General features: G+C 44.6%; 1 protein-coding gene across 1 annotated transcript; it reads right to left on the bottom strand.

The window, feature by feature from the left end:
- Nucleotides 1-18,791: 18,791 nt before the first annotated feature.
- On the bottom strand, nucleotides 18,792-52,259 carry LOC124620236 (facilitated trehalose transporter Tret1-like). The gene is made up of 4 exons (XM_047146904.1): nucleotides 52,018-52,259; nucleotides 46,744-47,023; nucleotides 36,208-36,516; nucleotides 18,792-19,295 (listed from the first exon to the last, which is right to left on the bottom strand). The coding sequence occupies exons 1-4, from the start codon at nucleotides 52,257-52,259 to the stop codon at nucleotides 18,792-18,794; spliced, it is 1,335 nt and encodes a 444-aa protein (XP_047002860.1).
- Between the last annotated feature and the right edge of the window lie 19,830 nt (nucleotides 52,260-72,089).

Below are 72,089 nucleotides of genomic sequence, written 5' to 3'. Positions count from 1 at the left end.
CATAGGAGACAATGTGTGTAGCCGTCTTAGATTGTTTGCAGATGATGCTGTCTTTTACCGTCTTGTAAATTCATAAGATGATCAAAACGACTAGCAAAATGATTTAGATAAGTTATCTGTATGGTGCGAAAAGTGGCAATTGATCCTGAATACAGAAAAGTGTGAAGTTATTCACATGAGTACTAAACGAAATCAGCTAAATTTCGATTACGCGATAAATCACACAAATCTGAGGGCTGTAAATTCAACTAAATACTTAGGGATTACGATTACAAATAACCTAAATTGGAACGATCACATAGATAATATTGTGGGTAGAGCAAACCAAAGACTGCGATTCATTGGCAGAACATTTAGAAGGTGCAACAGGTCTGTCAAAAACTGCTTACACTACGCTTGTCCGCCCTGTTCTGGAATATTGATGTGCGGTTTGGGGTACGCATCAGGTGGGACTGACGGATGACATCGAAAAAGTACAAAAAAGGGCAGCTCGTTTTGTATTATCGGTAAATATGGGAGACAGTGTCACAGACATGATACGTGAATTGGAGTGGCAATCATTAAAACAAAGACGTTTTTCGTTGCGACGGGATCTTCTCATGAAATTTCAATCACCAGTTTTCTCCTCCGATTGTGTAAACATTCTGTTGGCACCCACCTACATAGGGAGAAATGATCATCACGATAAAATAAGAGAAATCAGAGCTCGCACAGAAAAATTTAAGAGCTTGTTTTTCTCGCGCGCCGTTCGGGAGTGGAAGGGTAGAGAGACAGCATGAAGATGGTTCATTGAAACCTCTGCCAGGCACTTTATTGTGAATAGCAGAGTAATCACGTAGATGTAGCAGAAGATCTCAGGTGCTGACTGAGAATTTGGTTAAAGTATTGTTCCTTGTACTGACCTTTGGATTGCTGTTATGGCAATGTTTCTTGAAGAACAGTGTACGGCCAGACGTAATATTTAGATACTGAATATCATAAACTTCCTTGTGGCTGAAAAGCTTACGTCCACGGATCATCACGATTTTGAAAAGCATCGCTGGTGTGAAACTCAGCTTGCCCTTTTCTCACATGATATACTGCGAATTATGGCTGAAGAGTAACAGGCAGATTCGATAATTTTAAATTTCCCAAAAGTATTTGACGCGGTGCCCCATTGCAGACAACTAACGAACGTACGAGCATCCGGAATAGGTTCCCAGATAAGTTATTGACTCGAAGACTTCATAAGTAATAGAATCTAGTAAGCTGATCTCGACAGCAAGCGTTCATCAGAGCCTCACGTAAGCGTGACAGCTCAGTTAATGTTTCCTGTACACATAAATGATCTGGCGGGCAGGATGGACAGCAGTCTGCGGATGTTTGCTGATGACCCTATGGTGTACGGGAAAGTGTTGAAGTTGAATGACTGTACGAGGATAGAAGATGACTTAGACAAAATTTCTAGTTGGTGTGATGAGTGACAACTAGCTCTAAATGTAGAAAAATGTAAGTTAATGTGGATGAGAAGGGAAAACAAATCCGTGGTGTTTGGGTATAGCATTAGTAGTGTCATGTCTGACATAGCCACGTAGTTTAAATATAAAGTTGTAAAACGGAACGAGTACGTGAAGTTTGTGGTAGGGAAGGCGAATAGTCGCTTTCTTGGGAGAATTTAGGGAAAAGTGTGGTTCATCTGCAAAGGAGACCGCATATACGACGCTACTCGCATTCTTGAATGTTTCTCGAGTGTCTGGGGTCCGCACCAGGTCGGATTATAGAAAGACATCGAAGCGTTTCTGAGACGGATTGCAACGACGAGAGCAACGGCATTTGCAAAGAGTTATCAGTGCTAACAGACAAACCAACACTGCGTTAAATAACCATAGAAATCACTATAAGACGTACGAAGAGCGTATCTTTGAACAACGTGCAAGTTTTACGGAGGTGCTTCGGGAACGCAAATGGGCATCCCTGGAACAAAGGCGACGTTCTTTTCGAAGAGCGCTATTGAAAAAAAATTTAGAGAGCAGCTGTTAGAAGCTGACTGCAGAGTGAGTCTACTGACCCCAACATACATTTCGTATGTACGAAGATAATATACGGGACAATAGGTCTCATACGGAGGCATATAGTCGTTTTTCACTTTCTCTATTTTTCAATGGAATCCGCAAAGGAAATATCTAATAATGATACAGGGTACCCCCCGCCATGCACCGTACTGTGTATTGCGGAGGATCTATGTGGATATAGATGTAGATGTACAGGTGCTGGACAGTATTTTACTAACGTTTGTTTTTCGAATCGGTTTTCGGCTTACTGAGACGTTATTCTGATAATGTCCTTTAGAGACAGTACAGTAGCGTGTAGGAAACCAAACATTAGGAACAAAGATGCTGTCACCACACACACAGAATCTTAGGTCATTACATTTGATGAGAAATATCAAATAGAGCGCTGGTCACTCGTGGTATAAACAAAACATTACATTACAGTGTTGAATTTCAATTTAGAAAATGAATAATATAATGCAGTACATAACGAAAAGGCACAAAATTAAAATATATTACCTGTGTAAATGTAATGCGAAAGGCAATAAGAAAGAAGAAGTAAAGTACCTATAATGACAATTCTGTAGTGGAGATGAATATGATCGTTGAGGATGTCGTCTGGACGTATGTAGCTGATAGACTGGATCATGTAAAGCTTAAGAGCGGATATGGGTTCAGCTGTAACTCGTCATTTACAAACAGGTCGGTATTTTGAGCTATATGCTTATTTACCTCAAGTGCTTCTTATAGGTTAATTTTTTGCCTTTTAAAGTAGGTGGAAATGATTTTATAAATAGCAATATTATTTAACAATTATGTTTCCTCCTTGATGCTGAATAAAATGTGAGCTGTGGTGGTCCATACATAAAATGGAAGTATACGGTTGCAAGATTTGAGAGTTACGGCTAATGTGTTGGATGATTATTTGTATGATGTTTTACCTATCGAAGTAATCGGTAGCCATTTGCGTAAAAGAAATTTTATTTCCTTAACTGGTTTGAGGCACTAAATGCCCTTCTTCAGAAGGTAATAACTATGGCATTATTTGCAAGTGTCAGCCCATAAGATCCTTGCAAATGGCGCTGAGCGCTATGGGACTTATAAGATCCTTGCAGTTTATTGCTGTGGTCATATGGTTCATAGCGCCCGTACGAAAATAGTATAAGGAAGTGAAGCAACAAGTGCAGAAATCACGCCAATATGACATATTTGATCGCTAAGTTAATGGTCACTCCGTGACTACAAGACTATTAGCTCCAAAGTGCAAGGCTGCTTTTAATGTTGATTTCGTCCCTGTTCCATTGTAATGAAGTGTTGATATACTCACAGTAACGCTAAATCGGGCGTTGTTTATAGTTCCTTCGCAAGCTGGTGTCGAGCCGGTCCGCACACCACGTCGGGCAAGTGTACAGTGTGAGAAATGCTTTCGCAGCGCTGCTAACCTTACACTATCTGCAAACCAGTAGACTATCTGTGCACGCAAACACGCCCCAAGTTAACCTTCGTCGTAACTGCTGATACTTCTTTTTATTTCCACCTACACGATGCCGACCGACTGCCGGGTCATCCTCTTCCAATAGCGTCATTCGGATGCCGTATGGAGGGGCTTGTTGTTAGCACGCCGCACTCCCGGGTATCGCCAGATTTCCACAGTACTTGTAATTTTATTCACGCGTGTATCAGTTTTACGAAAATACTCGACACGTCGTGGTATTATAGTTTACATCTACATCTGCAAAGATACTCAGAAAGCAACCATACAGTGTGTGGTGGAGAGTATCTTCTACCACTACTAGTCTTTCCCTTTCCTGTTGGATTCGAAAATGGAGCGAGGGGCCTTGTGCTTCGGCAGGAGCCCTAATTTCTCTTATGATTTAGTAAGTTTAAGCCCTTGATTTTGGATTATATAGTCCCCAAAAGGTGTTGTCGACGTGTACCACGAATTTTCGGCACCTACTGAATAACATACTGACTACTAATTTCTTTTACCTTATCTTCACGTTCTTTATGCGAAATGTACTTTGGTGGCAGTAGAATCGTTCTGCAGTTAGTCACAAATTCCAGTTCTCCAAATTTTCTCTACTGTCTTTCGCGGAAGGAATGTCGTCTTCTCTTCAGTTATTGCCGTTTGAGTCACAGAGCATTTCCGTAATACTTCCGAGGTTATCGAACCTACCGGTAACAAATCCGGCAGCACGTCTCTGATTTGTGCAATGTCTTCCTTTAATCCGACCTGGCACGGATTCCAAACACTCGAGCGTACTCAAGAATCGGTTACACTGGTGTTCTGTAAAAAATGGTTCAAATGGCTCTGACCACTATGGGACTGGTCATCAGTCCCCTGGAACTTACAACTGCTTAAACCTAACTAACCTAAGGACATCACACACATCCATGCCCGAAGCAGGATTCGAACCTGCAACCGTAGCGGTCGCGCGGTTGTAGACTGTAGCGCCTAGAACCGCTCGGTCACTCAGGCCGGCGGTGTTCTGTACGCGGCCTTCTTTATAAATGAGGCACATTCTCCTAAAATTCTCCCAGTGAACCGAAGTTGATTATTCGCCTTTCCTGCAACAGACGTTATGTGTTCGTTCCATTTCGTATTGCTTTGAAACATGACGCCTAGATATTTAATTAGCATGTGTCAAGTACACTCATGCTCATAAATTAAGGATAATTGCAGAATGTGCGGCCACACAACATGGCACTACACAAAACTGGCACTAATAGCATAGGCACATAGTGAACACACACGACACAGATCTGTAAGTCCACGGTATTGGTGATAAGTTGAGAAAACCGTCCCGAAAAATAAGTGTTACAAAACGCCACTGTTTCCTGCGAATGTACCTCGTCATCAATACGGGATACGATCACCACGCACACGAACACAGGCCGCACAACGGGTGGGCATACTCTGGATCAGGTGGTCAAGCAGCCGCTGGGGTATAGCCTCTCATTCTTGCACCAGTGCCTGTCAGAGCTCCTGAAGTATCGTAGGGGTTTGTAGACGTGCAGTGATACGTCGACCGAGAGCATCCCAGACGTGCTCGATGGGGTTTAGGTCTGGAGAACAGGCAGGCCACTCCATTCGCCTGATACCTTCTGTTTCAAAGTACTCCTCCACGATGGCATCTCGGTGGGGCCGTGCGTTATCATCCATCAGGAGGAAGGTGGGACCCACTGCACCCAAGAAAAGGCGGACATACTGGTGCAAAATGACGTGCCGATACACCTGACCTGTTACAGTTCCTCTGTCAAAAACATGCAGGGGTGTACGTGCACCAATCATAATCCCACCCCACACCATCAAACCACGAACTCAATGCGGGTCCCTTTCAAGGACATTAAGGGGTTGGTATCTGGTTCCTGGTTCACGCCAGATGAAAACCTGGCGAGAATCACTGTTCAGACTATACCTGGACTCGTCCGTGAACATAACCTGGGACCACTATTCCAATGATCATGTATTGTGTTCTTGACACCAGGCTTTCCGCACTCTCTCCTGTAACCAGGGTTCAGTGGAATGCACCTTGCAGGTCTCCGGGCGAATAAACCATGTCTGTTCAGTCGTCTGTAGGCTGTGTGTCTGGAGACAACTGTTCCAGTGCCTTCGGTAAGGTTCCGAGCAAGGCTACCTGCAGTACTCCGTGGCTGTCTGCGGGCAATGATGGTGAGATATCGGTCTTCTTGTGGTGTTGTACACTGTGGAAGTCCTGTACTGTAGCGCCTGGACACGTTTATTGTCAGGTGGAATCGTCGCCATAATCGTGAGATCACACTTTGTGGCACACGGAGGGCCCGTGCTACGACCTGCTGTGTTTGACCAGCCTCCAGGCGCCCTAGTATTCTACCCCTCATAACGTCATCAATATGTGTTTTTTAGCCATTTTCAACACACAGTAACAATTAGCACGTCTGAAAACGTCTGCACACTTACTCGCTGCACCGTACTCTGACATGTACCAACACGCCTCTGCGTATGTGGACTGCTGCCAGCACCACCGTGCAACGACCGCAGGTCAAATGCACCGCGTGGTCATACCCCGAAGTGATTTAAACCCGCAAACCGCCCACCAGAGTGATGTTTCAACATGTATCAGCATTATCCTTAATTAGAGAGCTTGAGTGTAGTATATCACTAATACTATATTAGAAGATAATAGAATTGTTTTTCCACATTAGAACAAGTTGTTTTACTTCACACCAAATAGAAATTCTACCTCATCCTGCGTCCCTTTAGAGTCACACAACAACTACGATAATCCGGGACACGACAGAATCATTAGCAAACGCGTAGACTGCTGGGCACCATATTCGTCAGTTCGTTTATGCAAAGAGAGATCAAGAGCGACGCTATCACACTTCTCTGGGGCACTCCTAATGACATCTTTGGCTCTGATAACCATTCGCCGTCTAGGACAACGTACTGGACTCTATTACTTACAGTCTTCGAGCCACTCTCATATTTGAGAAACTATTTGCCACGCTCTGATCTTCAAAAGTTTCCAGTGTGGCACTGTGTCAACGCCTTCCGGAAAATTTAGTAACCTATAAACTGCTGTCGTCCTTCATCCATGGTTCGCAGGGTATTATGCGATAAAAGGGCGAGATGAGTTACGCACGAGCGTTTCTTGCTGAATGTTCGCTGATTTCTCGCCAGAAACTTCTATGCAAAGAGTTACAATTATTGACCTACATGAAATAAAATAGCCGTAACTTCTGAACGTTTTGCGTTAGGACGTTCAAACGGCGTGGTTGGCTATTTGTCATTATGGGAATTAGTATGCGCATGCATGATTTGGTTTAGCGAGGAAGCCCACTTTAATTTGGATGGGTTTGTCAAAAGGCAAAACTGGCGCATTTGGGGGACTGAAAATCCGTATTTCGCGATTGAGAAGTCTCTTCACCGTCAACGAATGACAGTGTGATGTGCAGTGTCCAGTCATGGAATAATCGGTGCGATGTTCATTGATGGCACGGTGATTACCGAACGGTACGTTATAGTTTTGGAACATAACTGATTCAAAAGAATGGCTCTGACTAAAAAGAAATCCTAGCAATAACCTATACATTTCATTAAGCACTTATCTCATAAAAATCGTCATTACGTGAACTACTGCAATACAGCGAGCGTCAATACTACTAAAGCCACTAACTACTAATAGGCATGTGATTAGCAAAGGAAACATTTTGTTGCAAATCAAATAATGTATTTTTTTTACCTTAATAATGTGACATCCAGTTCAGACACGAATATAAATTGTCATTTACATCTAGTACAAAGGTATATAATCATGTATGATATTCAATCTCCAACTCGAACATGAACAGATCATTAGCCTACACTAACACTTCAGACCTCTACCCTCCATCAATGATAACTTCTCACATCTAACATCCATCACTACTGATGACTAACTTCCAACTGCCCAACACTACTGGTGATTAACTTCCAACAACGAGTCCAACCAGCCACAGAGTCTCTTTCAAAGAAAGCGCGATCAGAGATCCAATACAAATCGCTACACAGCGCTGCCAACACAGAAGCAGCCCACTTACAAATTCTCTGTTCATTAACGCCATCTGTTCCTCGCTCCTTTATCCACTAGAGACCCACACAGCGTGCAAAGTAAGTCATAACAAGTACCATGTCACTTCCACATTCACATCTTCTTCAAAGCTCACTCAGATAGTTGATTTTACAGGACTGCGTGGTTAACATTCTGGATAGTTGTGGGGCATATGATATCTGCGATGTCATTACAAAGTTACATTTCTAACCCGTAACATCAATGTGTGTTATCGAATTTTCAGTGTCGTAAGCAACCTTCCATCGGTGGTATTGTAAAGCTACTTAATGTGAGTCACCGATAAATGGAGGCCGCAGGCGAGTTCCCTCTTTTGATTTTGATTATTTATTTATTCTGGTGTATCACTCTTCTGACTGGTTTGATGGGACCGGCCATTAATTTCTCTCCTGTGCCAACCAATTTATTTTAGAGTAGCACTTGCACAGTACGTTTTCCCTGCTGGTATCACCCACTAAAATCTTTCTAATACCATGGAGTTCATGCCATGATGCATTAACGCCTGATCAATCATCCTGTTCCTTGTTCTTATATTGTTTTCCATATGTTCCTTTTTTCGCCGATTGTATCGAGAACCTCCTCCTTACTTAAAAGTCCATCTGATTTTCAGCATTCTTCTGTAGCACCTCGTCTTCGTTTCTCACATGTTCCTATTTTTACAGCGTCCATAATTCACTGCCATGCAACACAGTGCTACAAAGGTACATTCTCGAAATTTCTTCCTCAAATTGAGGCCTATGTCTGACTTCTCTTGGCCAGGAATGCCCTTTTTGTTAGTGATAGTCTGGTTTTTACGTCTTATGTATTTTGTCCGTCACGGGTTATTTTGCTCCCAAGATAGCAGAATTCCTAAACTTCATCTACTTCATGATCACCAATTTTGATATTTAGTTTCTCGCTATTTTCGTTTCCGTTACTTCTCATTACTCTAGTCTCTTTCAAACCACATTCTGTAGTTATTTGACTGTTCATTTCATTCAGTAGATCGAGTATTTCTTCTTCTCTTTCACTGAGGATAGCAATGTCATCAGCGAATCTTATTATTTATATCCTCTCATCCTGAATTTTAATCGCAGTCTTGAAACTTTCTATTCTGTCATTGATTCTACGGTGCGTAGGTTGAAGAGGAGAGGCGAAAGACTATTTCGCGAAAGACTATTTCCCTGTCTTACATTCTTTTTGATCCGAGCATTCCGTTCTTGGTCTTATTGATGCCTATCGGTTCTTGTACATAGTGTATGTCACCCGTTTTTCCCTGTAGCTTACTCCGATTGTTCTAGAATTTCGAAAATCTTGCACCAATTCACATTGCCGAACGCTTTACCTGAAACAACATATGCTATGAGCGCATCCTGATTTTTCTTCAGTCTTACTTCCATTATCAAGTGCAGAGTCAGAACTGCCTCCCTGGTGCCTTTGACTTTTCTAAAGCCAAAAATGATTCTCATCTAACAGATCCTCAATTTTCTTTCCCAAGCTTTCCAATCTCCTGTACATTATTATTCTCAGCAGCTTGGATGCATGAGATATTAAGCTGATTGTGATATTGTTTTCCCATCTATCTGCTCCAGCTGTCTTCGGAACTGTCGGCACGATATTTTTCGAACGTTTGACTGTACGTCGCCAATGTTATAGATTCTACGCACAGCCTGAATAGTCATTTGGTTGCCATTCTCCCCAATGAGCTTAGAAATATCGATGGAATGTTATCAATCCCTTCTGGTTAATTGGAGCCCAAAAATACCACATCTCTTTTAAATTTTGATTCTAATACTGGATCCCCTATGTCTCCTACCTCATTCCTACTGCCTAGCTGGTATTCTCCCGTAACACTTTCCTCGATACCTTCCCGTACAACCACATTCCAATTCCCCATGATTATTAGATTATCACCTGTCTTCACATTTTAATATTTTATCTATCCTCGGCAACTTTAGGCGATATATCGAAAGAATAAGCAACCAGTTGCATAAAAGAAATTTCTTTACCGGTTTCGGGCACTGAGTGCCCTCCTTCAGAAGGCTGTACAGGAAAATACAGCACAAAAAAGAATAACTCAGATAAGAATATTAAAATTAGGGACGAAAAGTTTAAAAATTTTAAAAATTTAATTATAAAAAATGGTACATACTTATTTATACCTGTCGCATTATTTGTGTCAACAATAAGCTGCAAATAGCAAAACGAAATGGTGCTAAATTCATACAGCAGCAATAAGTAATACAATACTGAATCCATTAATACAATAAAAGATCTTAGATGCTTACGTGTGGTTCATAGTGTACGTACAAATTTAGTATAAAGAAGCGAAAAGAAATGCAGTTATAGTGCCAGAACAGGAGCTGATCAGCTAATGATGTGCAAATCTTGAATTTGGTCTCAGTGTGGGGGTGAAAGTAAAATAATAAAAAGTAACTATAGTTGTCATAAGGCATAAAGAAAGTAACATAAAAACCTAATGATAAATCAAATAAGTTACTATCGATGACAAGAGGGGCAATGGACGGGAAATTTGGGAACTAATCTCCATACAGCTGTAGAGATGTCAGTAGCACGCTTGTAGGGAAGCTGTCAACAAAAACAAACAGCGAAGTGCATCATGGGGCTGGAACTTGAGTCTGGAGTAAGTGGAGAGACTATGCAATCATTAGCTAATGTTAAATATGGAAAAGTAACTGTACGGGGAAAGAAGCGTGGGCACAATTATATAATAATGAAACAGCAAGTACTGGAATATTTGCAGGTTGCAAGTACCTTCTCGTGAAAGAATTGTACCTAGCGGCTTTAACACTAATTGTTTGGTACTGTAACTGTTACAACACGTCGGTGAATTGGTGTAGACAAGTCAATACCGTGGCAGCAAGAAGCGCGACCACTCAAACAGCGCACGAGATGCATCAAGGGGGCGAGAATCATTAAATGGAGAAACAATTCCTAGCCATTAGCTAAAACGACTCAAAATTAACTATAGGAGAAAGGAAACGTGGACATCGTTGTATACTTTTGTTACAGTGGAATAAATAGTTCAGAAATGTACATAAAGGCTTAAATACGCTTTTTGAACTTAAGACAACAAACGGCATTCACATAAGATTTATGAAATAAGCACAAAAGGTTTCACTACCTGACCGTGATTGAATAAAAGTGCTTGTTAGCTGTAAACATTACTTGTAACTGCACAGTAGAGCATCTGTAATTTTAAGAATACATTGTCTACAGGTCATTGTTTACATACAGTTATCCGTCTGTAGAAAAATACACTGAAGAGCCAAAGAAATTGGTGCATCTGCCTAATATCGTGGAGGGCGCCGCGGACACGCCGAAGTGCCGCAACACAACGTGGCATGGACTCGACTAATGTCAGAAGCAGTGCTGAAGGGAGTTGACACCATGAATCCTGAAAGGGGGTGTGGAGGGGGGGGGGGGCGATGGTGGGTGGAGATCTCTTCTGAACAGCACGTTGCAAGGCATCCCAGATATGCTCAATAAAGTTCATGTCTGGGGAATTTGGTGGCCAGCGGAAATGTTTAAATTCAGAAGAGTGTTCCTGGAGCCTCTATGTATCAATCCTGGACGCTTGGGGTGTCGTATTGTCCTGCTGGAATTGCCCAAGTTTGTCGGAAGACACAGTGGACATGAATGGATGCAGGTGATCAGACAGGATGCTCACGTACGTGTTACCTGTCGCAGTTGTATCTAGACGTATCAGGTGTCCCATATCACTCCAACTGCACACGCCCCACACCATTACAGAGCCTCCATCAGCTTGAACAGTTCCCTGTTGACATGAAGGGTCCATGGTATCATGCGGTTGTCTCCATACACTTACAGGTCCATCAGCTCGATACAATTTGAAACGATACTTGTCCGACTAGGCAATGCGCTTCCAGTCATCAACAGTCCAATAACAGTGTTGACAAGCCCAGGCGAATCGTAAAGATTCGTTTAATGGAGTAATCAAGGATACCGAGTGGGCCTTCAGCTCCGAAAGCCCATATCGATGATGTTTCATTGAATGGTTTGCACTCTGACAGTTGTTGATAGCTAAGAACTGAATTTGTGGAAGGGTTGGACTTCCGTCACGTTGAACGATTCTCTTCAGTCGCCGTTGGTCTCGTTCTTGCAGGATCTTTTTCCGGTCGCAGCGATGTCGGAGATTTGATGTTTTACCAGATTCACGATATTCACGGTACACTCGTGAAATGGTCGTACTGGAAAATCCCCACTTCAGCACTACCTTGGGGATGCTGTGTCCCATCGCTCATGCGCCGACTGTAATACCACGTTCAAACTCACTTAAATCTTGATATCCTGCCGTTGTAGCAGCAGTAACCGATCTAAGAACTGCGGCAGACACTTGTCTTATATAGTTGTTGCCGACCGCAGCATTCTGCCTGTTTACACATCTCTGTATTTGAATACGCATGCCTGTACTAGTCTCTCTGGCTCAGTGTAAATCACCATCTTGAGGTTGTAGATGGTTTAGTAGCTGCAGTTATAAATTATTAACTTCCTGGCAATGTAAGTGGCTAACCAATGAAACCTGAAATGCTTCTCTACTTAGAACTATAGATGCCTAGTAGACTGTAGCTACACATGACCAACTGACTAAAAATCTGTGTAAAAAAGTTGAAAAATTAACTACTCGTATCAAATGTACCAATAATAAAAGCTAGACTAATTGTAGCTGTGAACAGCTGTTTACATGTAACTGTACATAGGTGACTAACAACAACTAAATGCAACAGAAGATAGTCAAGCTACAGTGTGTAAAATACTACTAAAAATTTGCTAGTTATAAATAGAAAATTATTGATTATCTGCATATAGCCACTTCTGAGAATTATCAGACTAGCATACTGATCGCAACCTACTTACTGCGACTTAGGGGGTATAACCACAGACAAACAGCTGTAGTAGCGACTGTACCTTACCTAATGACGAAATTCTGCCTATTAAAATTAATAGGCTCATATAATTAACTATCTACACCTAAGTAATCAGTTATACACTCCTGGAAATTGAAATAAGAACACCGTGAATTCATTGTCCCAGGAAGGGGAAACTTTATTGACACATTCCTGGGGTCAGATACATCACATGATCACACTGACAGAACCACAGGCACATAGACACAGGCAACAGAGCATGCACAATGTCGGCACTAGTACAGTGTATATCCACCTTTCGCAGCAATGCAGGCTGCTATTCTCCCATGGAGACGATCGTAGAGATGCTGGATGTAGTCCTGTGGAACGGCTTGCCATGCCATTTCCACCTGGCGCCTCAGTTGGACCAGCGTTCGTGCTGGACGTGCAGACCGCGTGAGACGACGCTTCATCCAGTCCCAAACATGCTCAATGGGGGACAGATCCGGAGATCTTGCTGGCCAGGGTAGTTGACTTACACCTTCTAGAGCACGTTGGGTGGCACGGGATACATGCGGACGTGCATTGTCCTGTTGGAACAGCAAGTTCCCTTGCCGGTCTAGGAATGGTAGAACGATGGGTTCGATGACGGTTTGGATGTACCGTGCACTATTCAGTGTCCCCTCGACGATCACCAGTGGTGTACGGCCAGTGTAGGAGATCGCTCCCCACACCATGATGCCGCGTGTTGGCCCTGTGTGCCTCGGTCGTATGCATTCCTGATTGTGGCGCTCACCTGCACGGCGCCAAACAGGCATACGACCATCATTGGCACCAAGGCAGAAGCGACTCTCATCGCTGAAGACGACACGTCTCCATTCGTCCCTCCATTCACGCCTGTCGCGACACCACTGGAGGCGGGCTGCACGATGTTGGGGCGTGAGCGGAAGACGGCCTAACGGTGTGCGGGACCGTAGCCCAGCTTCATGGAGACGGTTGCGAATGGTCCTCGCCGATACCCCAGGAGCAACAGTGTCCCTAATTTGCTGGGAAGTGGCGGTGCGGTCCCCTACGGCACTGCGTAGGATCCTACGGTCTTGGCGTGCATCCGTGCATCGCTGCGGTCCGGTCCCAGGTCGACGGGCACGTGCACCTTCCGCCGACCACTGGCGACAACATCGATGTACTGTGGAGACCTCACGCCCCACGTGTTGAGCAATTCGGCGGTACGTCCACCCGGCCTCCCGCATGCCCACTATACGCCCTCGCTCAAAGTCCGTCAACTGCACATACGGTTCACGTCCACGCTGTCGCGGCATGCTACCAGTGTTAAAGACTGCGATGGAGCTCCGTATGCCACGGCAAACTGGCTGACACTGACGGCGGCGGTGCACAAATGCTGCGCAGCTAGCGCCATTCGACGGCCAACACCGCGGTTCCTGGTGTGTCCGCTGTGCCGTGCGTGTGATCATTGCTTGTACAGCCCTCTCGCAGTGTCCGGAGCAAGTATGGTGGGTCTGACACACCGGTGTCAATGTGTTCTTTTTTCCATTTCCAGGAGTGTATAATGATAATAGTCACATTCTGACCGAAACCGGTTACCATTGCCATTAAATGTTTAATGCGGTCAAGTCTGTTTTTAATTCAATTTTAAAAACGGTTGTTTCGGAATGGTAGCACCCAGTGTCTATCTGGTTATATATGTACATATACTAGAAGTGGGTCTTATTCTGTGGTTAGCACATTTGTATGGATCACATCTCTACTATAATGAGTGGCCATGCCGCAGTCCAGTGCCTGAAATATTAGTTGAAGTTGATGATGCTACTGAGCTGTTTGACATGGACAATAGACGTGTAGAAGTATCCATACCAAAATGAAAGTTTTAATGAGCGTGGTCGTGATTATCTAACATCTTACTGTTGAAGTGAATAAACAGTTTATAATTGTAAATATTCTTTTTAAGATGACATCTCATTTGATGCTAGTCATTACAAGACGGCTCTTGGAATCATTAGGTGCACCATTATACATTTGTGATATTTCTTAAGCTTGGCTGTCGCCACAGTTCAGAACAAGGCAATCGCCTTTCAGCTAGGGATACTAGCTGCTATAAAACTGGCAATACTCTTACAGTGTGCCAACCGTGTGCTGTAGTGAACCTTAAACTTACAGCATACAGCCAGCGAAACATCGTGACCAACAGAAGGAAACTGATTGACATCAAAACGTGCTCTTGACAGTTAGTGCTCAAAAATAAAAACGAAAAAACGCACACACACACGTTGACGGAAGAGTGCAACTTCCGTGCCGCAATATGGCTGGGGCCCATTTGACGAGGGAGAAGTTAACGTACTTACTTGGAGGGTTGGGCGAGGGGCTACTGTATTTGACCTTGCCGGCCGCAGTGGCCGTGCGGTTAAAGGCGCTGCAGTCTGGAACCGCAAGACCGCTACGGTCGCAGGTTCGAATCGTGTCTCGGGCATGGATGTTTGTGATGTCCTTAGGTTAGTTAGGTTTAACTAGTTCTAAGTTCTAGGGGACTAATGACCTCAGCAGCCCGCATCTCGTGGTCGTGCGGTAGCGTTCTCGCTTCCCACGCCCGGGTTCCCGGGTTCGATTCCCGGCGGAGTCAGGGATTTTCTCTGCCTCGTGATGGCTGGGTGTTGTGTGCTGTCCTTAGGTTAGTTAGGTTTAATTAGTTCTAAGTTCTAGGCGACTGATGACCTCAGCAGTTGAGTCGCATAGTGCTCAGAGCCATTTGAACCATTTTTTAATGACCTCAGCAGTTGAGTCCCATAGTGCTCAGAGCCATCACTGTATTTGACCACTGCCATATCCTGGCCCTTCGTTTTAGGATACATGACGCAGTTACCTAATAGTAGTTCTATCACATGCTAGGAGCCATTGGTAGCAGCGAAGGCACACATCCCGATAGTGGAGCTAGAATGCTAAGAAATTTTCACATGCCACCTGTGCTTTTATCTCAATATTCGTGAACACTTTTCCATGCATTGCAAAGCTTGAGTTCGGATGCTATACAGCTCTTACTTGTAGCATACAGATTTTTGTGGGGCCATGAAGAAGTCAGTAGCTTAAAGTAGTTCATTTTCATTTTACTCCTGACTTGCAGCTGAAAGGTTTGTCGAAAAACACCTTACATGCTGCGTATTAGCGGGTGCTGTAATACTCGCTCATCAACCTCGAAGAGCTGTCGTCAGCTATCTGTTTACTACACAGTGCTTCTCAGATTGAAACTGCAAGCTATGTCTTGACAGGTCGTGCGGACCTTGACTCGAGCCAGGCAACAGGAACGCTAGGCAGCGGGATTTGTTTCTGGACGCCTCGCGGAAAACACACACACACACACACACACAAACACACACACACACACACACACACACACACACACACAGAGTCTTTCTTCCTGCTGTTGTGACTACTGCGCGCGCTGATTTTCCTCCTGGTACAGACACTTCATCTCGTGATAGTGAAACGGTCACATTCACCTGACTTTGTTCTGGATTATGGTTAGATAGTTACTGCCTTTGCACTTTTGTGCTGTATTTACATGATTGTACATTAAGTGGCCTTCCAGAGAATGGGGAATTTGATTTCTCCCTGCGGTGCGTTTTGCTATGTTATTTCGCCTGGGCTTTGTTAAATCTTTGCTTTTGATTTCAACCTCTTTAGAACGAATGGAGAGCAATACTCATTTTTCATTCAGTCATCCAAAGTTTCAAGTGGTATCATAATGCTCTTCCACTCGTAAAACAACGTTCCATGAATTAATGGTAATGAGCTGTGGTTTTCTGTTGCCTATGTATCAGGTGGGAAACTAAAGACACATGGTCTGTGGAACTGTATTTGGACATGTAGTATGTTTTCTTGTACATGAATACTGGTCATTGTACTTGTATTACGTTTGAGTAAGTCGGGATTTCACAATTTTTTTACTCTCTTCCCTCATCATTGTTTAATAAATATGTTCGTTACCTCATACGTTCACTCTAGAACTACCTTCTCTGTACGTAATCCGACCATTCTAATTGCATTCAAAGGTAGGTTGAAAAAGCCTCCATTCAGCAGTGATTGAAAAAATATTAATTTCAGCTGTGCAGGTAAATCAGTGTCGCTGTTGAAATTTGAGACAACCGTCAGCGGAGGCATTTTTCAGTTAATTAGGTACTATAGGCCACGGATAGCAAAAAATTTGCATTCCACATATTTTATATACGACATATAATTTATTACAGATGCAATTTATTGACATACTTAGATAGTAGATGCAGGATGTCTACAGTGACGACTGTAATTTCAGTTTCTCTTACTTAAGTCCTATCAACGACCCTCCTACCATTTGTTTATTCCATTGCACTTTGCGGGAGTTCCTGCCACCCCAAACCTTAAATAATCTGTTAAATTACGTTTACTTACATGTCCAACAAATCTGATGTAAAAGGATAACTTTTCAGGGCATAAAACCGTTGTAATAGTATCTTACGAACTTCCAGGAGACAGTAAGCAAACGTGATCGGGCTTTCATAGTTTAATCTCTGATGATCCATTATGGGTACGGGATAGTGACCGGTGAAATACGAGGGTTGACTGAAAAGTAATGCCTCCATATTCGTAACTCTTCAACAGTTGGCAGCAATGGTATGCGGCAGGTACTGGCTTGTTCTGTAGCCTCTTCTCTACAGTTGGCGGGACGCCTTAGCATTGAACTGTTGTGTTTTTACAGTGTAAAGTATGGAACCCTGCGCAGACGGTCGGTCAGTGCGTTTTAAGCAACGTGCAGTCATTGAATTCTTGACAGCAGAAGGTGTCACCCCGAAGGAGATTATTCAGAGAATGAAAACAGTTTATGGTGATTGTGTTGATGTGAGTACTGTGCGTCGATGGGCGATTATGTTTAAAGATTTTGAGGCGGGAACATCTGACCTGCGTGCCAAACTAACAAAGAGTTGGACGTCCTGTGGCAGCAACCACTGAGTTTCACAAGCAGAATGTTGACAGATTGAGTCAGGACGATCGTCGTATCACTCAGAGAGAAATTGCAAGCACCATCGGCATTTCATAAGAACATGTGGGCCGCTTCATTACTTTGCTTGGCTATCGGAAGATCTATGCACGATGGGTATCCCGGATGCTGACTCCTGAAATGAAAGCGCACAGAGTTGAAATTTGCCTGGAACTGCTCTCGCGGTACGAGAATGAAGATAACGCCTTTCTCCATTCAATCCTGGGACATCATTATGCTCCGGATGAAGAGGTGGAGAGAACTGTGAGACGGTGGTTGCGGAAACACAGTGTCCACTTCTTCCGTGACGGCTTCAGAAAACTTGTTCATCGTTGGCAGAAATGTATCCAATTGGCTGGTGATTATGTGGAAAAGCGAATATTGGTAATTAAAGATGACATTCTAAGGATTATTTGTGCATTTTATTTATTAAAATATTCCCATCCAAATTCAGTTATCGAAGGTGGAGGCATTACTTTTCATTCAACCCTCGTATTTAACAAAGAAAAAATCGGCAAACAGCCGTATGTTTTTAGAAGTTATTTTATTTACAACATCAGTTTTGGCATATCATTAATTCTATCTTAAGTTGTGACAAGTCTTCTAATTTCAAAATGGTTCAAATGGCTCTAAGCACTATGGGACTTAACATCCGAGGTCATCCGAGGACATCACACACGTACATGCCCGAGGCAGGATTCGAACCTTAGACAGTAGCAGCAGCGCGGTTCCGGACTGAAGCACCTAGAACCGCTCGGCAACAGCGGCTGGCCTCTTCGAAGTACACATCCCACAAAAAGAGAGTCCAACTATCGACGGCTCCGGTTAATGATGCATCGATGTATCTGATTCTCTATACATGGAGTGCTTAGGGGCCTGAAGATGGCGTTAATGAGATGCAGAAACTGGTCATGTAAGTAAAATAACTTCTGAAAACTTAAGACCGTATGGTGATTTTTCTTTGGTAACTTTTTCACAGTTTAGGTCAAAGTTTTGATTTACAGCAGGCACGTGCAGTCTTTGAAGGAGTTGATGCAGAGCAGAGTTGTGGACGGTTCTATCTATCGAAACCAGAAGTGTCAACAGCGTCTGTCAGCGCAGTGCGCAAAGCATGTAATTCGTCGATATATCTCCAACTGACAGGCCTGTTGACTCATTATCCAGCATACGAGAAAGTTTCGGTGTTCCCGATGTAGTACTCAACCATAGAGTGAAATGGCACGCAATAAATACTACGAATTAAAAATTTCAGGGACAACCGTGACCTATGTGAAGAGCTTCATTGGGAGCTGCTGACGTGGACATCCTTTCCGCCGTTGAGTTCCTTGAGGATGTCCTCGAGAGGTCGTCCCTTGGTTTCCGGCAGCAAGCACCATCCGATGAGGGCGCAGGCCAAGCAGACAGCCGCGAAGAACCAGAAGGTGCCGTAGGCTCCCATGGACTGCGACATGGCTGGGTACAGTTTGCTCATGACGGCTGCGGTGCCGCTGCTCGTCGAGTACGTGATAATGGCAGCCAAACCTCTGATCCTTGGAGCCACAGTCTCAGACACCACGACGTACGCCAGTGGGCTCAGTCCGACAGCGTGCATCAGCACGTATATGGACAGGCAAGTGACTGGTAGCCATCCGACGGACGTCACGTCTACCTGCGTCTGCTGCTTTAGGTACAGGTAGACACCCAAAAGCGCAACCGAAGTACCGACGGCCCCGTTCGCGAGGAACAGCAGGGGTCGTCGACCGATCCGTTCTATGAACACTGTAGACAGCAGACCGCCAACAACCTGTGACATCGAAAGAAACGAATTAATACTTCAGTTTGTGGTGTCACCGCCAGACACCACACTTGCTAGGTGGTAGCTTTAAATCGGCCGCGGTCCATTAGTACATGTCGGACCCACGTGTCGCCACTGTCAGGGATCGCAGACCGAGCGCCACCACAGGGCAGGTCCCGAGAGACTGACTAGCACTCGCCCCAGTTGTACGGACGACGTAGCTAGCGATGCACACTGACGAAGCCTCGCTCATTTGCAGAGCAGATAGAATAGCCTTCAGCTAAGTCAATGGCTACGACCCAGCAAGGCGCCATTAGTAACATTGCATGTATCTATGGAGTCTCATATCGTCAATAGCGATGTACCAAGGATGGATTAAAGTTAAGTATTCCAGAAGCTACGTACTTTTCTTTATAGCATTCATTACGTATCCTGTTACAGACCTATCTCTTGCCTGCTAAACGCGTGCCTTTCGGCTACTTCCGTGGCGTGGCTGTCTTGCTACGCCACAACACAGTTGACGACAGAGAAACATATTTTGCACTTGCTCACCGTGAAATATTGAGGTGTAAGATATACAAAAGTTAACTTGTTCGATTACGTGCTGTATTTCCTGTAGCGTGTAGCGGGGATATTCCGCTCACTGGGCTAATGGAACAGTGGGCTAGTTCCACCCAGTCAGGCCGTTTTGCCTGCAGTGTGCGCCAGTATCTTTGTGTCGCCGCATGTGCTTGTTATAGGGCCATTTACTGTTACAGTACTGACAGGACAGAAGAACAATCTTTAGAGGTATGCGCATTGTGATGGATTATTGCAGTACTTAAAAAACACAATCTAACAAATTGTGGTGTACCGTGCACAATAACGTGAAATTTTAAACTCCTTACATTACTTGTGTAAGAATACAGGTTATCCACTGCGTCAACAAACATTGCTGGGGGATTTGGCGCGTCTTTTGAAATGACTGCACATGGGGCTATTTCCTCTCTGTCAAATTATTAGTTTTTACCTTTCAGATGGTCCGTACACACAAGCGTTTAAAGGTCCGATGAAGAAATGAAACACTATAGGCGGAGATGTGAGTATGAAAGGAGCTGCTGCATTGTTCAAAATTCCTTATTCGACACTTAAAGATGCGGTAACTATTTCAAAACGTGATTCGGCAATGGCGGAACAGAAACTTCGTAGGCCAGTTGGTCATCCGACGGTATTCAGCCCAGAAGAGGAGGATGATTTAAGTTCTACACTCCTGGAAATGGAAAAAAGAACACATTGACACCGGTGTGTCAGACCAACCATACTTGCTCCGGACACTGCGAGAGGGCTGTACAAGCAATGATCACACGCACGGCACAGCGGACACACCAGGAACCGCGGTGTTGGCCGTCGAATGGCGCTAGCTGCGCAGCATTTGTGCACCGCCGCCGTCAGTGTCAGCCAGTTTGCCGTGGCATACGGAGCTCCATCGCAGTCTTTAACACTGGTAGCATGCCGCGACAGCTTGGACGTGAACCGTATGTGCAGTTGACGGACTTTGAGCGAGGGCGTATAGTGGGCATGAGGGAGGCCGGGTGGACGTACCGCCGAATTGCTCAACACGTGGGGCGTGAGGTCTCCACAGTACATCGATGTTGTCGCCAGTGGTCGGCGGAAGGTGCACGTGCCCGTCGACCTGGGACCGGACCGCAGCGACGCACGGATGCACGCCAAGACCGCAGGATCCTACGCAGTGCCGTAGGGGACCGCACCGCCACTTCCCAGCAAATTAGGGACACTGTTGCTCTTGGGGTATCGGCGAGGACCATTCGCAACCGTCTCCATGAAGCTGGGCTACGGTCCCGCACACCGTTAGGCCGTCTTCCGCTCACGCCCCAACATCGTGCAGCCCGCCTCCAGTGGTGTCGCGACAGGCGTGAATGGAGGGACGAATGGAGACGTGTCGTCTTCAGCGATGAGAGTCGCTTCTGCCTTGGTGCGAATGATGGTCGTATGCGTGTTTGGCGCCGTGCAGGTGAGCGCCACAATCAGGACTGCATACGACCGAGGCACACAGGGCCAACACCCGGCATCATGGTGTGGGGAGCGATCTCCTACACTGGCCGTACACCACTGGTGATCGTCGAGGGGACACTGAATAGTGCACGGTACATTCAAACCGTCATCGAACCCATCGTTCTACCATTCCTAGACCGGCAAGGGGACTTGCTGTTCCGACAGGACAATGCACGTCCGCATGTATCCCGTGCCACCCAACGTGCTCTAGAAAGTGTACGTCAACTACGCTGGCCAGCAAGATCTCCGGATCTGTCCCCCATTGAGCATGTTTGGGACTGGATGAAGCGTCGTCTCACGCGGTCTGCGCGTCCAGCACGAACGCTGGTCCAACTGAGGCGCCAGGTGGAAATGGCATGGCAAGCCGTTCCACAGGACTACATCCAGCATCTCTACGATCGTCTCCATGGGAGAATAGCAGCCTGCATTGCTGCGAAAGGTGGATATACACTGTACTAGTGCCGACATTGTGCATGCTCTGTTGCCTATGTCTATGTGCCTGTGGTTCTGTCAGTGTGATCATGTGATGTATCTGACTCCAGGAATGTGTCAATAAAGTTTCCCCTTCCTGGGACAATGAATTCACGGTGTTCTTATTTCAATTTCCAGGAGTGTATTTCAAAACGTGATTCGGCAATGGCGGAACAGAAACCTCGTAGACCAGCTGGTCATCCGACGGTATTCAGCCCAGAAGAGGAGGATGATTTAAGTTCTAGGTTGAAAGACTTAGCTGCAAGGGGTTTGGCTGCACTCCTGAACAAATTTGAAGAGCAGCATCAACGTTTGCAGCGACGAATAACATTAAGCATCCCTGGGGCGTGGGACACATGGTTGCAGATAAAGACTGGTTTACTGGATTTATGAAGAGGCATAGTTATTTATCACTCAGGAAACCATAAGACTTGTCAAAAGCTAGAGCGAAGGAGATGAATATGCAGGCTGTAACTGCGTTTTTCGATGTATACCGGAATTTGTCTGAATAGACTGGAGTTTGTGGTAAGCCTCATCTCATCTTCAAAGTTCACGAGACAGGTCTGCCACTTAATAATAGAACCGCTCTGTCACAGCGGCCAGCCGTTTCTTCATTTGGCAGACTCAAGAGGGAACTTAATCAGATAGTCAATTTTGAGTCGAAATCAGTGAATTTTGTGGCGAAATCATTGTATTTCTCGTCGCAATCGGTCAGTTTTGTGCTGAAACCAGCTAAAACGGATGTTGTGACCAGATCATTAGTTTCGTACGTAAATCACCATATTTTGTGTTAAACCTTCTCGCCAACCGTTGAACATCTACATCAAAGAATCAAATTCAGTTAATGCTTAGGTTTTAATCGCTACAAATGACACCAGATAGCTACCATGTCACATAACCTTTACGTCTGAGGGCTCTTGCTTCATTCAATGTTTTATGTTGTACATGGGACATCGGAATTTTCCAAAGGGTTTCTAAATGTAGCATCTGAGGAGTCAAACGCTATAAACATAGAGAATCGACATTTGCGACAGACTGCAGAACGATTTAATGCCACTGACGTACACGTCATGTACAGTGTGTTAACTGTAAGACGGCAGAGTTGTGAGGGGAATGCGGGGACAGGAGGCGTGGGGAGGGGAGAGCAGCCATTGGTTGGGGGTGGGGGGGGGGGGGGGCGGCAAGGCACGGCTACCAGTTGCAGTGCTGGCACTACAAATTGCGCGTCATGCTTACACGAAACCAGACGAATGGTTTGGAAGTAAAACTCGCTTTAAATGTTGTTCGTGAACGAAACTGAAATCGTCATGTACATTAAAATATATATATATATATATGTTTGTTTACTATGCGCTCAGAAACCATTCATCCGATTGCAATGAAGCTTTGGTGAGTTGTTCTCGGAACGCCCGAAGAGAGTAATGCACAATGTTTCAACAGTTAGGTCACTGTAGCATGCGTAGCGCAATTGGTTAGGCAAAGGCTTATCATGCAGCCGACCTGGGTTCGATTCTCACTGCTCGCAATTTTATTTCATTCCCCGCAATGTTAAACTATTAACTATAAAATTTAATTATAGGTAAACAGGTCATATAGTATAATGTAACTGTCAATCTCTATATATAAAAATGAATGTATGTATGTCTGCCCTCTGTGCGTTCCCAAACCATTCATCTGATTGCGATGAAATTTTGGTGATTTGTTCTCCGTACGCCCACGAAGGTACCTAGCCGAGAAAAAAAGAAATAAGACACATTCTTGAGGAGATATGACGTCATAAACAATGAGATGCACCGCGGGAAAATGCCCAGATTTATGCATCCACTATTTGAGAATGAGAGCACTTAGCAACTAGCAACAAACGTTACATACAATTTCAAACCTTTACGAAAAGTTTTATCGCTGATACCCCCCACAACATAACGAAAGGAAAAAACGTTTTCTCAATACATACCGTAAATCTGCCGCAGTAGGCATGACGTTTTAATGTATTATTTCGTTACTATTAACTCTAATTGCAACATATTTCGCATACAGTATCCACATATATCAGTAAATGCGCCGGCAAGTTTATGTCTCTTTACGACATATAATTCAGGAGATATGTCGTGGTAAACATCGAGATGCGTGACAAAGTGCCGCGTCAGACATGACGTTTTGTTCTATTATTTCTTCACAACTAACACTATTGTGTTGTACAAGGTAGCCATTGTCGTCTGCTTCGTTATTGTTTTGCGCTGTACTGTTCTGCGTGTTTTTATTGTGCAGTTGTGCTAAACATTATCAAAATGAGTGAAGAGGCAGTTGCTGGCCCATTTCGGGAGTCGCCATCAATCCCTACCGGTAGGCCTACGGTTAGAAGGAAACCAATATTACGTAGCGATGCTCGCAAAATTATATTGCGAGTGATTGAATGCTGCGAAAGGGAAAGGGAGCAGTCAGCTACGTAATGTTAGCAGCAGTCGAAATTGCGCGCCTACCGAAGCCTCCCGACGTTTAACGACTTCTACCGATTCAGGACTAGGGAGAGGTCTGCCATCTAAAAGTTTACACACTGTAAGGACCTCAAAGGCAAGAGAAATTAGTGCCTGTACAGAACCATACTGTCGTTTCCGCCTCGTTAATGTGTCGTTCTATAGCACTTGCAGTGAAATGATCGCTTATTAATGTCTATTACAATGAAAGTGTTAGGAAAATGAGACGGAATACTGACAAAATGTGATGGTCCAGGCGTGAGTTTTTACATCTGCTGTCATTAAAATATAACATGAAGGACGTCGTGCAAGCTAAAGTTTGTTAGCAATTCTGGACACATATCAGAACGAGTGGATTCTTCCTGGTTTCCAGAGGTATGTACCATCACATGTTTACACAGTTTTTATTAAATGCGGCATAGAACTGACGTCCAGTAGCATCCCAGCTGAGTCCCTCTCAAACGAATTTGGTGGCTGTGTCGATGTGGTTCCTTCAAAGAGTCCACTTCCGATTTATACAGTCTTCAATGTGACTGGCGTGTCTCAAATGATCTCTATAACCATGATGTAGACATTGGATGTTTCTAAATGACTTTTGAATAATTTCTTACAAATCCAGACGTGGCTCTTCAACAAGTGTGCTTGTGCAGGAAACGATTGACAGCCAGCGTCGAGAGGTGAGCAGTCAAATGGCTGTGCATGCAAACTTTGAGAAATTCCACTAGTCTGCTAAGTTGTGAGACAGTAAAATGCATTCGACTGTAGTCAGACTTTGGAATATTTCCGAGGATCGTCGAACGTGGAATTATTCAAAGTCGTTGGGACTGCTAGGTCAGAACAACGAGCAATCAGTGATATCTGATATTGGTAGGCAAAGCTATGTTCCAAGTGGATGAAAACGTCGTTCGTCTCAGAAATGACGTGGTGACTCGTTAGCAGGTAACTGTTGACATATGCCACCATTATAGGAATGTGAGCGGTTGCCATACATCTCAGTAGAAAGGAATTTTTGGTTTTTAAGCCTTAGATCAGGCCAAAAAAATTATGATGTGAACACCAAAGTGCTATTGTTCTTTTGCGTGAAGCAAGTGAGGCTTTCTAAAACTATGCTAATAGGAACATTTCAGGTCTCACGTGAAGGAATATTTAAATAATAGAGCACAGTCCTTTACGCTGCACATATATCTCAATATACATAAACGATTTAGCAGATAGGATCAGTTGTGCTATGGAACTGTTTGGCGATGACGCCTTTGCGTATAGGAAAGAAACATTAATGGAGAATCGTAAGGAATTCTGGAAAACTGAGGCCAAAATTTCCTCTGTATATAGTGTAAGATGCTAACTTTAACCGTAATTAAAATTGTTATAATGAAGAGAAAGAACGTCATAGTATCTAATTCCAACATTAGTGATGAGCGTCTTATAAGTAGGCAGGGAAATACTATCAAATGGACCTTAGTGCCTTATCAAGGAGGCATGAGAACAGATATGGAATTCAGATAAATGACACTAGGACCTTAACAGATCGACACAAACCTTCGTATAAAAGTGTAAGACAAATGCTTGGGAATCTTAAATGGGGTTACCTCAAAGAATGACGACTTAGTTCTTACGAAACCATGTTACGTAAAGAGGTCTCAAGACAAGGATGTCGGAAAGATATTACCTGTAAGAGTGACTACATCTTCTCAAAACGATACAGCTGTACACAGTATAGTGCATACAAAATGGTAATAGTATAGTTTTTCTAATTGCAGCGGTATAGTACAGCTTTATGTAGAAACCTCTCAAAAGCAGCTGTTATCAATGCGCGTCTCACTGCCCAACGCAATGTACACAGGGGCAACAGCGTTTGGGGTATTAACAGTATGACGCAGATTTTATACTAACGTCTCGAACAAGAACTGAACACTTTTTCATCCTGATATTTTGCAGTAACTGTCAATCAAGTGACTAGACAAGTATGCACATAGTGCTGACAGAATCTCACAATTTCCGTCACTCACAGACACAAAATCATCGCAACTAGGAAGCTGAAAATTACGCAAATATATTGGTTTGGTAAAGTAAGAAGTGATATGAAGAAAATCTCTTCTCTGGAGCGTAATTTCTGATTACCTTTTAGACATAGATGTGGTTCCATAGACGTCAGTGCATCTGTTGTCATTATGGTTGTGTTAATAAGCAATAATACCAGACCGAACAGGTACCGAACTAGGGCAAATAGGAGATAAATCATCACAAATCTACTAAAGACATATGGTGATACTGCATCAAATGTTACAACAACATACATGCTTCTTCTACGCTGCCTGTGTTCAGCGCCGTTATCAGATAGTCACTTAGCTCACATGCCGTCCTTCACACCCCCTGCGGGTTCGGGGGTTAGAATAGGCCCGCGGTATTCCTGCCTGTCGTACGAGGCGACTAAAAGGAGTCTCAAACGTTTCGGCCTTATGTGATGGTCCCCTGTCGGGTTTGACCTCCATATCTCAAAATTTTTCCGAAGAGCGAGCCGATTGTGGAAGGACACCTTACTTGGTGCATTGTGTCCATGTTGTGTTGAGAACTTTCGCCATCTTATTCGTCGTTGCATTGCAGTCCTGCCCGCTCTCCATCGCTTGGGCATGGATACGCTCCTGCGTGCACTTTCTGCCAAGCACTGTGCGGGGCCATTTTCTGCACTGACGACGCCCATGGACCACATGTCACCTAACATCCAGCACGGTAGCCAGTCCGTTGTGGTGGGGCCGCCATGTACCCTCTTGGTTGTAGCCCCCTGCCAACACAGGGATCGCTCTACTGATGCCAGCGACGTTAACTCCTCATGTATGCCAAGGAGTAGATGCCCATCTCCCTGGGGCATCGGGACTCCCAGCAATGGCCATCCTGCCAGGTGGCCTTTGCTGTGGCTGGGTGGCGCCCGTGGGGAGGGCCCTTGGTTGGAGTAGGTGGCATTAGGGTGGATGACACGCAATGAAGCGTGGCACATCTTCTCTTGCTGGTGGCCAGCCACCAGCAGTCTCTAAGCGTTCGAGGGCCCATTTTAAAGGTAACGTTTATGACCCCAAATTGTTCCCCTCCCTCGCCACACCATGGGAGGAACGAAGGGCATTGCATGAAAGTGAGACGTATTCACCCAGATATCTTGTCTGTACCAGAGCTGATGGGGAATCTTTTATATCCGTGAAGCCTCAGTTCTTTGTAGAGCATTTAGAGGACAAGTTTGGGGAGGTGGAGGGCTTGTCCAAGATGCGGTCCGGATCGGTGTTGATAAAAACGGCATCCTCCACCCAGTCGCAGGCCTTGCTCGCTTGTACTAAGCTGGGGGATGTCTCCGTCACTATCACGCCCCATAAAAGTCTGAATATGGTCCAGGGCATTATCTTCCATAGGGATCTCCTTTTACAGTCCGATGACGAGCTGCGCGCCAACTTGGAGCGCCGAGGTGTCCATTTCGTCCGGCGCGTCCACCGGGGTCCGAGGGATCATCAAGTTGCCACCGGTGCCTTCATCTTGGCCTTTGAGGGTGACAAGTTACCTGAGAAGGTCAAGGTGATGGTGTACCATTGTGATGTCAAGCCATATATCCCTCCCCCGATGCGGTGCTTCAAGTGTTGGAAGTTCGGCCATATGTCTTCACACTGTGCTTCCGACCTCGTCTGTCGTGATTGCGGTCGACCATCCCATCCTGATCATCCCTGTGCCCCGCCTCCAATCTGTGTGAACTGTGGTGCGCACCATCCCTTGGGGACCTCCCTTCCCAAGTTCCGACCGGTACCAAAGCCGACTGCCACAAGTGGCTTAAACAACCGCCGGTCCCTGGTCGTCGGGACACACGGTCGTCGTCTGTCCCTGAGACTGACCCAGTGACGCCCTCCCAGCCTGAACCACCAAAGGCACAGCGCGAGAAGCAGAAGAAGAAGAAACTCCCCAAGGCTACCGACATTGCGGTGGCACCCATTCCACCGCCTCCTACAAGCTCTGCGTCTGAGGATGAGGTGGAGATTCTGGCGTCCGCTGAGGACATGGATCTCGCCAGTCCCTCAGACGCCATAGATAGCTGTTGTACAGGTGGTGACTCAGTAGCAGCAGGGGCCCCGGAGGCGTAATCTGCCTCCCCCGCCCCTTCACGCCTTTCCCATCCATGGCCAATACCATCCTCCAGTGGAACTGCAGCGGTTTCTTCCACCATCTAGCTGAGCTCCGCCAACTTATCAGCCTTCATCCTTTCCTTTGCATTGCTCTGCAGGAAACTTTGTTTCCAGCACTGCGAACCCCCGCCCTCCGTGGCTATCGGGGTTATTTTAAGAACTGGGCGGCTTATGAAAGGGTGTCTGATGGCGTCTGCATATATGTCTTTAACTCTCTTCACAGCGAGTTTTTACCTCTACAAACAGCTTTAGAGGCTGTCGCTGTTCGGGTGTGGACACCACAGGCTATTACCGTCTGCAGTATTTACCTTCCACCGGATGGTGTTGTCGCGCAGCATGTCATGGCTGCTCTGATAGCCCAACTGCCGCCACTTTTCTTGTTGCTGGGCGATTTCAATGCCCACAACCCTCTATGGGGTGGGACTGTCTCCGATGACTGCGGTCGTGCCGTGGAGCATTTGTTGGCTCAGCTCGACCTTAGCCTCTTGAACACCGGTGCTCCCACGCATTTCAGTGAAGCCCATGGCTCGTTCTCGGCCATCGATCTCTCTCTTTGCAGCCCCGGACTTGTCCCATCCCTCCACTGGAGAGTGCATCCTGACCTGTGTGGTAGTGACCATTTTCCCATCTATTTGTCACTGCCCCAGTGTCATTCTTCTGGGCGTCTGCCCCGCTGGGCTCTCCACAGGGCTAACTGGCCGGGTTTTACTTCCGCGGCAACCATTGAGTCTCCCCCACAGGGTGACATTGACGAAGTGGTCCGTTTCTTAACCACGTCAATCATTTCGGCGGCCGAGGCTGCCATCCCCTGCTCTTCTGGACTCCCTTGGAGGAAGGCTGTACCCTGGTGGTCGCCGGAGATTGCTGAGGCTATTCGCGACCGTAGGCGGGCCCTCCAGCGTCATAGGCGGCACCCATCTCTCGAGACCCTCATCACCTTTAAGAGGCTTCGTGCCTTCGCCCGTCGTCTTATTACACGGCGTAAGCAGGAGTGCTGGGAGCGGTATGTCTCATCCTTGGGCTCCCATGTCTCCCCCTCGCTCGTGTGGTCCCGGATACGGCGGATTTATGGACACCAGACCCCTATGGGTGTCCCTGGTATCTCCTTGGACGGCGCTACCTGCACGGACGCTGCCACCATTGCTGAACACCTTGCTGCGCACTTTGCTAAGAGCTCTGCGACTGCAACTTATCCCCCCGCCTTTCGCTCTCTAAAGGAGCGAGCCGAGCAGACGCCGTTATCGTTCCGCACGCGTCGTTCTGAAAAATACAATGCTCCTTTCAGCGAGAGGGAATTCCTTCCTGCCCTCGCCGATTGCCATGATACAGCACCAGGACCAAACTGCATCCACGCGCAGGGACTGCCAGAGACACATCCTCACCATCTTTAACCGCATTTGGAGCGAGGGCGTGTTCCCGTCGCAATGGCGAGAGGGTGTTATTGTCCCCATCTTGAAGCCCGGTGTGGACCCACTGGCGGTGGCCAGCTATCATCCCATTACCCTCACCAACGTTTTGTGCAAATTGCTAGAACGTATGGTGGGGCGGCGTTTGTATTGGGTCCTCGAGTCGCGCAGTCTCCTCGCTCCATCCCAGGGTGGCTTCCGTCAGGGCCGGTCTGCCACGGACAATTTGGTGCGGCTGGAATCTGCTATTCGTACAGCCTTTGCCCGACGTCAGCATCTCGTTGCTGTATTTTTCGATCTGCGGAAGGCGTATGACACCAGATGGAGGCATCACATCCTCGCCACGTAGCATGAGTGGGGTCTTCGTGGTCGGCTCCCGGCTTTTCTTCAAACCTTTTTATTGCGCGGCTCGTTCCGGGTGCAAGTCGGTGCCGCCTCTAGTTCATCTTATATACAGGAAAATGGGGCCCCGCAGGGCTCGGTGTTGAGCGTCTCCTTATTTCTCGTGGCCATTAATGGTCTGGCTGCAGCCGTGGGGTCGTCGGTGTCTCCTTCTTTGTATGCCAACGACTTCTGCATCTCATTTAGCTCCACGACTTCCCAGGTTGATGGTCGCACTGCCTACGCTTTTGCTCACGCTGCCCATATTGAACAGCACTCCATGCCGGCTGGCTGCAGTATATTTACTGCAGAGCTGGTGGCCATATTGCGCGCTCTTGAGCATATGCGTTCCTGCTCAGGTACGTCCATCGTCATCTGCAGTGACTGCCTGAGCAGCCTCCAGGGCATCGACTGCTGCTATCCCTCTTCTCCTCTGGTGTCCTCTATTCGGGAGTCTGTTTCTACCATTACCCGCTCTGGTCGTTCGGTGGTCTTTGTTTGGACGCCAGGTCATGTTGGCATCCCGGGGAACGAGCGTGTTGACAGGCTGGCCAAAGGGGCGATCGCTGCCCCAGCTTTGGAGATCGGCCTCACGGCTCGCGATCAGCAGCTGGTGTTGCGCCGTAAGGTGCTTGGGATGTGGTCTGTTGAGTGGCGTGGCATGACATCCCCGAATAAACTGCGGGCTGTCAAGGAGACGACCAATGTGTGGCGCTTCTCCCTGTGGCCTTCTCGCAGGGACTCTGTAATCTTGTGTCGGCTGTGCATCGGCCATACCTACCTGACGCACAGCCATCTTTTGCGTCAGGAGGATCCCCCCCCTGTGTCGGTGTGGGTCCCAGCTGACGGTCGCCCACATTTTATTGGAGTGTCCCTGACTGCGCACCCTCCGGCAGTCTCTTAATCTCCCGGGCACTTTGCCTTTGATTTTATGCGACGATGCCTCCATGGCTGCCAATGTTTTACATTTTATCCGTGGTAGTCCTTTTTATGGTTCCATTTAGGGACGTCCTGCTCCTTTCCCTTTGTGTGTCTCTTGTCCTCGAGTCTCTTATGTTTGGTTGCAGATTTTAGTGTGTAGTCGGTTGGTTGACTCTTTCCCTTTTTTGTTTTCGTGGTCAGTCAACCAGTCTCTGGCCATCCTCTTTTCTTCTGTTTCCTTTTGTCTGGTGTTCATCTGTACCTTTTGTGTCTGTAGTGTTCGTTACCGCATTTGTGTTCTTTTAGGGCCTGGGGGGGAGTCTCCTTCCCCTTGGGGTTTTACCTGCTTCGTGCATTTATGTCTCGCCTGTTTTTGGAATGGGGGACTGATGACCTTAGCTGTTTAGTCCCCCTTAAATATCCCAACTACCACCACCACCATCACCGTCCTTCACATTACATTGAGATCGCAGTAGAAGTAAAACCCTTGTAGGGGCTACCACAATTCGTCATTTTCTCGTCTTTCTTCCCTAGGATATTATTGTAATATACATTAACAAGCTATGATATCACTGCAAGTGCTCTAGACTGACTTTTGGAGCATTAAACATAAAGTTACGATACTTCAGTGAGGGGGAAACGACTATATGCTTTCGTACAAGCCCTAATTTCTTTTACCTTTGAGGATTTTTGAATTTCCTGTCGTATTATGCTTAGTAAAATTGCATTTCTTTGCTTTTTTAATTTACTGCCATAATTTGCATCACCCGCCAATTTATGCATTCGGCAATTGGCCTGTGAAATGAGAGGTGTGGGGGAGGAGTAGGGGAGAAATGTGGTAACAGTACATAATTTATGATGTTATCAGAAATCTGGCAACAGGGCATCCTGTGTTAGGATGGTCCTAATCCCCTTCTCACAGAGAACATCCCGTATTTCTATTCCTCTATTTTCCTTTTTCAATTATCTATAGTTACTACGTCAGATTTACATCCATTCGGTTGCAGAGTCAAATGGTCTCGGCTTCAGACACAGGAATCGCTCTAATTTTATAATCAACTAGTATCCTGATAGACAGCTTGATAAAACTGTTTTTGTGTATTAGCTAGTCCTAACGTATCTGTCTGTTTTGTCACGCTCTCTATTAGGAGATGACATTGAGTGCGAGTGTAAGAGGTACCCTCTAGTTATAACAGGAAACATTCATTATCTTGGCTATAGGGGCTATGTTGGTGATACACCATCTTATTGTATTACTACGAGCGACACGTACTTCACTAAGTAGCAGAGAGGGCTGCACCAATTAGATTCATTTGTTACGGTATCCCATGAATAGTAGATGACAACTCGATTGTCACTTGTGATGTGTCGCTGTATGATTTCCAGTATGTTGTTGTTGTCCAGTATTGTTGTTCGTAATGTAGATCGTAATTCCAAACTAGACATCGCCAATATGTCGAACGTTGTTAAAGATGGACGAACAGACATACCACCGTACCTCTTTTATTTCTGTTGTGTCGCCAAGGAATAAAAGCAATACCTAGTCCAGCGACATGATAAAAAAAAACTCTACTACTTTGGTGGTGAGTTTCGATTGTACGTGTGGGCTTTGGAAACAGAACTACAGTGACTAACGTAGTATCCAGAATTACCTAGGTATTTCAGCTGTTACAGGAAATATAGCATTGCCCGTGTTACAGACAGACTTCCTAGCCGAATACGTTAGGGAATATTAGAATCCTGCGAGTCCTTGTCGTTTTTCTTCTTATGCCACCTCTGGAGCATTTTAACGGTCTTTCCAGTATGACTCCTCCTTTATTTACTGTTAGTATGTTAATATACACTTACGAACAAATGTTTTAGAAATGGCAGGTATATTGGAGAAGCAGTGTGACGGTGAATGGGATACTTAGACGTGTCACATGACCCAGATGACACAAGTCTTATACTGGGCATCTGCACAACAGCAGAATACAAAGTGAGCAAGACCCATTTGCCTGTGACCATATTGTGGGCTACCTACATGTGGGACACTGCTTCTCCGAGGTCGTGCAGACATTGGGATTTTCATGTCTTATCGTGTGACTGGTGTATTATTATTCGGCGGAAAACCGTAGCCGCGCGAGTCAAATGCTGTGAGCAAAAATATGTTATTACAGGAGACAAAAGTACGATGCACTAAATAACACACCATTACTCGGCAATAGTAATCATCGAAGAGTCTAAAAATCCGTAATCACTGTGCTAGCGATATACACACCACCTGCACCTCTAAGAGACGCAGGTCAGAGAGCGCGGAGGTTAGCGTAAGCGTAGGAGCGCTGACATTCCAAACCTGAAGAATATAAAAATGTCACATAGGCTTATAAGTCACGTTAACGTACTGGTACATTACAGTGCCGTAGTAAGAGTGGGTAAAGTCACATGAGGGGACACAAAGAGCTTGATAACAGGACACCAGCCATACAAAACTTTCGTTATTTTCGTCTGAGTGGTGCTCTGATCAAATGTAAATATTGATACATACGCTCTCATCTACCTCTGTAAAACGGTCGAGGAACACACTCGCCGATAACACGCATCACTTATGTGCGTATAGAATCCCAATGGGCCTTCAACAAGAGAATGCACCACACTGTCGCTTCCCCTTTGTGTCAGAATAGTGAAGTACACTGCAACGCCTTAGTGTACATGTATGGCCCAACAGCTCAGCTGTCCTCAAACGTACTGAGCCGAACAGGGACGCTATCGAACGTGTGTGTCTTGGACCTAGCTCCGACCAGTATCCTTGAACGGTGGCAGTGGTTGAGTAGTCATGGACCAGGGTCTCGCTGAGTCCATGTTACCACGCTTCTCCTCCGTCATCAGAGCGAAAATTGGTAAATAGACGTGTCAATTCCTGTTGATCATACGTACGTGCGTATTCGGCAAGGAAAACAACACTATGCATTAATGTTAATGCTTTACTTCGTCATATGGTTGCCCTTCCCAGTGTCTGTGATGTTGCTGTATTGGAGTTCCAAATTTCAGTTGTCGAGATGCGATCTATGAATATCCACCTTTCGAGGACCAGTATTTTATGTTGAGGACATTGCAGTTGTCGCATGTCCAGGAGGCAGGCTCAGGTCAGGTGTCTAGTAATTAAGATTTTCTGCCCATAGTTTTTGGACTCCAGGGTGCAGCATTGTTACCACAAGTGCCTACTGTGACAGTAGAATAATGTTATTGAAATGAAAATATGTGAGGATTGGTATTCAAATGAATAATGGTCAGTGCTTTCGTACTTTCTCTGTGAGTTATTTCGTGAAGAGCAGGACAATTATGACAATCACAAAGCAATAACATGTTTTAATCGATCCGATGATAGTGCAGACGACTGTCATTATTCAAAAAATTTGTGTTGGTTGTGGAATCTTGTAGACCTGAAATATCTGAAAATGTATTTCACTCATCATTATGGAAAAATGCAAGAGAGGAATGATGAAGAAATTTAAACAATGATTTCTATCCAATAAAAGGTGAAATGCAAGTCGTCGATAGGAATACTGTAGCAGCTAAGAGTCGGATTAAGACCAAATACACTACTGGCCATTAAAATTGCTACACCACGAAGATGACGTGATACAGGCGCGAATTTAACCGACAGAAAGAAGATGCTGTGATGTGCAAATAATTACCTTTTCAGAGCATTCACGCAAGGTTGGCCCCGGTGGCGACACCTACAACTTGCTGACATGAGGAAAGTTTCCAACAGATTTCTCATACACAAACAGCAGTTGACTGGCGTTGTCTGGTGAAACGTTGTTGTGATGCCTCGTGTAAGGAGGAGAAATGCGTACCATCACGTTTCCGACTTTGATAAAGGTCGGATTGTAGCCTATCGCGGTTGCGGTTTATCGTATAGCGATATTGCTGCTCGAGACGGTCGAGATCGTATGACTGTTAGCAGAATATGGAATCGGTGGGTTCAGGAGGGTAATACGGAACGCCGTGCTGTATCCCAACGACCTCGTATCACTAGCAGTCGAGATGACAGGTTTCTTATCAGCATGGCTGTAACGGATCGTGCAGCCACGTCTCGATCCCTGAGTGAACAGATGGGGACGTTTGCACCAGTATGGACTATCAGCTCGGAGACCATGGCTGCGGTTACCCTTGACGATGCATCACAGACAGGAGCGCCTGCGATGGTGTACTCAACGACGAACCTGGGTGCACGAATGGCAAAACGTCATTTTTTCGGATGAATCCAGTTTCTGTTTACAGCATCATCATGGTCGTGTCCGTGTTTGGCGACATCGCGGTGAACGAACATTGGAAGCGTGTATTCGTCATCGCCATACTGGCGTATCACCCGGCGTGATGGTATGGGGTGCCATTGGTTACACGTCTCGGTCACCTCTTGTTCGCACTGACGGTACTTTGAACAGTGAACGGTACATTTCAGGTGTCTTACGACCCGTGGTTGTACCCTTCATTCGATCCCTGCGAAACCCTACATTTCAGCAGGATAATGCACGACTGCATGTTGCAGGTCCTGTAAGGGCCTTTCTGGATACAGAAAATGTTCGACTGCTGCCCTGGCCAGCACATTCTCCAGATCTCTCACCAATTAAAAACGTCTGGTCAATGGTGGCTGAGCAACTGGCTCGTCACAATACGCCAGTCACTACTCTTGATGAACTGTGGTATCGTGTGTAAGCTGCATGGGCAACTGTACCTGTACACGCCATCCAAGCTCCGTTTGACTCAATGCCCAGGCGTATGAAGGCCGTTATTACGGCCAGAGGTGGTTGTTCTGGGTACTGATTTCTCAGGATCTATGCACCCAAATTGCGTGAAAATGTAATCACATGTCAGTTCTAGTATAATATTTGTCCAATGAATACCCGCTTATCATCCGCTTTTCTTCTTGGTGTAGCAATTTTAATGGCCAGTAGTGTAGAGAAACGACAATTGGGACACTGTTTCTGATGATATTCTCATTCTTGTGATGAAAGACAGAGACAAACAGACTACACCGCACAGGTAGGACGCTAACGAGGGTCTGCGATCGTACCTGTAGCGCACCCAGGACGATGGTGGCCACCTCTGGAGATACGGACCCCCCGGCCTCGTCGAAGATGAGGACCGCATAGTTGAGGACAGCGAAGGAGCCGCACAGCTGGACGTTGGCGCCGGCCACCAGGACTATGGCGAAGCCCAGCAGGCTGGCCCGGCAGCGCAGCAGCTCGGCAAGCGAGGCAGCTCTGCCGACGCCGCCGCCGTAGCCCGCCTCGGCCGTGTCTCTGCCCAGAGACGCCTGTATGCGCTCCACCTCGCGATCCACCTGCCGCTCGGAGATCCCACGGCGCAGCCACCTCAGCGCCTGCGCACACCCGTGGCACGTAAAAGCAATCGTGCCGCTGATACCCGTATGACTACACAATGTATCTCTACGACATATAGGAAAGTAAACGTACAAGGTCTAATCAAAAATAACGGGAACTTTTTTATTTCGCCGGTATTGTAAAGCAATCGTGCCGCTGATACCCGTATGACTAAACAATGTATCTCTACGACATATAGACCGAGCGAGGTGGCGCAGTGGTTAGCACACTGGACTCGCATTCGGGAGGACGACGGTTCAATCCCGTCTCCGGCCATCCTGATTTAGGTTTTCCGTGATTTCCCTAAATCGCTTCAGGCAAATGCCGGGATGATTCCTTTGAAAGGGCACGGCCGATTTCCTTCCCCATCCTTCCCTCACCCGAGCTTGCGCTCCGTCTCTAATGACCTCGTTGTCGATGGGACGTTAAACACTAATCTCCTCCTCCTCTACGACATATAGGAAAGTAAACGTACAAGGTCTAATAAAAAATAACGGGAACTTTTTTATTTCGCCGGTATTGTAAACCCGATTTTCAATGTTTAGTACACATGTACCTGAGACGTGGGACTTAGGGAAAGCTGGAAAAGGTGTGGACGGGGCTTAATCAGTTACCGTTAGTTGCGCAGTAAACACATACAGTTTATTTAAGGAAATAATTTTTTTTAAAATTTTTTTAAAAAATATTTTTTTAAATATTTTTTTTTTTAATTGACGGCAACACAAGCTACACTTACGGCTGAAGGCCCTATTAAGAGAGAATTCAAAATTATTTGTCGGCTGAAGGCCACAAGCAGTACTTCAGAACAATTAACGGCTGAAGGCGTGAATCACAAATAAGGAAGAAAAATAGGGGTTTAACGTCCCGTCAACATCGAGGTTATTAGAGACGGAGCACACACGCAGAATGTTTCAAGGGTGGGTAAGGAAATCAGCCGTACCCTTTCAAGGGAACCGTCCCGTTATTTGCCTGGAGCGATTTAGGGAAATCACAGAAACCTAAATCTGGACGACCGCACTTGGATATAAAATGTCATCCTTCCGAATGCGAGTCTAGTGTGCTAACTTCTGCGCCCACTGGCTAAAAGATGAGATTGGTTGATAGGTCACATTCTGAGTCACCAAGGAATGGTCAGTTTGGCAAAGGCAGGAGGTGTGTGTGTGTGTGGGGGGGGGGGGGGGGGGGGAATACAACTGCAGAGAGAGTCCAATGCTTGAATACAGTAAATGGATGTAGGTTGCAGTAGTTACGCAGAGGTGAAAAGCCTCGCATAGGATAGACTGTCTCCGAGAGCTGCACCAGTCAGTCTTCGGAATGAACACTACGACGACGACTACCGCTCACACCTAACTGTTTTCAAATGGTTCAAATGGCTCTAAACACTATGGGACTTAACATCTGAGGTCATCAGTCCCCCTAGAACTTAGGGCTACTTAAACCTACCTAACCTAAGGACATCACACACATCCATGCCGAGGCAGGATTCGAACTTGCGACCGTAGCAGTCGCGCGGTTCCGGACTAGTACCGCTCGGCCACCGCGGCCGGCAAAAAAAAAAAAAAAAAAATTGATTACAACACAAGCTACACTGACGGATGAAGGCCTTTAGAAGAATTCAAATTATTTGTCGGCTGAAGGCCATAGGCAATAGGAGTAATTTTAATAAAATATTATTTTTAAACAATTGACACAATCAGACCGATTAAAAAAAGGTAGTGATCCACAGACAGCGCTCCAAGGATCGACCTGAGAAGAGTCCCTATACCTGCGTAAGCGGCGAGACAGCCAGCCAAGAATTACGCTCACCTAACACAATGGCAACTCATACTAGGGATAGTTTAATCGCCGATCAGTCCTCTTACCAAATCCACCTAACGTGTGATAACCAGTATACCGATGGAATAATTCAGGCGAGGGCGAAGTGACAGACAGCACTGCGTTTGCAGCATCCGGCTTTTAAAACACCGAAAGGCAGAAGGCACCACTCCACAAACGCAGTACGCAGACAGCGTTAAAATAACTGCTCATTCAAACACACTAGATACACACGGACCCGCGAAAACAATTCCACCAACAACTCAAACAGTGCTAACACAAGTCACTGTGGAACAACTAGCATGAACCATAAGTTGACACAAACACAGTGGGCCCAGAAGCGGTTGGAAGACCAAATACACGTCGTCCGACGAGGTGGCCGACCGACCGACCGAATGACCAACCAACGGTCGTCCCCGCTCAAGTCAGGCAAGGGAAATGAATCGTCGACTGACAGCTTATTGCCATTTCACTTCCACACGCGCACACACACACACACACACACACACACACACACACACACACACACAAACACACACACAAATGAAGGCTGCACTACTCGATGAGACCGATGACCTCGCTGTTTGGTCTCTTCCCCCAAAACCAACCAACCAATAAGCGCTGCAGCTGCCACTGTCAGACAGACAAAGCGAGCGAACGTAGTGGCGCCAGTGAACAGTCTTAGTCGTCACAATCCGAATACAAGACGTCAAATTGTGAACGGCACAAACGCGAGCCGAACCACGGCTCAGCACCTGATGTATTTTTTCATTTGTAGATTTTTCTATATTCAGTTTATTGTTGACAGTCAACAATAGGCTATACTTGTTTTCAAGTATTCGGCGAATTTTTACTTACGAAAAGAAAATTGATCAAAGAATTTGCATTAAATCTTACCTGGTAAAGTGCAGCACAGCATTCGAAATGTTGACTGTGGCTTTGGCGAATCTACTGTGGTGTCACCGCCAGACACCACACTTGCTAGGTGGTAGCCTTTAAATCGGCCGCGGTCCGTTAGTATACGTCGGATCCGCGTGTCGCCACTATCAGTGATTGCAGACCGAGCGCCGCCACACGGCAGGTCTAGAGAGACTTCCTAGCACTCGCAGTTGTACAGCCGACTTTGCTAGCGATGGTTCACTGACAAAATACGCTCTCATTTGCCGAGACAATAGTTAGCGTAGCCTTCAGCTACGTCATTTGCTACGACCTAGCAAAGCGCCATTACCAGTTACTATTGATGCTGTAAAACATGTACCGTCAAGAGAGATGTTCACCAATTATGGATTAAAGTTAAGTATTCCAGCGGCTACGTACGTTTTGGTTAGTCTCATTTCCTTGACCTGTTCCAGACCTCACGCCAGCCTGCGTGAGATAAAACACGTGCCTTTCGGCTTCATCTCATAGTGGGTTGGCTCTCTTGCCAATCCACAACATCTACTATGACTAAGACAAGAGTTTACGGTTTCAGAGAGGCTCGAGAAGACGCTGGAAACGACAATCTGCCTGGACGGCCTGGCACATCAGCTGCTGACGGCAGTATGGAGGAAGTAAAGAAAGTGTCTCCGGAAAATCGCCGAATCACCATCAGCGGGGTTGCTGATAATGTAGACATACTCTTTGGCTCATGTCAAGGATTTTTTTTTTCGGATGGTTGGGGATGAATCGTGTAGTAGCTCTGAAATTGTTGAGTTTCGACCAAGATAGGCGTCACATAGACATCGATTAGGGATTGCTGAATGAAGTCGACAACAATCCAGAACTTCTAAAGAAGGTTATAACAGGAGACGAAACATATGTGTAGGGCTATGACGCAGAAACCAAGGCCAAATGGTTCCAACGGGAACTGCCTAAAGACCCAAGGCCGAAAAAACTTGGTTAATATCGATCACATGTGAAGGTTCGTCTTACTGTTTTCTTCGTTTACAAGGGATAGCTCGTCATGAGTTCCTGCCTTATGGTCTTATGGTCAATAAGGAACAATATCTGGACGTTATGCACCGTTTGCTGAAGAAATCCGAACAAAACGACCACAACTGCAGAAAAACACTTGTGGAAACTGCATCACCGTTATGCTTTCGCTCACACCTCAATGCTTGTTCGCCTATTTTTTGTCAAAATACGAAACCGTTATATTGCCTCACCCACCTTACTCGCTGGACATGACCTCTTGCGACTTCTTTCTATTCCAGAGGCTGAAGAGAACCATGAAAGGACATCGTTTTGCCACAATTGATGAGATAAAAACAGGATCGCTGACGGAACTGCACACCATAAAAAAAGTGAGTTTCAGAATTTCTTCGAATATTGGAAAAAGTGCTTCCTGGGGTGTATTATATCTGAGAGGGATTACTTTGAAGAGGACGAAGTTGACGAATAAATAAATATTCTTTAAGAAACACAAAAATTCCTGTTAGAATTTGGTCACAACTCGTGCGTATCACCTGAAATCATGTTTTCATGAGTCCTTTTATTGTGTAGATCAACATAGAGTGAAATTCAGGTAGCGTATGTTGCATACTTTCCAATGACTGTTGTTGTTGTGGTCTTCAGTCCTGAGACTGGTTTGATGCAGCTCTCCATGCTACTCTATCCTGTGCAAGCTTTTTCATCTCCCAGTACCTACTGCAACCTACATCCTTCTGAATCTGCTTAGTGTATTCATCTCTTGGTCTCCCTCTACGATTTTTACCCTCCACGCTGCCCTCCAATACTAAATTGGTGATCCCTTGATGCCTCAGAACATGTCCTACCAACCGATCCCTTCTTCTGGTCAAGTTGTGCCACAAACTTCTCTCCTCCCCAATCCTATTCAATACCTCCTCATTAGTTATGTGATCTATCCATCTAATCTTCAGCATTCTTCTGCAGCACCACATTTCGAAAGCTTCTATTCTCTTCTTGTCCAAACTATTTATCGTCCATGTTTCACTTCCATACATGGCTACACTCCATACGAATACTTTCAGAAATGACTTCCTGACGCTTAAATCAATACTGGATGTTAACAGATTTCTCTTCTTCAGAAACGCTTTCCTTGCCATTGCCAGCCTACATTTTATATCCTCTCTACTTCGACCATCATCAGTTATTTTGCTCCCCAAATAGCAAAACTCCTTTACTACTTTAAGTGCCTCATTTCCTAATCTAATTCCCTCAGCATCACCCGACTTAATTAGACTACATTCCATTATCCTTGTTTTGCTTTTGTTGATGTTCATCTTATATCCTCCTTTCAAGACACTGTCCATTCCATTCAGCTGCTCTTCCAAGTCCTTTGCTGTCTCTGACAGAATTACAATGTCATCGGCGAACCTCAAAGTTTTTATTTCTTCTCCATGAATTTTAATACCTACCCCGAATTTTTCTTTTGTTTCCTTTACTGCTTGCTCAATATACAGATTGAACAACATCGGGGAGAGGCTACAACCCTGTCTTACTCCCTTCCCAACCACTGCTTCCCTTTCATGTCCCTCGACTCTTATAACTGCCATCTGCTTTCTGTACAAATTGTAAATAGCCTTTCGCTCCCTGTATTTTACCCCTGCCACCTTTAGAATTTGAAAGAGAGTATTCCAGGCAACATTGTCGAAAGCTTTCTCTAAGTCTACAAATGCTACAAGAAGAAGCTTTTCCAATGACTATCTTTGCAATATTAGCTACATGTATTTCAGAAATTCATGCAGGTAGAAAGGTACGGCTTTCGGCATAGTTTTCACATACACACCTAAAGTTTTTATTTTGTTTTTCGGATTTCCAGGTTAATTATTCACGAAAATGGCCACCCACTAGCAAAAGGCAAACTTTGCTGAAGCACACCACTGTCACGCCCGACCAACGGACAGACAAAGAATCCAGAGGTGTCATATCAATCTGCCAAGCGTCTAGACTGTTACAACTACTACCCTGTTCACAGAACCTTATGCCTACAAGGGGCAGTTGCTGCATGCGCTTCAGCCCAACCAAAGCTCAAAGCATTTGCAGCTCAGATTCTTTGTGGCACCGAAGATGGCCGAGACTGTATGAAAAAGGAGACGTACAAGGATGAAGCTTGCTTTCATGTGTCCGCGAAGATAGAGTGTGAAGATCTGGGGCTCTGAGAACATCCACTTTAGTTCCGTAACTATGCTCGACACTCCGGAGGTTAACTTGCTGTGCGGTCTGATTCATAACCGTTTGCTAGGCTGAGGCGGCACAGCCTCGACTCCTTTCCAGAACATGTTGGAACAGATTGCATTTCGACAGTTGGAAGAAATGCAACCTGACGTCATGCTGCAATTGGATTGTGCTTCTCCTCACTGGGCCTCAGTCGTTACGAAGGCAGTGGGCGACACATTTCCAAGTCGCTGGACTGGTGAAGGAAGACCAATTTTCTGGCCTCGAAGACTTCCAGACAAAAGCCAATTAGATTTTTTTTCTTTGGGGCTTTGTGAAAGATCGTCTACGAGACGACGGTGCAGTCAGTATCTGCAGAAACTGCGAGCTCGCTTTAGAGCAGCAATCGAAAACGTTAATGAGGACATGCTAGGCCGGACAAAATGGTTCAAATGGCTCTGAGCACTATGGGACTCAACATCTTAGGTCATAAGTCCCCTAGAACTTAGAACTACTTAAACCTAACTAACCTAAGGACTTCACATACACACCCATGCCCGAAGCAGGATTCGAACCTGCGACCGTAGCAGTCCCGCGGTTCTGGACTGCAGCGTCAGAACCGCACGGCCACCGCGGCCGGCTAGGCCAGACATGGGAGGAACTATCGCTTAGATATCCTGCGTGCTATAGATGGCGCGCGCACTGAATCCTGTAAAAACTTAAGGCGTGTATGAACGTTGTGCCCAAATCATACCTTACGACTTATCTCCACATCTGAAACATACGCGATCAGAACTCTAAAGATCATTTTGTAACACCCTGTATGTTTACTTTACTGTCAGACTTGTGATTCACTTGTTCACATCTACGTCTACACTGTTACATTTAATTACATCTACATCGACAGCCACATCTACGTATATACTCCGCTAGCCACCAAGCGGTGTGTGGCGGAGGGCACAATTCGCGCCAAACTCGTAATTCCCCCGTCTGTTCCACTCGCGGATCGCGCGAGGGAAAAACGACTGTCTAAGCGCCTCAGTAAGAGCTCTAATTTCCCTTTTCTTCGAATGGTGACCATTGAAAGTTGGTGGTAATAATATATGCTCTACATCCCCGGCGAAGACCGGATTTCAGAATTTAGTGAGCAGCCCCTTCCGCTTAGCGCGCCGTCTACCTGCAAGTGTCTCTTACTTTAAACTTTCTATGAGATTTCCAACGCTCTCGCGGTGGCTGAATGTACCAGTTACGAATCTTGCCGCTCTTCTTTGGATCTTCTCAATATCTTGAATTAGACCCAACTGGTAAGGGACCCATTCAGACGAACAATACTCTAAGATTGGACGAACTAACGTATTGTAAGCTATTTCCTTTGTTGAAGGTCTGCATCGCTTCAGTATTCTACCAATACACCGCAATCTAGAGTTCGCCTTGCTCGTTACTTGTGAAATCTTATCATTCCATCTGAGATCATTTCGAGTAGTCACATCCAAATACGTGACGGATGTTACCGCTTCCAAAGGTTGGGCATTTATTTTGTACTCGTACATTAATGGGGATTTTCGCCTTGTTATACGCAGTAGGTTACACTTACTAATATTGAGAGATAACTGCCAGTCATTACACCACGCATATATTTTCTGCAAATCCTCATTGATTTGTTCACAATTTTGATGTGATACTGCTTTCCTGTAGACTACGGCATCATCGGCAAACAGTCTAATGCCACTGTCAATACCATCAACCAGATCGTTTATGTGAATCGTAAAAACCTGCGGACGTATTACACTGCCCTGGGGCACACCTGAAGTTGCGCTTGTTTCTGTTGAAGTCATCCCGTTCAGGACGACATACTGCTTCCTGTTTGTTAGAAAACTATCTATCTAACCACATATGTCATAAGACAGGCCGTAAGTGCGTTCTGTTTGGAGCAAGCGACAGTGCGGAACCGAGTCGAACGCCTTTCAAAAGTCGAGAAATATGGCATCAACCTGGGAGCCGGTATCTAGAGCCTGTTGTATATCATGCACAAAGAGGGCCAGCTGTGTCTCGCATGACCGCTGTTTCCTAAAACTGTGCTGGTTTCTGCAGATGAGCTTCTCAGGATCGAGAAAGGTCAATATGTCTGGACACAAAATATGTTCCGTGATTCTACAACAAATCGATGTCAGTGAAATTTGCCGATAACTATGTGCATCCGATTTTCTACCCTTTTTATAGATTGATATGGCCTGGTCCTTCTTCCAGTCCCGTGGAACTTTCCGCTATTCCAATGATATCTGATAGATGATGGATAAGAAAGGTAATTAACTGACAAGTGTACGATTTAAATACATTTGTACTAACTAAGAAAATATTTCGTAGTGAAGTCAGTGTCGGGTCGCTAAGACACATTCACATAAAAATGTTTCGTCTGCAGACCCGTGTTTACTGGAACACTCGCGCTTCTGTTATTATTTTGACTCGTGTCAGGTAGCGTTACTAAACATACTAAACAATAAACCTGCATGGCATGTCAGAACAATTCTCTCCTCCCGCCCCCTTCTATCCAGTTTCTTTATGCGACTGCGGGTGAGGCGAAGAAAAAAGGCACTAATTTATTTAACTTTCCTGTAATGCCTGCTATATGGGGCGTACATATTAATGCATCGTTCTTCCGCTGATGAATGAGACGTGTACTTATTTGCAGCATATTCCGTGTGTGTCGTAGTCCAATCGTGGGCGAGCGTGGTTTTCTAAGCAACTTTCTTCTTGGGTGCACTACACTTCCTTTAGATCGAGGATAGGAACCCGTGTCTTGGGTGAACAACACTTCCTTAAGATTTTCAGATAAATGTATGTGTGACAAACGCCTTTGTAAAACAGTTAGGTGCGAGCGGTAGTCGTTGTTGTAGTCTCCATTCCGAAGACTGACTGGTGCAGCTCTCGGAGACAGTCTATCCTTTGCAAGGCTTTTCATCTCTGCGTAACTGCTGCAACCTACATCCATTTATTGTATTCAAGCGTGAGACTCTCTCTACAGTTTTATCCCCTCTCCCTGCCCCCTCAGCCCACCACACACACACGCCTCCTGCCTTTGTCAAACCGACCATTCCTTGGTGCCTCAGAATGTGACCTATCAACCAATCTCCTCTTTTAGCCAGTGGTCGAGGGGGCGCAGAAGTTAGCACACTCGACCTGCATTCGGAAGGATGACAGTTTATTTCCATGTCCGGTCATCCAGAGTTAGGTTTCTGCGATTTCCCTAAATCGCTCCAGGCAAATGACGGGACGGTTCCCTTGAAAGGGTACGGCTGATTTCCTTTGCCACCCTTTCCGTCTCTGATGAACTCGATGTCGACGGGACGTTAAACCCTAATTTTGCTTCCTCACGTCTTTTAACCAAGTTGTGCCACAAATTTCTTTTTCCCGCAGTTCATTCAGTATCTGATCATTAGTTCTTCGCTACCCATCAGCTCGCTACCTACCTAATTTTCCACGATGTTCTGTAGCACCACATTCGAAAAGCTTCTGTTCTCTTACTGTGTAAACTGCTTTTCGTCCACGTTTCGCTTTTGCACAACGATATTCTTCATACAAACACCTTCAGAAAATACTTCTTAACACTTAAATTTATAAATTACCTGTCCAGCATATGGAGCAGTCTGACACAGATTCCCCAAGTGAAGTATTGGTTAGCAATCAAATAAACGCACCAGTTGCGTTTCTATTTCTTTTTTAGTTGCCACGTACGGTTTCCCTTGTTTCCTCTACTGATTGCTAAATGTACACATTGAATAATACCAGGGAGAGGTACAGCCGTGTCGCACTCCGTTTTCAAGCACTGCTTCCCTTCCGTGCCCTACGTCTCTTATAACTCCTGACAGGTTTCTGTAGAACTTGTGCATAACTTAGAAAAAATGGTTCTAATGGCTCTGAGCACTGTGGGACTTAACTTCTGAGGTAACCAGTCCCCTAGAACTTAGAACTACTTAAAACCTAGGTAACCTATGGACATCACACACATCCATGCCCGAGGCAGGATTCGAACCTGCGACCGTAGCGGTGGCGCGGTTCCAGACTGAAGCGCCTAGAACCGCTTGGCCACCAGTGGCCGGCCATAACTTAGACTTCCTGTATTTTACCCTTGCTACCTTCACAATTTCAAAGAGAATATTCCAGTCAAAATTGTCAAAATCTGTTCCTGCATCTACAAATACTGCCATAAAATTGTAATTATCACCTCGTGAATATAAAGTCTTTTGTATCTCATTGCTGGTATACGCCTGCAGAAGCGCGCCCTCAAATCCTCGTGCCACAGTCCTTACAGCTGTTACCTTTCTGGCCTGGTGATGTCGGCGAACGTGCATCAGTCTGTGCGGTGTCTCGGGCATGAACGCGAAACAGAAGACGAAAGTGAGGACCGGAGCGAGGTTCAGGTAGAGGACGACGTCGTAAGGCAGGTAGGCGCCCACAACGAAGGCGCACAGCGAGCCACAGTTGCAGAAGAGCGGCAGCAGGGAGCCGAGGGCTCCGCGTACCTTGTCCGTCGTCGTCTCGCTGACGTACAGCGTCGCCATCACCATGGTGCCAGCCGACTGCACGCCGACAAGCACTCTGCAAAGCCAAGTAGAGTGGCGACATTCCCTTGAGCGTCAGATTGAGGAGCAACAGCTAGGTAGCATTTACACGTACTAAAAATTTTTTATTTAAATAAAAATAAATTCTTAATATATCATGTTTGTAAATAGGACCAAATGGTATAAAATAATTTCTTCTAACCTCATACAGGTTCCTATCCCTATAAGTCCTTACCTATCCCGATACAAATAGTCCTCCGTCACTGTGAATTTTTAATACGTATGAAAACACTTGTAAGATTTAGAATGATAAACGTGGTACACATGCAATGCATAATTCATTACTCATGAATGAATAGTTTCCTTCCTTGCTATTACATTACTTTCTAACTGATGCATGTATATTTCACGTCTTTACTATCATCTTCTCCTCCCCCACCTGCCTTCTCTCTCTGACCATAACAACCTTTCCATTATATCCTTCTCCCCTTTCTCTCTCTGGCTAATTGCTCTCCCCGTGACTCTCTATCCACCTCTTCCTACCCACTCTCTCAGTCTATATCCTCTCCCACTCTCTCTGTCCATCTTCTCCTTCCCCTATCTTTCTCCTCCCCTGTCCATCTCCTTCCACTCTCTCTCCATACATATCCTTCTTCCATATCTGTGCATCTCTTCCTCCCATTTTATGACCATCCTCTCCCTGTCACTATCCATCTCCTCCTGCCCCCCTCTCTGCTCAGCTGGGCCCATCCGCACATATACCCCCTGGAATGCATTCTGATACTGACTGCACAAGACACCAGTTGTGCATAGCAGCCTAGATGCCAACTGTTGCCAAACTCTTTCACCCCACCCCTTTCCTTTCTGAACAGACATGCAAGAAAGTGAGTTAATACTGCCTAGTCCTCCAGCTCTGAATTATATCTAAAATTTCAAGTCGCTAGCTCATTGAAAAGTTATTTGAAAATCAATTGCAAAATTCGTACTGGACAAACTGACAGGCAGACAAGAAAGCGACCAAATAAAAACGTGGGAGATATTAATTACATCCAAGAGACATCGTCGCCCCTATTGTCGATAATGCCCCTCCCCATTTGGCGAAGAGCCACAAGTTTATATGGTTATGCCATATCCTTCTGAAGACACCCATTGTTGATTAGATGCTGTAGGGCGACCAAACAGTGGGGCTGTTAATGGACACATTTCATGCAGTTGCATGTATTCCTGTCTTGCAACAACCTCTTCATCTCCGAGTAGCTCTTCAGTTATTTGTTGGGTGTACTCCAATCTTAGTCTACACCTGCAGGTTTTAGCCTCTTCAGTGTCCTCGAGCACCATGTAAATCATGACGCCTTAGCATTTGTCCATAGTCGTGTTCCTACCTCTTGCCAATGTTTTTCCAAATGTTTCTCTGCTCACCGAATTTGCAGAGGACCCTCTCATTTGTTATCAATCCACCCACTAGGCTTCTCATGACCAGGAGTGCCTGTGCTATCTAGCTTTTTATGTCCTTGTTCCGTCAATCATGGGTTATTTTACTTCCGAGATAGGAGAACTCCATAACGAAGTCTACTTCGTGATTGCCAATTTTGATGTTAAGTTTCTTGCTCATTACTTTTGTATTATTTCAGTTTACTCTCAATCCATATTCTGTGCTCACTAGACAGTTCATTCCATTCAACAGATCCTTTAATTATTCTTTGTTTTCGCTCATGGTATCAAAGTCATCAACGAATGTTATTGTTGACATCCTTTCACATTCGACTTTAATCCCACTGTTGAACATTTATTTCATTTCCATAATTGTTTTTTCAATATGTGGATTGAACAGTAGGGGGCAAATATTGCGTCCCTGATTCGTGCTCTTTTTCAGTGTGAGACCTTCGTTCATCCTTCAGTCTTGTTCCTTTTTGGTTCTTGTACATATTGTATATTATCCATCTTTCCCTATACCTTACTCCCTTTTTTTAGAATTCTGAACATATTGCACCGTTTTATATTGTTGATTGCTTTTTCTGGGTCAATAAACATACAACCATGTCCAGATCTTTCGTAAATATTCCATGACTGAACGCAACGTCAGAACTGCCCGAGTAGAGTCTTTACCTTTCTTGAAGCTATACTGCTTTTCATTGAATAGATCCTCAATTTCAATAATGCACTGATGTGACAAAAGTGGTGAAATACCTCCTAATATGGTGTCGGATCTCCATTTGTCCAGCATCGTGCAACAGTTCGAAGTGGCGTGGAATCAACAAGTCGTTGGAAGTCCCCTGCAGAAACAATGAGCCATACTGCCTCTATAGACGTCCAGAATTGCGAAAGTGCTGTCGGTGCATGATATTGTGCATGAACTGACATCTTGATTGATGTTCGATAGGCTTCAGGTCTGGATGACCGAATCATTCACTTGAACAATCCAGAATTTCCTCAAACCAGTCGCCTCGTGACACGACATCCTTCTTTGGGAAGTATCCGAAGATAACGATTTCCAGTAAATGATCGATTAAGTAGGACCAGAGGACCCAGTCCATTGAATGTAAACACTGCTCACACCATTATTGAGCCATCGCGAGCTTGCACAGTGCCTTGTTGACAACTTGGGTCCACGGCTTCGTAGGATCTGCGCCACACTTGAATCCTACCCTCAGCTCTTACCTACTGAAATGAGATTCATCTGACTAGAGCACAGTTTTCCAGTCGACCGATATGGTCACGAGGCCAGGAAAGGCGCTGCAGGGGGCGATGTCGTGCTGTTAGCAAAGGGACCTGCGTCAATCGTCTGCTGCATATCCCATTAGCGCCAAATTTCGTCCAACTGTCCTAACGGGTAGGTTCATCGTACGTCCCACATTGGTTCCTGTGGTTACTTCAGGTAGTGTTGCTTGTCGGTTAGCACTGACAACTCTATGGAAACGTCACTGGTCTCGTTCGGTACTGGAAAGCCGTCAGCCACAGCGTTGTGCTTAGTAGGAGGTAATGCCTTAAATATGATATTGTAGGCACACTCTTGACACTATGGACCTCGAAATGTTGAATTCCATAAATTTTCCGAAATGGAGTGTTCCATGGCTCTAGCTCGAACTTTCATTCCGTGTTCAAAGTCTGTTAATTCCCGTCGTGTGGCCATAAATACTTGAGTACAAATAACAATTGGTTCAAATGGCTATGGGAACTATGGGACTTAACATCTGAGGTCATCAGTCCCCTAGAACTTAGAACTACTTAAACCTAACTAACCTAAGGACATCACACACATCCATGCCCGAGGCAGGATTCCAACCTGCGACCTTAGCAGTCGCGCGGTTCCGGACTGAAACGCCTAGAACCGCTCGGTCACCGTGGCCAGCTACAAATAACACCTCCGCTAGTGCATTGTCCTTTTGTACCTTGTGTGCGCCATCTGTGTAAGTGCAAATCGCTATCCTATTACTTTTGCCACCTCATTATGTAATGAAAAAGGGTAGATTGATATTCACCGTAAAAATGACACGTCGAGTTGCACACAGACACAACGAGAATATTGGTACACACTGATCTTTTGGGACAGAGCCTTCTTCAGAAAGGAAGAGAAACACACACACAAATTCACCCAAGCGATCACACCTCACGCATACATGACCGCTATCTCCCGCTGCTCTAGCCAGGGTGGCCGGAGATAACGGTAATGTGCGCATAATGTGTGCTTGCTTGTGTGAATTTGTGTGCTTCTTTTTGCTTCTGAAGTAGGTTTTGGCCGAAAGCTCAATGTGTTCACAGCTTTTTGTTCTGTGTGCGTGCAACTCAATGAGTCATTTTTACAGTGAATACCACTCTACTCTTTTCATAACATTGCTGATACTCCAACCTTGACTTTCCATTGTTAGAGCTTCCATTTCTTTCTTTACTCTTCTGTTTATTATTTTGTTGCCGTAAATGCTGTTGTAAATAATTTTGTGGTAGCTGAACATTATCAAATGATCGGAATAAATAGTTCATAACAATTCATTTTACCACAAGATCGTGACGGTTCTGATTATGACCCTACACAAATTCTCAAGTGCGTTTTCTACTTTTCTCAGGAACTTCGAGAAGATGCAACGTTTGCCATTTTGTTCGCCCCCATAGATTTACCTAAAACCCATTTTACCTTGACGGATGCCTATAAATAGAGCATTGTATACATTATGGATATCAGTTATTAGATCTGGAAATGAAATAGTATCACTATTGTTGTTGTTGTTGTTGTGCTCTTCAGTGCAGAGACTGGTGTGAGGCAGTTCTCCATGCTACTCTATCCTGTGCAAGCTGCTTCATCTTCCAATACCCACTGCAACCTACATCCTTCTGAATCTGCTTATTGTATTCATCTCTTGGTCTCCCTCTACGATTTTTACCCACCACGCTAGCCCTCCAATACTAAATTGGCGATCCCTTGATGCCTCAGAACATGTCCTACCAACCGATTCCTTCTTCTAGTCAAGTTGTGCCACAAACTCCTCTTCTCCCCAATTCTATTCAATACCTCCTCATTAGTTATGTGATCTACCCATCTAATCTTCAGCATTCTTCTGTAGCACCACATTTCGAAAGCCTCTGTTCTCTTTTTGTCTAAACTATTTATCGTTCACGTTTCACTTCCATATATGGCTACACTCCATACAAATACTTTCAGAAACGACGTTCTGACACTTAAATCTATACTCGATGTTAACAAATTTCTCTTCTTCAGAAATGCTTTCCTTGCCATTGCCAGTCTACATTTTATATCCTCTCTACTTCGACCATTATCAGTTATTTTGCTCCCCAAATAACAAAACTCCTTTACTACTTTAAGCGTCTCATTTACTAATCTAATTCCCGCAGCATCACCCGACTTAATTCGACTACATTCCATTATCCTCGTTTTTCTTTCGTTGATGTTCATCTTATACCCTCCTTTCAAGACACTGTCCATTCCGTTCAACTGCTCTTCCAAGTCCTTTGCTGTCTCTGACAGAATTACAATGTCATCGTATGACTGAACATCTGTAAGTCGAGAATGGTCCTTACCTGGCGACGTAGAGGGCAACGACAGAGGTCGAGAACATCAGGATGGTCCACGAGACAAGTGCAGGTGTTACAGTCAGGTAGCCGAGCATTTTGCGGCCGACGTGGCCGCCGAGACCGGCGAACACTGGCACGAAGGCGCAGCTGGCGACCGCCATCAGCGCCACCAGCCACGAGCCCTGCTCCACCGTCAGCGGCTGGTCGGCCAGGCCGCTCTCTGCAGACAGCAGCTGCGGCAGCGCCATGGCGGGCCACGCCGTAGCCGAGCCCAGCGAGAACGTGTTCAGGTTCACTGTGCACGCAGGCGCACACCAATGTCATTGTTAGGGGCCCCCACTAATAATGTAGACTCGCAAAACCACAACTCCCACTGATACACCTACACTGTCTGATAAAAAGCGTCCAAACACATGGAATGCGAAATTGACCACTAAATTTTACAAGATGAGCATAGGCCAGTGGAAGAGGTGTGGAGAGGGGGGGGGGGGGGGGGGAGAAGAGCCGTGTTCTCAGCAGAGATGCAGTAACAGTAGAATGGATCTGTGAGGAGGCCCCGGTGACATTGAATGTAGACTGGATTTCACCTAAGTAACAAATCCTTTGTAACGTATTACTTACTATCTTTAAGACGTTTCTCATCGAGCCATGTACGTTATATCGCATTTCTAGCTACTTCTCCCACACAAATAATGATAAAAATTCAGAAATTCAGGGTAGTCACCAACCCTTCTCCACCATAAGTGTAGAATAGTGCCTTTCTATCCAATGACGATTGGCCGCCAATGGTATCCACAGGAGATGAGCTACCAGCGCCCCTTCGTCTACATCAGAGAGGGAATATTAACCAATGACTATGGCCCACCAATGGTAGCCATATGAATTTTATCCAAAACTATCACTTCTCCAGCATGAACACGTGAAAACTCCCCCTTTATAAGAGGACGCGACACTCGTCTCTGACAGTGTTCTAGCAGCAGCGGACAGCAGAAGATCCTGAGGAAGATCCCAGCAGAGGGGTCGAAACGTAGATCATTTTAGAAGAAACATGACGCGGCCTAATAACCCAGAAGATTTTAACTTCACCTTCCTAAAAATTTAGAGAAAAACGGAGCTGGAAAATTATTGGTTTAATTACTTTAATAATTCAATTACAAGTAAGCAAATTGCTTTAAGTAGCCAGATAAATAGCTCCCCATGTCGTGAACGAAGCAACTTAATTAATTCAGGATTGGAAATCGGAATAAGTGGGTAAGATCAACACCACAGAATTTATCTTTCACGTAGATTTTTTATTGTATCTAAGTATTTGGTTGCACATCCAAACTACAAATAACAATTGCCTGACTAGAAATATTTAAGTTAGAATTACGTGAGAAGGTAACAGAGCACAATTTAACTACAGCAAGAAGAAACACAGAAAACGGGGGTGGGAGACAATGATACTATCATCTCCTTTGCACTCATACCATAAAAATAGCTCAGCGAGATTCGCATTACGATTCTACGCATGCACTATTCTGGACAGAGGTTTAACCAATGCAAGAGGTTATGCGATAATTATTCAACATACTGACTGCGTTTGCTGCTTGCAAACGGCCGAACTAGAGCACGTGGGGCCTTCCGAATGAAACTGTTGTGCTGCTTTCTAGAAAGCACACGAAAGAACAGATATTCTTGCAGAAATTATAGCTCATTAAAGAAGCAAATTGTTAAAATAAAGCCTACTTCGGTGCCGTCGTGGACCAGGAGGGTCATTGATTACCAAACGCGTGGCACAAAATCGACACACGAAGACAAAATCAACTTCCACAAAATATAACATTAAAATAATTAAGTCATACCCGCTTCGACACAGTATTACACTCACGTACGGTTGAAGTGATCCTAACCAGCTTTTCCTAATAAGATTTACCGTTTGAAATTCTACTTCATCATTGTTCAAAATGAACAAAGTAACTTCCACACTTTTGACTCAAACACCCGAAAATCGCTATTTAAAGCACTATAATTATGGCACATTCGGAAAAATAACTCGCTTCAGACGCTTCAGTTAAGCTGAAGTTCTTAAGTATTTCAACAGTTAAACATAACAAAGTCCTCGCTCAACTTGCTTCCTATCACCTGAAACCCTCCTTAAGAGGTATAATCCGTACTCACCAAGCGTTCATCAAAGATAGCCGCTTTCTCTTTCGAGATTACCTAGCTCCCCGTGCAGCAGAAGCTACCAGAGGGGTAGCCCTCCGTCACCAACCTCACACACAAAAACATCCTTCGACTAAGATGGGTAAACCTCTCCGTTCAGGTATTGGAAACCTAAGTTGGTCTTCCTGTGCTCTCCTAACGAGAAGCAACATCGTCTGCTCCCAGGAGACGATGACCAACTCAGCGTTTCCCACGAAACAAAACCGAAACCCCACATTAAAACACACACATAATATTCAATAGGCTTTTATTGAGTGCTCAGTCTTTCTCGAAGAGTTCATGAATTGAACTAAAATCAGGAAGTAAAGCGAATAGTTGTACCGAATTCGACAATCGTCTTGTGAAACGACTTCACAGAGACGTTTTACCTTCAAGGACATTTCAGGCATTTCAGTCATTCCAGAACTGCCCAAATCGACTGTTCATGACAGTGAAATGGAAACGTAAAGCCATAACAACAGCTAAACAAACACCGGGCAAACCTCATGGTCTGACAGAGAGGCACCTTCGAGCATTGAGGAGGGTATTTACAAAAAATCACATGAAATCAGCAGAAGTGCTATCAGCTGTCCAGTTAGCATAACGACTGTGGGGTAGGGATTTGAAAAGGATGGGCTATAATGGTCGAGCAGCTCCTTTTAAGCTACACATTTCTATATTGATTCTAAGCGACGCTTGAGATAGTGTCAAGAGAGGCGTCACTGGGCAGGGATCGTAGCGAAAAGAGTGATTTGGAGCGATGAATGGCGGTACGTCCTGTGGTAATTCATGTAGTGTTTCCGGTTTGGCACATGTCTTTAGAACGTTATCTGCCATCGTGTGTTGTGTCAGCAGTGAAGTATGGAGGAGGTGGTGGTATGGTACTGGGATCCTTCTCTTGGTTGCTGGTGTTCACATTGCTGCTCTGAAGAAAACAGTCAATGTGGGAGAATATGAAACCATTTTACGACATTATGTGCTGTCTACAGAAAAGAAAGAGTTCGTATATGACGATTGTTTGTGTAGCCTGCCATTGCAACAAGTCATCAAGCAGTATATGTAAGGCAATGGTTTGTGCACAGTAACATTCCAGAAATGAAGTGGCCTCCCCAGGGTCCCGACCAGTGCCCAAGGGAACACTTCTGGGGTGAGTTAGAAAGGCGAACCCGCTCCAGACAATAGCGTCCAACGTCATTGTCTGGTTTTGGCTGTTGAGGAAGACTGAGCTAGCGTTCCTCCACGGACATTCAGGCACTAAAACTGTTCCCAGCATAGTTCAAACCATCACAGAAGCGAAAAGTGACAACACCCCACATTAACGTCCACTGATAGATGACCCTATTATTTTGTTGGGGTAGTGTATCTTGTAGCCAGTTGTTGTCCACGATTGTACGACGCAGTGAAACATGTCGCTGCTACAGTGTTGCCACCTACACCCTGGTCGCAAGCAGTACGGCACCGTCTTCAAAACGAGCGGATCTGTAGCTGTCAGACAGTTTGCTAGCTGCACTTGTTGATGTTGTGTGAAGCTTTTCACCACCACTGGTTCTGCTGTGCGAGTACCCCCTTCATTTGAGGCTTCGGCTTTTATTCCAGTGGCTAATGATTTCATTCCATGACGTCAAACAAGCCCTGCATCAGAATTACGATGTATATTAAAAATCTGTGATCACATAAATTTATGTAGTTGTCTAATTATACAGGTAATTCAGTGCAACAAAATTAAGCTGGAGGGCCATCGGAAATTGCTGGTTTTGATCGCGTGCCAATTGTGTTTGTAATACAATCATTGAACTGTGCTGAAAAAAGACAAAGAACAAAAAAAAAGTCACAATAAAAATTAAACGTAATGTAATCAGTGATGCATATCAAAGGGTTTCGTTTTATCAGAGTATTGCTATGAAAGTGGATTTTATCTAGGCAAAGTACCGGGTGATCAAAAAGTCAGTGTAAATTTGAAAACTGAATAAATCACGGAATAATGTAGATAGAGAGGTACAAATTGACATACATGCTTGGAATGACACGGGGTTTTATTAGGACCAAAAAAATACAAAAGTTCAAAAAATGTCCGACAGATGACGCTTCATCTGATCAGAATAGCAATAATTAGTATAACAAAGTAAGACAAAGCGAAGATGATCTTTACAGCAAATGCTCAATATGTCCACCATCATTCCTCAACAATAGCTGTAGTCGAGGAATAATGTTGTGAACAGCACTGTAAAGCATGTCCGGAGTTATGGTGAGGCATTGGCGTCGGATGTTGTCCTTCAGTATCCCTAGAGATGTCGGTCGATCACGATACACTTGCGACTTCAGGTAACCCCAAAGCCAGTAATCGCACGGACTGAGATCTGGGGACCTGGGAGGCCAAGCATGACGAAAGTGGCGGCTGAGAACACGATCATCACGAAACGACGCGCGCAAGAGATCTTTCACGTGTCTAGCAATATGGGGTGGAGCGCCATCCTGCATAAACATCGTACGTTTCAGCAGGTGTTTATCAGCCAGGCTGGGGATGATGCGATTCTGTAACATATCGACGTACCTCTCACCCGTCACGGTAGCAGTTACAGAACCAGAATCACGCATTTCCTCGAAGAAAAAAGGCGCGATAGTGGTAGATGTGATAAATCCAACCCATACCGTGACTTTCTCGTCGTGCAATGGTGTTTCCACGACAGTTCTAGGATTTTCGGTAGCCCAAATTCTGCAGTTGTGGGCGTTGACAGACCCTCGGAGCGTGAAATGAGCTTCGTCGGTCCACAACACGTTACTCAACCGATCGTCATTTTCCGCCATCTTTTGAAACGCCCACACCACAAATGCCCTCCGCTTCACTAAATCGTCAGGTAACAGTTCATGATGCCGATGGACTATGTACGGATAGCATCGGAGGGTACGCCTCAGTGCCAACCAAACAGTAGTGTATGGAATGCCGCAACGAGCGACTGCACGAGCGCTGACTTCCCCGTGCATAGTCGAACCCGCTACAGCCCCATTTCGTCCTGAACTGTCTCAGCAGCATTACGCCTTGTGCTCGGTCGGCCACTACGGGGTCTTTCGTCTAAACAACCCGTGGCTTCGAACTCCGAAATCATTCTCGCCACACTGCATCTGTCAACGGACCTTTGCCCGTTCGAATCCCCTTCCTATGGCGATAGGATCGTAACGCTGAACTAGCACATTCGCCATTCTGATAATACAGCTTCACTAAAAGCGCCTTTTCAGGCAACGTCAAAATGCAGCGACTGCTGGCGCATTTGATTCTCTCTCTCTCTCTCATTACAGCTCCTTTTACACACGATTGTCACGGGCAGTCACTGACATTTTGCTGTCCAGCGCCATCTGTCGGACATTTTGTGAACTTTTTTTGGTTCTAATAAAACCCCATGTCATTCCAAGAATGTGTGTCAATTTTTACTTCTCTATCTACATTATTGCATGGTTTATTAAGTTTTAGAATTTATACTAACTTTTTGATCACCCTGTAATTCGAAAGTTATCGATACATGTTTATTGATATTTCAGTTAAGAAATGGCAATTAAAACATCGTCTCAATGGTGCAGTCTTCTTGCGGGAAAAATTTATTATCCTTGATCGCAAATAATGGTATATACAAGCATGACCTTGCTGCTGGCGGGTAGTCTTGCATGCCTCAGTGATAGAGGTAGCCATACGGTAGGTGGAACCACAGTGAAGGGGTATCCGTTGAGAAACCAACGTGTGATTCCAGTAGAGGGACAGCAGCCTTTTCAGTAGTTGCAGGGCAACAGTCTGTGTGATTGACTTACCTTGTAACATCAACAAAAACGGCCTTGTGTGTGCTGATACTGCGAACGTCTGTAACCAAGAGGAAACTACAACCATAATTTTCCCAACGAGATGCAGCCCTACTGTGTGATGAAATGAAGATGGTATCCTCTTGCGTAAAGTCCTCCAGAAGTAAAATAGTCCCCTCTTGGGATCTCCAAGCGGGGACTACTCAGGAGGATGTCGTTATGAAGACAAACTAAACTGATCCTCTACAGATTGGAGTGCGGAATGTCAGATCCCTTAATCAGGGAGGTAGGTTAAGAAATTTAAAAGGAGTAGTAGGCTAATGGGGCTACGACGCTAACATTGATACATAAATTAAATTGAGCAATTAATAATCCCATCCACTCCCACACTGACACCACCCGCACCCACCACCATAAACACATGCACCACCAGATGATGGCATGTGTTTTCAATAGTTGGCAAGTGGGTCCCCACCCCTCCCCCTTCCCTCATCACCTACCCTTTTGATAGGAATTTCGAATTTTGGTGGCAGTTTCTTTGTACCAGGTACGTTCCTCCACCAAACCCCTTCCCAGGAATAGGGGGAAATTCAAAATGGCGATGCTTTTTCCAGGGTCAAACACCGGTCCCCCTGGGAGGAAATCCCAAGTGTATCGTCTGTCACATGGAAACTGTCCATATGCAAGAGATGAAGGTTGGGTTTAGTGTACTTCATTTATTTTGGTTGGGAAGCTGAGGTAAATATGGGTCATAACTATGTAATAAACAATGAAAAATCGGTCCAGTTACACAATTATATGCATAGTGGTAAACAATGAGTCTCTAAAATCTCAATACAGCTGAAAAATCGACGAAGCCATACAACTGGTGTTATCGTGCTGGGAAAAAATTTCAAAATCCCACTCTAAACTAGAGGGAACATTTACATCTACATCTACATGGTTACTCTGCAATTCACATTTAAGTACTTGGCAGAGCCGCGCTGGATTAGCCGAGCGGTCTGAGGCGCTGCAGTCATGGACTGTGCGGCTGGTCCCGGCGGAGGTTTGAGTCCTCCCTCTGGCATGGGTGTGTGTGTCTGTCCTTAGTATAATTTAGGTTAAGTAGTGTGTAAGCTTAGGGACTGATGACCTTAGCAGTTAAGTCCCATAAGATTTCACACACATCTGAACATCAACTTGGCAGAGGGTTCATCGAACCACAATCATACTATCTCTCTACCATTCCACTCCCGAACAGCGCGCCGGAAAAGCGAACACCTAAACCTTTCTGTTCGAGCTCTGATTTCTCTCATTTTATTTTGATGATGATGCCTACCTATGTAGGTTGGCTCAACAAAATATTTTCGCATTCGGAAGAGAAAGTTGGTGACTGAAATTTCGTAAATAGATCTCGCCGTGACGACAAACGTCTTTGCTTTAATGACTTCCATCCCAACTCGCGTATCATATCTGTCACACTCTCTCCACTATTACGTGATAATCCAAAACGAACTGCCCTTTTTTGCACCCTTTCGATGTCCTCCGTCAATCGCACCTGGTAAGGATCCCACACCGCGCAGCAATATTCTAACAGAGGAGGAAGGAGTGTAGTGTAAGCTGTCTCCTTAGTGGACTTTTTGCATCTTCTAAGTGTCCTGCCAATGAAACGCAACCTTTGGCTCGCCTTCCCCACAATATTATCTATGTGGTCTTTCCAAATGAAGTTGTTCGTAATTTTAACACCCGGGTGCTTAGTTGAATTGACAGCCTTGAGAATTGTACTATTTATCGAGTAATCGAATTCCAACGGATTTCTTTTGGAACTCACGTGGATCACCTCACACTTTTCGTTCAACTGCCACCTGCCACACCATACAGCAATCTTTTCTAAATCGCTTTGCAGCTGATACTGGCCTTCGGATGACCTTACTAGACGGTAAATTACAGCATCATCTGCGAACAGCCTAAGAGAACTGCTCAGATTGTCACCCATGTCATTTATATAGATCAGGAACAGCAGAGGTCCCAGGACGCTTCCCTGGGGAACACCTGATATTACTTCAATTTTACTCGATGATTTGCCGTCTATTACTACGAACTGCGACCTTCTTGACAGGAAATCACGAATCCAGTCGCACAACTGAGACGATACCCCATAGGTCCGCAGCTTCATTAGAAGTCGCTTGTGAGGAACGGTGTCAAAAGCTTTCCGGAAATTTAGAAATACGGAATCAACTTGAGACCCCCTGTCGATAGCGGCCATTACTTCGTGCGAATAAAGAGCTAGCTGCGTTGCACAAGAACGATGTTTCCTGAAACCATGCTGATTACGTATCAATAGATCGATCCCTTCGAGGTGATTCATAATGTTTGAATACAATATATGCTCCAAGACCCTGCTGCAAACCGACGTCAATGATATAGGTCTGTAGTTCGATGGATTACTCCTACTACCCTTCTTAAACACTGGTGCGACCTGCGCAATTTTCCAATCTGTAGGTACAGATCTATCGGTGAGCGAGCGGTTGTATGTGATTGCTAAGTAGGGAGCTATTGTATCAGCGTAATCTGAAAGGAACCTAATCGGTATACAATCTGGACCTGAAGTCTTGCCCGTATCAAGCGATTTGAGTTGCTTGAAACAGCCAGCTGCTATTTCATCCATACACCAAACTTTTTCTGCAGCCTACTGCCCTTCTGCCAGCAAAGGAGCAACACCCAGCATACTTTGAGGCGAAAATCGAAACATCAGCCCTTCGCTAAGAGAAAAGGATGTAAAGTCAATTAAACAATACGAGTTAAATGAGGGACACACCAAGTGCATGTAAAATATAGTGGAACCGTCCCGCCCCACACGCCGCCCCCTGGTCGCGGCACACACGGCTGCCTAGGGCGACCACACACACACACACACACACACACACACACACACACACACACACACACTGGACGATCCCCACACCGTCTCCGTAATTTCCCGCCGTTTTGAATGTGAAAATTCTTCACTGTAACAATTATATTTATCGTCAATACATCTCTCATAATTGAGCATCTGTTGAAAAGGGAAACACAATCGGGAGAATAATAAATGTTATCTTTCCATGAAAACAGGCGCAGGCCATTTTCTTTTAATTTTATGAGAAAAACCGATATAGCTTTTATAAGAATACAATTCGCATCTCATTATTTCATTATATTGAAACATCCAATGAAATGAAAAAAAAAAAAACATCACGGTCGCCGATCACAGTCGGCCAGACTACACAGGTGTATGTATATGTCCACCCTGTGTAAAATAGGGCAAAAAAGCTTCCGCTGTTTTGCTGTGAAAACTGCTGATGACAGCAGAATAGCCCCTTTATTTCTAAACCGTCATCGTAGTAAAGAAAAAGTGAGAATTTAAACTCCGAAAAAATAACGTCTATATTAAGCAATTTCTTTCAGCTTGATGGACAAATTATACGACTAGAGAGCATCTCTTGCATTCAAATCGGCGTCCGTAAATAACCTTTCATGCACATGTGTATTAAAAACATTTCAGATACATGATATAACGTTATAGAATACAGCCTTTTCGCCATTTGCTCACACATATGAAAGAAAGCACAATCATTGTACGTTCTACAACAAGAAGCTATAATTCAAGAGGACGTTGCTGTTCTGTACACTATGGCAGGTCCTGTTTTACGAATGTGATGCTATATCACACTGGCGTTTACGGAACAAATCCTGAAAGCCTGCCTTGTAATAGAACCTCCTATAAGATTTTACCGTATCTCTATCTCTCTCTCTCTCTCTCTCTCTCTCTCTCTCTCTCTCTCTCTCTCTCTTCCGATGCATCGAAACCAAATACCATATGGATGCTTGACATTTTTACTCCATAATTCCCCTCTACGGACCTCTCTGTAAAGTTTCTGTCATACAACAGACAATAATTCGCAACAGCAGCAGATTCATGCGTTCTAGTTTTGTAAGCAGTTTGATCATCACAGCCTGTTTCACGCAATCTGTTCACGTGTCGGGAAAAACACTATCATTTCGGGGTGCCACAGTGAGCTATAACTAAAATGGTGTCTGCTTTACAATTAGAGATGATAGAGTATGAAATAGCATAGAACTCGCGGTAACACCTATGGTTGAACGTGCAATCGTGGCGATAATAACAAAAAGAGTCATGATTCTACGAGAATAAACGGTTCAAATGGCTCTGAGCACTATTGGACTTAATTTCTGCGGTCATCAGTCCCCTAGAACTTAGAACTACTTAAACCTGATTAACCTAAGGACATCACACACATCCATGCCCGAGGCAGGATTCGAACCTGCGACCGTAGTGGACGTGCTGTTCCAGACTGTAGCGCCTAGAACCGCTCGGCCACTCCGGCCGGCTGCGAGAATAGATACAGCCGATTTATACTAGTTTTATGAGCAAAATCGGTGTATTTTTGAGAGAAATATGGAAGTGAAACATGGACAACGGCAAACAGTTTAGAAAAGAAGAGAATAGAAACTTTTTAAATGTGGTGCTACAGCCGAATGTTGAAAATTAGACGGATACATCACGTAACTAATGAGGAGGTACTGACCAGAACTGGGGACAAGAAACTTGTGGCACAACTTGATCAGAAGAAGGGATCAGTTGGTAGGACACATTCTATCAAAGGATCACCAGTTTAATACTGGGGGAAACTGTGGGTGGTAAAAATCGTAGAGGGGGAGATCAAGAGATGAATACAGCAAGTAGATTCAGAAGGATGTAGTCTGCAGTAGTTACTCGGAGAGTAGACACTTTCACAGGATAGAGTAGCATGGAAATCTGCATCAAACTAGCCTTCGGACTGAAGAACACCACCATAACAACTACTTCCCGCAAATTGAAGTACCATATTCAGACCGCTTAGTACAAGGAAGTAGTGTCTACATCGAGCTTTATTGTTAGACATTTTGTCATAACTGTGTTTTACAATTTAACTGGCGGTACAGGCATTATGTTACCACCTACAACATTATGTAATGAAACAGGTAGAGACAGCCTAGAGCTGTTAGCAGGGACACATCTTACGATACTGTACAAGGCGAAATGTATTCTGCTACCTACTTATTATACCACTATGATGTAGCTATTGCATTACTAAATACGGTGGGGCGTAATATGACACTTTTACAGTGAGTGAAATTGTAAAACACAGTTACGACAAGATGTCTAACTATAAAGTCTTGTACTAAGTGAACTGAAGATGGCAATTTATTTTGCGGAAAATTGTTTTCTACGTACAAATATCAAGGCTACTAAAGTGTTTCCAAAAGACGACAACATCATTGATAATTATTTGTCGTCTCCTACAGAAACGAGAATATCACATTATTGTAAAATCATCGTCTTTTAACTAAAATTAGTTGTCAGAATAGAGGTGTTTTGACGCCGATTTTCGACTGAAATGCAAAAATTGCTTGCAGGTACCTAGGAACACACATTTCCTTGTTGGTGTTTTCATCTAGTGACAGATGTTAGAAACGCTTGAAGGAACACACACTATATACCGCCATAAGCCGTTTCCTGCATTTTCTATTGTTTTTTTGACAAATGACGTTGAGTTTTGTGCAGCGTTTGTAAATATGACGAGTTCTGCGCTTTAAGAGCTGGATAATATGTTTGAACTGCTTGGACGTTATCTCTAGTTCTTCAGTTACAGCGTTTTATGCAAGTAAAATTATGCACATTTTAATAACTAATTTAATAAAGCGTGAACGGTTAAACAATACTTCTTCAGTCGTGCGCCATCTTGTACTTTGAAACGGAAGAACGTTTTGTACCATTGAACACATGATATTTGCAAATGAATTAAGTTTCTTTAACGTCTCAACAAGTTCCCCTGTCTTTAAAATGGAAATTTGTGTTAGTTTTCAATAGCTTTTATTTCAAAATACTAATACATTTCACTCGTAAATGGTTTCTGGTAACACTGTTTCTTAATGTGATTTCAGTAACTGATTATTGTTGTGTAATAAACAATGTCATACACAGAGTACAAAATAATTGACAAGATTTTCTCGATTGCAGCAATTTCAAATTTCAGTAGAATATTTGTTTACAGTTACTTGGCCATGTTATATCTTGAAACATCTTCTCACTCTGGGAAAACCTTACTTTTCTGGAGTGATTTTTGTAATTTCAGAAAATGATTGCAGCACAAAAAAGGGAATATTGTCATTTCAAAATGGAGTAAGAAAATATATTAAACTTCTACTGCACGGCTGGCTATAGGCGAATCTGAAAAGTACCTATTCTCATTTTAAGGTCTGCAAGATTAGTGCAGGGGAGCTGTCCTTCACATAACCTGTTGTAATACTGCGGATATGACATTTTTCTCACTTCCAAAAATGGTAGGAAACCTAGGGATAATTTCTAAAACAGAAGCCAAATACGAAAACTTGAATCACACGAAGAAGCCTGATAAGGTAACGGGGTCAGGGATTTTCTCTGCCTCGTGATGACTGGGTGTTGTGTGCTGTCCTTAGGTTAGTTAGGTTTAAGTAGTTCTAAGTTCTAGGGGACTGATGACCATAGATGTTAAGTCCCATAGTGCTCAGAGCCATTTGATCCTGATAAGGTAAACATATGTAAAAAGATTGATATGGAGGGGAATCAGTCATTTCAAACAGTTTTATGTAGTGGCCTAAAGAGTCTGCAATTTTGCATCAGAACCATCTTGTATTACGTTGACTTTAGTTTTCATCTGTAGCTATCGAATTTGAATATATCGAGTGGTCGTAATCGAATACGGAGTTAGTAAAAGAACGGTAAGTTCAACAGAATTATGTCACAGCGTGCACGTATGAAAGTGGGTGGTGGTGGTGGTGGTGGTGGTGGTGGTGCATTAGAAAAGATCACTGCACCACATTAACGCTCCAGCCAACAGCGTCATTTTGCCGCGTGAGGTGAAGGCAATCAGTCACTGCAGTGTTCATTGTCCCCTAGAACTTAGAACTACTTAAACCTAACTAACCTAAGAATATCACATACAACCATGCCCGAGGCAGGATTCGAACCTGCGACCGTAGCGGTCCCGCGGTTCCATACTGTAGCGCCTAGAACCGCACGGCCACCCGGGCCGGCGCCAACCTATGGTTGGAAACATTTAGATCATGGTTGGTTTCATAACTAAAACCATTTCGAGATTTACCACAGAAAAATTATGGCGTTCGTCAGTCAGTGTTAATCAACCGACGTAACAAAGCCCTACTTCAATTTCGGCACATGTTGGACAGGAACGCTGCAATCAGGGAGCTGGATTTTCCGCCAAGTATGTATGCTGCTGTGCACAATTCCTTCAGGGCGGTGTTATTCTCCTAAACCTTTTACATTTTTGTCCGTACTTTATCTCCCACTTCACCTGGAGCTTTTCTTTTTAACTTCCTCCAGAAAAGATGTTCTCGTTGATAGGTCTCTCTGGGCCTTCTAGTTCGGAAACAATTCTTTCATTAAATGTGTAGTCGGCTCTAATATAAGCGAAGCCTCGTTAAACTGAAGTATGTTTGAGTAATTGTTTCGTTGAAGTTACAGAGGCGGTATCCTCTGATAAATTCTTAATTACCTTCTGGGTTCCTGGGAGATGCTTATTGTAATTCCGCGAGTAACAACAGATTAACATGGCAAAGGAGCATCTGAACGTTTGAATGCTTGTATCTATGATGGTACCTAAACAAAAATTTTCTTTACCGTTGAGATCAGTTTATTTATCTTAGGGACGTCTAGCCTTACATGTTTTGCTATACGGTTAATCCACGTAGTACCAACGTTACATGCAGTATCAAAGGTACTAGAAGCAACTGAAAGACTGCAGCCATATATACAGCGCAATCTGTCAAGGCCAGAAGCATCCAATTCATATCCACGCCATTTGGATGTACTATTTTCAGTGCGTTGTTGACAAAATGTAATTGTAGTCTTCAGTAGTTGTTTTGAACAAGTCAAATAAGCTTCAATGGATGGGAAATAGCTGTCAACCAGGTGAAAAATAAAAGTTTCTTAAACCATGACCATTGTTTTAACAGTTTTACAACTTTCTTCAGAGGAAAGTATTGTGCCTATCAAATATTATGACACTGTGTGTAGAACACAGATAAATAATTACAATAAGCATTATTACAGTGTGACGTCATACAAGTTGCTCATTGCAGCTACGCGCATACAGGACTTGTAGGAGCGCCAACTACCAGAGACGAAGGGGGCTGGTTGGGCTGTTTGGGGGGAGGAGACCAAACAGCGAGGTCATCGGTCTCATCGGATTAGGGAAGGAAGTCGGTCGCGCCCTTTCAAAGGAACCATCCCGGCATTTGCCTCGAGTGATTTAGGGAAATCACGGAAAACCTAAATCAGGATGGCCAGACTCGGGATTGAACCGTCGTCCTCCCGAATGGGAGTCCAGTGTGTTAACCACTGAGCCACATCGCTAGACCATAGCCAACCTGAGGATAGTGTATCTTCTCCTCAGCCAGTTGGCGCATGTCACTACCTATGTGCTTGGCATGTTTACCCTCTTTAGAGTCCGATGTCACGTATTATATTTAAATGTCATATATATACAAATCTTTCAAGTGGCACACTACATGCTGTTGGATCCCCTTTCAGATGTGTGGTGTTTAAAAAAGCTTTAAGGCAAAGCCCTACAGTAGAGATTTAATACTCTCACATCGGAAGTACATAATATGTGATTCTACGTGAGTATGCTACACTAAAATAAATTATAAACATTTATGTAAGTTGATTTTATGTAAGTCTGCAGGCTTTCGTGGCCGTTTCACTGAAGTTAAAATCTTCTGTGTTATTAGGCCGCGTCATGTTTCTTCTGAAATGATCGACGTTTCGACCCCTCTGCTGGGATCTTCCTCAGGATCTTCTGGTGTCCATTAAAACTAGAACACTGTCAGAAACGAGTGTCGCGTCCTCTTATAAAGAGGGAGTTTTCACGCGTTCGTGTTGGAGAAGCGATAGTACTGGTTAAAATTCATATGGCTACCATTGGTGGGCCATAGTCATTGGCTAATATTCCCGCTCTGATGCAGAAGAAGGGGCGTTGGTAGCTCATCTCCTGTGGATACCATTGGCGGCCCATCGTCATTGGCTAGAAAGGCACTATTCTACACTTATGCTGGAGAAGGGTTATTGGTTGAAATGCCTGCTACCGCTATTGGTTGGTCGTAATCAGTGGCTAGATTCGAAACGGACAGAGCTAGAGAGGGGGAATGTTTACCCAAAATATTATTGTCCGCCGAGGTGACTTGGAGCGCGTTGTTTATGCTGTTCACACACCGCGGCCCCGTATTTACTTCCTTGATGGCGGGGAGCCGCGATGCCGGAAGCCTATAGCCGTCCTCTCTATTGAAATTAGATGCATTCTTAGAAATTTCAACCGCTTCTCGGACCTTCAGAAACATTTACTGTAATTTTGCTTGCTGTAATGATTTATCTTTGTCCATAGGTAATATTACATAGGTGTAATACCTTCTCAAAAAGACAGTTTTAAAACTGTCGAAACCATGATCTAGGTTTAATAAACCTGTATTTTGTGAGCGGTTGGCTGTTATTTCCAGTCCACTGAAGCTCTTGCATGCATAGTTGCTGAAGCACAGCCATGTTTAAAATCTTGTCAAATAAGCCCTGGTTCCAACTTGCCAACAATGAGGTTGACAATGTACTGGCCAAGACCGTCAGAAATTCCAGTGCACGTCTACTCTGAATCCACGCAATTTTTATGCAACTTCGACTCTGCAGGAACACACTGATGGGATTACGTCTCAAGAAAACTTCTGGAAAAAGTATTTTCTAGTTTTCTAAAAGGGATGTTTGCGGGCAGAAAGGCATGACACTAGTCACAGCAGTATTGGTTCTTTTTCGTGAAATGATCACTCGGCCTTAGTGGGACGTTTTATCATCCGAGACCTAATACAAAAAAGAAAGACGATGCTATATAGAAGCGCGTAGAAAAAATATCTTATGTTGTTAACGGACACTGGTACTTCATTTTAATAAAAAATGACAAATTATATACCATACACTACAGTTTACCAATTTTAGTTTTCCAACTATCCTGTCACTGAATAGATTTTTGTTAAAGTTCAAAACTTAAAAATATCGAAATTGAATGCATCAGTTTAAAAACATTTTTGCTTTATCCTATAGCTATGACATTTTCACATTGATTACTTTTCCTCTGCATCAGAATAGAACACAGCACTTACAGAATATTTACAATGTAATCTGCGTCTCCTACGCTCTGGTATTGAAGGATGTGACAAAAAATTCGGAATTCCGCGACGACAGGAAAAACAAAGGCGCATGGAAACGAAACAACTAAGCTCTTCGTTGCATGCTTGGCAGAATATGATTTTTCCACGTGTCCTACAGCGCGGATTCTCCGGCAGTCACAATCTTGTACGACTAGACTTTGAACTAGCTGTTTTCGGAATTTTCTTCTGTTCAAATATGTGCTCGCTGAAACTAGAATAGGTTTTGAACAATGAACATGTTACACTTCATATGTCCATCGGTACAATACATACTACGTAATTTGGCTGATGGATAACAAAAATTCTTCGCCAATGGCCTCACTTGCGTACAATTTATTTTACTACAACGGCTAGACAGCTTGTGTATGTGTTTTTTTCATCTGAGGTCAGACCAAGGCCTACGAATATGTGTGTCGAAACAGGCAGTTGGCCACAATTCTATGAATTGCCTGTCTTTTTCGTTTTGTTTCCAGGTATCGCCTTCAGTCTTAAACTTTCGATTCTTCTGACCAAGTCTAATCTCCTGAAAATACGCTAACTTTGTTGTATTACAGAAATAGGTACCTATAAGGATTGTAAAGCTAAATTATGCAAAAATATGGATGAACGTCGAATATAGGCTGTTTTGGGTGCTACAAAACTGATTTCGAGTTTGGTTAGTCACGAAGCGGATTAGTACAAGTTAATTTCACTAGGAACTATGGAAAAGAATAGATTTTTTCATAAAGGTCAGCAGTCTAGTTATGTGTGTGAATCCACATTTCGTCTAAATGAACCAGTGAGAGCGTTATTTCTGATGCTTCATCTTTCCGTATCTGCTTAAGTAGGCACTTTTATTCTGGTACTTCTGAAAACCAAATCCCTTTGGGTGAACAATTATTCAATGTGTTTTTGCTAGCCTGGAAGTCCAGGTCTTTGTGAGAAAATCTAAGTTTTTACAAAGGTTACATTCCATGTACTGTTTAAAACACCTATAAATTGCTACCCAGTTACATATATATCCATGTCATCGTTGAACAAATTATTGTGTTGATTTTGATTCTGCTTTGGGGCAGATACCCAGATATCCTCCCTCTAGGTGTCGTGACCTTCCTTCCGTAATTTGTACACCATCCACTTCACTTCCGTTTGTCAACACTTGCGTGCATGTTCCGTCACTCCCGTCAACATTGTCGCTCATAATTATTCCTAAATTTAATGACATTAGCAGTAGATCATCGTGGCTACCCAGAAGAGATTTTACTGAGAGGTAACAACGCACGCTGCTTTGAACTTGAACTGGGCCGTATCTAATCACACGAGTTAGTTTACGTAGCGCTCGGGCCGACAATTTAATTTGCCGAGTAATACACTCTACAAAGATACTATTTTGAGGTTGACCTTATGTTTAGTCAGGAATGACGTTTCTGTTCGAATTAGATATTAGCGAACGGTTGCCTTAAGCGTTTCATTGTCGCGTACCATTGCTACTGCAATGCTTCGAACCATTCTACTAATTTTTAAATACCACAGTAGTAGATCAGAAACTGAAGATTCTCAACAAGTTCGTCGCACCCACCTATTTTCCTTTGTCTTTTACCTCCCCCCTACTTGCTGCATCCCCATGGCTTCTCTCTCTCTCTCTCTCTCTCACACACCTCTCTCTCTCTCTCTCTCTCTCTCTCTCTCTCTCTCTCTCTCTCACACACACACACACACACACACACACACACACACACACACACCTCTCTCTCTCTCTCTCTCTCTCTCTCTCTCTCTCTCTGTGTCACAAACACAGCCACACACATAAACTGCTGCAGATGAAAGTTTCTGCGTGTGAGAACCGTTTGCATTCCCACCTTACCGACTGCTGCAGCGAGGAACTGGGGCCACGCAGATGTCTTCGTTTCGGACACTTCAGCCTTCGCATCTTCGTTTCCACTGGCGACCAGCTTGGTAGCTGCGCCTGTTATCGCATTCGTCTTGAAAACACCGGTCACACCATAATCGGTTGCGATGCCGCACTGTCCGCTACTGAGTGTCTTCATTTGTGCGTTGACACGTGTGTTGACAGCTACCGTCTGCACGGGAACTTAAGTGCGTTCGGGGAAAACGTGTGATAACCTACACAATAGCCTTATCTCCTTTGTTGTAGATGAGAATAGTGTATCGTTACTCAAGGCAGATGCCATTCAGTAAGGCGCAGAAAACAGGCATTGCGCGGGACAAAAGATACACTGTGTTCAGAATTTCCCAGTGCGTAATATAACTCAAACGTCCTTCAGTAGCCGCGGTCGCTAGAGCACGCTTGCACGGTGGCGCTCGAGTTAGAGATAAGTCCGTGTTGGTGGTGGAAAATTTTCACCGCCAGTATTTGGCCGGCAAGGGGAGGAGACGTGGTGGCGTAAAGATCCTGATCGCCAGACTTTGCGCTAATGTCCTGAATTAAATTCCAGAACTTTCCGCAGTGTTTTATAAAGTGAGGGTTTTATAAAGTGAGGGAATATGACCCTGTTGATGGCAACGCGTACGGCAGGTGAGGATGTTAAGCCTGGCTGTCCACTTGGTGGTTTTTTGTCATAACAGGTCGCAGAAGGATAATGGAAAACTACCTCCACTAACAAGAGGACCACAGAGCAAAGGGATTATTGAATTTTTTTGTATTTGTGGTACGTTAAGTTCGGAACTCGGATAACTACCTTCCAAACCACTTCGGTACGACTCTTTGAAGTTTTGCGAGTGACTTTAATTCTAGACAGACAATGGTATGATAGTTTTCAACGCCCCCTACCCCCCCCCCCCCCCCCCCCCTCCACGAGACTGTTCGAGTCTCGCTTCTGTGATAATCTTTTTCGTTTTTTAAACTAAGGTGATAACTTTTGTTTTATTACCCAATGGAATGTTGTTCTTGTAGGGTTTAGCTTGGCTCATAATCGTCCGAAAAATCTTCACGATCAAAAACATGTTCGTCAAAATATTTTCTTCGTTCTGTTGATTAAACATATATAACTCTACATAGGTCACAAACCTTTTTTGTGTAAAGTTTGTAGTGCGCAGTGAAACAGGTCTTCCGATAGCAACAGTTCTTCTCCAGGAGTAACCACCAACGGCGTTGGATCGACGAGGTTTGTTCGTAATATGTAAAGGACATCTCTCATGTGTAATCCTGAAATTTTACTGCATAAGGAATCGTCTTGTGCCGTCGAAGGCAAATGCCGTCGCCGACGTTACAATGTTTTTTTCTTTTTTTGGCATATTCGATACTTTCCGCGTACAGATCCGCAGAACCATTATCTACTGTTTCGACAAAAACCACTGAAATGCTGCTACAACTACAGCCGTCCTTTCCAAAATACTTCGTGTCCCGTAGAACCGTTGCGGAATTCGCTGAAATCCTTTGTCCCCAAAACAGCTGTAGCCCTTTCCGCAGCAGTTTCACTAGTATAAGCGTCAAGGCAGTGGCACTGGATCTCGGTTATGGTAGCAGGCACCAACGAACAATAGTGCACGAAGTGCAAAGTTTGTAACCACACACAGGCAGATAACAAGTACTGTTAACTCTCTCCGTAAAGAGGAGCTCTACTATTGCGTCTCCACTCAACTCACATGCAGTTATTATAAAAATTATAATTAGACATATGTTAATTATCATATATTTCCTTAATTTAATCTTTAAATGACGTAAGTATTCAAATAGAACGAGAAAATAAGTCATGAGCGAAGCGAGACTCGAACCAGTGATCCAGCGTTTTCCAAAAAAGAGTCACGTTGCCCATCAAAAATTGTGCTAAGATTGGTGAATTTAAGTGGCTCGGAGAACGTCGAATACTATTTACTCGCAAAAATTTTTGAGTCAC

Source organism: Schistocerca americana, chromosome 6 (assembly GCF_021461395.2).
Source record: "Schistocerca americana isolate TAMUIC-IGC-003095 chromosome 6, iqSchAmer2.1, whole genome shotgun sequence".
In the NCBI taxonomy this organism is placed as follows: domain Eukaryota; kingdom Metazoa; phylum Arthropoda; class Insecta; order Orthoptera; family Acrididae; genus Schistocerca; species Schistocerca americana.
The sequence above is the reverse complement of the archived record's forward strand: the minus strand, read 5'-3'. Positions and strand labels throughout refer to the sequence as shown.

What these genes read in the sequence shown, in the direction of transcription:
- LOC124620236 (XM_047146904.1), bottom strand. Translation starts at nt 52,259, where the DNA reads ATGGCGCTGCCGCAGCTGCTGTCTGCAGAGAGCGGCCTGGCCGACCAG. An exon ending in GTTGCCCTCTACGTCGCCAG is followed by an intron (nt 47,024 to 52,017) that starts GTAAGGACCATT and finishes TTGGCTTTGCAG; the next exon opens with AGTGCTTGTCGGCGTGCAGT. An exon ending in GACATCACCAGGCCAGAAAG is followed by an intron (nt 36,517 to 46,743) that starts GTAACAGCTGTA and finishes GGGTGTGCGCAG; the next exon opens with GCGCTGAGGTGGCTGCGCCG.